The sequence below is a fragment of the Podarcis pityusensis genome (assembly GCF_964106645.2).
Source record: "Podarcis pityusensis genome assembly, chromosome: 3".
Taxonomy (NCBI): Eukaryota; Metazoa; Chordata; class Lepidosauria; order Squamata; family Lacertidae; genus Podarcis; species Podarcis pityusensis.
The window spans coordinates 91,840,823-91,895,425 of record NC_138026.1 but is presented as its reverse complement, the minus strand read 5'-3'; the positions used below and the strand labels follow the sequence as shown (position 1 = coordinate 91,895,425).

At 43.3% G+C, this 54,603-nt stretch overlaps 1 protein-coding gene across 1 annotated transcript; it reads right to left on the bottom strand.

Annotated features, from left to right (window-relative positions):
* Positions 1-15,471: 15,471 nt before the first annotated feature.
* Positions 15,472-35,109, bottom strand: ACBD3 (acyl-CoA binding domain containing 3). The gene is made up of 8 exons (XM_081000209.1): positions 34,516-35,109; positions 25,584-25,725; positions 25,144-25,284; positions 23,683-23,841; positions 22,519-22,693; positions 20,953-21,142; positions 20,199-20,483; positions 15,472-17,785 (listed from the first exon to the last, which is right to left on the bottom strand). Exons 1-8 carry the CDS (start codon positions 34,859-34,861, stop codon positions 17,574-17,576), a joined length of 1,650 nt encoding a protein of 549 aa, XP_080856335.1. The 5' UTR covers positions 34,862-35,109; the 3' UTR covers positions 15,472-17,573.
* Positions 35,110-54,603: the final 19,494 nt, after the last annotated feature.

Sequence of the window (54,603 nt, the reverse complement as noted above, 5' to 3'; positions counted from 1 at the left end):
AATGCTGAAAGGAGAACAGTGCTGGCACTAGCCAAGTCTCCTTGGGGAGGGAATTCCAAAGGTGGAGGCCACCACTGGGAAACTTGCTCTTTTAGGCACCACCTGCATTGCCTAAATCCAGAAAACCTTAATAGATAATTTCATTCCAGGGGCAGGTTAGTGTGGCAGCTGGCTTTTATTATTTCACGTGCTCAAATCCATATACGTCTTTAAATGTGAGCACCAGCATTTTGACTTCTATTCTGAATCAGAGTAATGAAGGTCTCCAGGTAAGGATGGTGCCAGTGCCCCGCCACTTTTAGTAAAAATATATAACAAATAGGTCAGATTCATGTGCTTTTTCATACAGCAGCAAGGTGAGGGGGAGTGACCTAGCTAAGCCTGGCAGAACATCTTACTCTATGATCTTAACCCCTTCATGTATTAATTAGAGTTGAGCACACTGGTTATAAGAGACTCAATATCCCATAATGTGCATCTGATTTAGGCCGATGTTTGCCAGCCTACCAGATATGTGCACATGTGATTGCTTCCACATAGTCTAGGAATCTTCTTAGTTTAACAGAGGGTCATGGGGAGGGGGGTCAAAAAAAACAAAAAAACAAGGGACACTCTAGAGTATGACTAACAGCCTTACCCTGTTTGTTGATTGATAGCTACATGGTCATTTAAAGCCAGGATGATCACAGATATTTAAAAAAAACCCAAAACCCTGTTTTTACACCAACAATCACTACCTAAGTGTCCCCACCACATCCACTATTCTCATTCCCTTTATTTTGATATTCAGAGTCCCATTGCTTATTTATCCAAAATGGCACCATCCACTCACTGGATGGCAGTATCATAAGACTTGTGGGGAGCCCCAGGGTTTTCAGAAGCACAAAAATATTTAGAAGAAAAACTCAAGTGTGTGGGTAGGCAGGAGGAAAGAGATGGGGAGAGAATCAAAGCAGCCCAGTGAGGACTGAGCATGCTCAGCGGCCGTAGACTCACAGGGGGGTGGGGGTGGAATCAAAAATTTGGCACATGGAAAATGGAACAAAGTGACTGGAATATTGGAGATACCAGCATTCCACATTGCAACCATTTGTTGCCAGTCCCACTTACATCTTGTCGAAGACTCTTTTCTACCTGCAATATAACATATTAATTTACCCAATACTCATCCTTCCTGCACTGGATTCTGCAGCAGGTGTTCCTGACTGGCACAGTTGTTTTTATTTCACCTACACAGGCACGGTTTAATAGAATGTCTTGATATAACCACAAGCCTGAAACTCAAACACATTCTGCATCTGGGTAGGTAGTTATAGGAGAAATGATGGAAAGGAAGTGACTGCCTATTTTCACACAACAACAGATATTGCAAAAATGGGATCTCCAAAATATCCCATGAGACAAAATGGGAATAATGATTTATGAGGGAAAGAGACCAGAAAAAAGGGGGAAGGGCTATTCCTTGTACATCAGTATTTATTTAAAACATTTCCCCTCTTCTAAAAGTATTCTAGGTACATAGGAACAATTGGGGTGATGTATAGATTATTAAGTACTGGGGGGGGGGGGGAGCAGATAGCATATTCATATTGTTAAGCCATGCAGAGTTCAGCACCTTGTGAAACAGTCAAGACTGACTCTTCCAGAGCACAATTCAACCCAGATTTAATGTGCTGCAAACTGAGCATGCTGTGAAGGAATCCTACAGCCACGAGCTACCTGCTTAAATTCTGCCGTTTGAAGTCTGGAAGGAATGTCAGGCAGCACTAATGTGGACACTCACTGGCACATATACACCCTCCATTATTGTTTCTACAAACATGGGAGTGCCTTTATCTCCAGCACTGCCTTTGATCAGAATGTGGGACCAAACCGAGAGCCAGTGTAGATGCAATTAGTAAAGAGAACATGGATGGTTCTCTACTGCCAAGTGAAGCGAGCCAGCAAAGCTGATTCTGCCCACAGTTCTTAGTCACAACCCCTCTCTAAATGCATGAGTGCCTGGCAGCTGTGACCTTGTCAAACAGCTTGTGAAAGGGGTCTTCCCAGACGAGCGCATGAGCTGGATGTGGGGGACTGAGCGGCTGTCACGTGAGTGCTGTGAGCAGTCTTGCCACCGAGCGAGGCAAGAGGTCCCATCTGGAAGCAGAACTCAGGACAGATTAGGGAGAAAAGCTGCGTGACAATCCACGTCCCCGGCTGGAGCAACTTCAAACAATTTCCGTGTGCCAATTCATTTGAGACTTTTCAATCTGGTGGCTGTGTGCTGTATGTTGTAGAGGACAGTCCTCTGTTTCGAGCATCTCCTCTTTCAGGGGTGAGTGACCAAATACAGCCGTCTAGGCCTCTGGTCCCTTTGGACATGAGACTTAGCAAGCACACAGGCCACATGCTTACAGTCTATCCCACTGTGGTGACTTATTTTTACATTAGAATAATTAATTCTAAGTTTGCATCTAGGTGTGTGCATTATCCTGTGCAATCTTTATGCAAATCTGTGCCCTCTTTTGTGGTTATGTGTAAGAGGCTGCCCTGTTATACTTATGGGGACAGGCTGAGCACACTGGAATCCCAAAGATGTTGCCCCCCCCCCAAGTCTCTACAGTATTTGGTTGACTGTTTTTGCTTGAGTGTTGTCACCCTGTGATTTGCATGGCTGCCACCAGATGGCACCATAAGAGAAAAGGAGGGAGGGGGGAAGTGTAGGAAAAAGGAGTAAGGTGAAAATGCAGGGTGCATTGTGGTACAAATTTTAGCAATTGGGAGGTGGGAAGGAGGTAGTAAATGCATGAGGTGGGGAGATCTCAGGGATTACATAGGCATCTGTGCCCAAAGGAGGATATGCAAAAATGGAGCAAGGTGGAGACAAGACTATGGGGTGAAGGGGAAAATAGGGTGTACAAAGAGGGTTCCAGAATAGGAAGGGTGGTGGCTTCAGAATGGAGGGGGGGGGGATAAAAAAAGGGCTTAGTAGTTGCAATGTGTGGGATGAGGAACATCCAGAAGGTTGGTCCGTGTGCAAGTGGTTGGCTTTATTGTATATGCAACAATTGTCGATTTTTTGGACGATGCCATGGCCTCTGGCTAGTGCAGTTAAAGTTTATGATGATGATGGTGGTGGTGGTGTACAAGTGGGGTGGCAGAAAAGAAGGGGAAGGAACGGGCATGGTAATGAGGGTGAAAGTGGAAACAGGGGTGCAAGCAGGGTTGAACAATATAATAATAATAATAATAATAATAATAATAATAATAATAATAATAATAAAGAGAGACATTGCTTCAGAAATGCGGCTGGGAAGGTTGAAGAGGGGCTTAGTAGTTGCATGGTGTGGGAAAGAGTTGGTCAGCAGAGCGAATGGGGGAGCAGAGCCCCCCAAGTTTGTTATATCTCTTGGGAATGCTCTTGCTTTGGATTTCCTGCTTTGAGCAGGAAGTTGGGCTGAGTGTTCTACAAGCCCCAACTCTATGGTTTGATGAGTCTGATGGCCTGCTTGTCCAGGTGCCATCTTCAAACACCTGAAGGGCTGTCCCATGGAAGATGGAGGAAGCTTGTTTCTGCTGTTCCAGAGGCTAGGACCTGAACCAATGGAATCCAATTACCAGAAAGGAGATTCTGACTAAACATCAGAAATAACTAGCTGTTCATCTATGGAATGGACTCCCTAGGAAGGAGGTGGACTCTCCTTTGCTAGAGGTTTTTAAGCAGAGGCTGAACGACCATCTGTCAGGGCTCATTTAGCTGTGATTTCTGCAGGGGGGTGGGACCAGTTGACCCATCACAAAGAGCAAATCGGTCGAAAAAGCATCATTAATTTAATTCCAAGGAGAGAAGAAATGTTTGAGGGGAAGAGAGGACTATCGCCCTTCTCTCACCTCCAAGGAAACAGCAACCCATTGAGTGATATATCCAAAGTCAAGGAGAAAATTGGTGGGAAAGCTAGGTACTTGCTATATATCTCTACGAAGTTGCAGCCAGCTGCTATTTATCTGCAAGATCTGTTTAGGAGAATAATTTAAGGCTCAGCTCTTCTGTGAAAACAGATGTTGAGGTGGCGTGAGGAAGTGCAACTCTCTGAAAATGGTCAAAATTGGATGAGGAACGGCTAACTTTCCTGATACAAAAACGATGTTTGCTGAAAAACCGATTGAACGGCAAGATGTCAACATAGATGGCTGTAATGCTGGTGAGTTTCAGGCAGCAATATTGTTACATCCGGAACGTGACTGGGAAGTGGGGGATGGGATGGAAAGCTGGAGACGCATGTTTTCGAGTCTCATGTGGAATAAATCTGCCACTCAGTAGAAAAGCTTTAATCCAGAGATCTGACATTAAGGTCGTTCCCTCGCCCTGACTCTGCCCTTCCATCAATAGCACAATACTGAACATGATACACGTCCTTAGCAAAAAATGGTTTTGCAGCTGCACCAAGCTAAAGGCCTGCAGTTCACAGCCGTGTGGCATTGACAGGGGTGATTAAAAAAAAAGTTCAAAGAGGGTAGTGACACCCACTAAGTTCACAGTAGAAGGAATCAGGCACTGCTTGCCTTAGTGTCATAATGCTGAACTTCCACATCTTCCCTTCATTCCAGAGCAGCTCACAGGCAGATCGGGGTCATGTTTGGTATTGTTCCTTTCAAATATGGGCTTTCCTTGACATGGAAGCAATGCAGAGGAGGACACGAAAGGCCTGGCCAACTTTAGCCAGCCTTTGCTAGCCTGATGCCCTCCAGATTGTTTCGGACTACAACTCCCACCAGCCCCTTCCTGCACAGATATCGGAAAAAGTTTTCAGAGAAGGGAAACCAAAATGATCCAAGGGGATGCGGCAACTGCCCTAGGAGGAAAGGGTAGGACATAATGGAGCTTTTTAGTTTGGAGAAGAGGTGAGTAAGCAGAGACTTGATAGAGTTGTGTGAGGTTATGAATGGTGTGGTAAAGCGGATAGAGAAAAAGTTTCTCTCTCCCTCTCCCTCATAATACTAAAAATACTAGAATGCTAGATATTCAAGAAAGCTGAATTTTGGAAGATTCGGGACGAAAGAAAGAAAGAAAGAAAGAAAGAATTGTGGATGGGGAGAATGCTTCTGCGCTCATGCCCTGCTTGTAGGCTTCCTCTAGCCTAGACCATTTTAAAAACAGAGTGGTAGTTTATATGGGCCTTTGGCCTGATCCAGTACAGTGGTACATCAGGTTACAGATGCTTCAGGTTACAGACTCCGCTAACCCAGAAATAGTACCTCAGGTTAAGAACAGAATCGCACAACGGCAGCGGGAGGCCCCATTAGCTATAGTGGTACCTCAGGTTAAGAACAGTTTCAGGTTAAGAATGGACCTCCAGAACGAATTAAGTTCTTAACCTGAGGTACCACTGTACACTCTTCTTATGTTCTTCAATAAGACTTAAACCTAGTTTTAACAACATACATGTAATTGATATATTTGTAAAATATATTACTGGATAAATGTATTTTGTTCTTTGTGAAGAACTCATTATGATGAGTTATAAACGCACTTGCATTTCTTATTTCAGATGCTTCTCAGTTAAGGTATTTGCAAATGAACTCAAGCATTCAGATTTTGCCCACTCTATATATTCCTGTAGAATAATGTTGCTATAGTGATTAATCTTCCCAGCATAAATGAATAAGACATCTTCTCAACTGCACTAACACTGTATAGTTGCTTGCCTCTCACTACCTTGAATGCCCATTGTAGAAATTCTTCTGCTTTCCCTTAAAAAGCCTTTTACTTCATGACTTCAAGGATTTTCATACTGAAAGTCATCTGAACTCAGTAACACCAGGCACTGAAAGCAAAGACTTTACATTATGCGTTGTAGATCGCCACCTGCTGGCATGATGTCTACATTGCTACTAATATTGAGTTTTGCTTGGCAATAATCTTTTTTTATTTTTTTATTTTTTTGGCAGGGGGATATACAGTCAGCTTCTCATCTATGCTCAGTTTTGTGAAGTGGAATTGTATTTGAAAGTTTCTGATACATCTGCAGTGGCTTTTAGTTGGGGAGACAAGGGGATTTAGTGATTAAAACAATAGTGTTACTTTGGGTGAAAATAAATGTCTTGGAGTAGACAGCAAATATTTCATCACTAATCTAGCACAGTGTTTCCGAACCAGGGGCCATGTAGGCCCCCAGGATATTCCAAGGGGGCCACAGGTGAAAAATGCATAAATAGGGGGCACAGCATGAGGCTAGGGGGCCACAGAGAGAAGTGAAGGGGAAAAATTGCTGTAAGGTGACTGAGGGTCAGGCAGCAGGCCGAAGTCAGCCCCACTCTAGCCTTATGGACTGACTCTGTAGGTTTCCCCCTCTGTGTCAAATTTGTTGTTTAGCCGTTTAGTCGTGTCCGACTCTTCGTGACCCCATGGACCAGAGCACGCCAGGCACTTCTGTCTTCCACTGCCTCCCGCAGTTTGGACAAACTCATGTTAGTAGCTTCGAGAACACTGTCCAACCATCTTGTCCTCTGTTGTCCCCTTCTCCTTGTGCCTTCAATCTTTCCCAACATCAGGGTCTTTCCCAGGGAGTCTTCTCTTCTCATGAGGTGGCTAAAGTATTGGAGTCTCGGCTTCAGGATCTGTCCTTCCAGTGAGCACTCAGGGTTGATTTCCTTAAGAATGGATACGTTTGTTCTTCTTGCAGTCCATGGGACTCTCAAGAGTCTCCTCCAGCACCATAATTCAAAAGCATCAATTCTTCGATGATCAGCCTTCTTTATGGTCCAGCTCTCGCTTCCATACATCACTACTGGGAAAACCATAGCTTTAACTATATGGACCTTTGTCGGCAAGGTGATGTCTCTGCTTTTTAAGATGCTCTGTGTCAAATAACTGGGGTCAAATAAGTGTTGTTTACTTTTTATAATACATGGAAGATGGATCTCCCTCAGGAGGTTCTGGACTCTCCTTCCTTGGAGGTTTCTAAGCAGAGGTTGGTGGACATCTGTCCACGATTCTACGTTTTTCTGCTTCAACAATATTTCATTATGTTCCTATCATTTGATGTAATTGTATTTTGTATATTTACAAACACAACATTTAAATAGCTACCTTTCTATCAATAGGATGGGGGGCATGGGCGTAGCCAGGGTTTTTGTTAGGGGGTGCAGACTTTTGTTAGGGGGGCAGAACCTCAGATTTGTATTGATTCATGTTGATTTTGTACTTTGGGGGGGCAGCTGCCCCCTCAGCTACACCCAGGGGAGCACAGGAAGAAAACAAGGTCGGAAGGGGGCCGTGGTCGGGAAAAGGTTGGGAAACAGTGATCTAGCAGAGCATTCAATCATCATCATACATTTAAAGTACATTCATTAGGAATATTCTCCTTTTTATCATGATAGATAGATGTCATTCTTAAAGGCACAGGCAGAGCAGTCCTATGCACCAATTATGTTGCGGGGTGGAAATAAGCTGGTGAAACAGTCGCCGTACCCTATACATTCTCAGCTGTGGGGAGGAATACACGGTAAGTAAATACAAAATAGCAAGAAAATACACCCTGCAGCATCCCTCAAAACACATTCTGCTTGTGGTACAACAGTCATTCATATATATATATATATATATATATATATATATATATATATATATTTATATATTTATTTATACCCCACCCTCCCCGGCCAGAGCCAGGCTCAGGGTGGCTAACACCAATAAAATTACAATAAAAACATAATAGGGAAAAATGAATTTAAAATATAGGTTAAAATACAATTTAAAATGCAGCCTCATTTTAAAAGTAGTCCATAGATCAAAACTATAAGGAGAGGGAAATATAAGGGTCAGATTGAGTCCAAACCAAAGGCCAGGCGGAACAGCTCTGTCTTGCAGGCCCTGTGGAAAGATGTCAAGTCCCGCAGGGCCCTGATCTTTTGTGGCAGAGCGTTCCACCAAGTCGGGGCCAGTACTGAAAAGGCCCTGGTCCTAGTTGAGACCAACCTAACCACCTTGCGACTTGGGACCTCCAAAGTGTTGTCATTTGTGGACCTTAAGGTCCTCTGCAGGGCATACCAGGAGAGGCAGTCCCGTAGGTACGTGGGTCCTAGGCTGCATAGGGCTTTAAAGGTCAAACCTAGCACCTTAAACTTTAAATGTCCTTGAGGAGGCAATGTGTCTTTGGTTCCCCTGCCTTTCCTTCTTATGTTCTCCATCCCAGCTGTCCATCATCAATTTGTAACATATGCAGTGAGTGGTGATGGTGGAGGCAGAGGGATGTGCAATCTGCATAGCAGGAACTGTTTTAATAAATGGGGAGCAAAGGGAAGGTACCTGTCTTTGCAGTGTCCCAAACTTGTTTAATTTGCTCATTTCTGTCTTAGTGTACAGGTTGATGGCCCCCTGGTGAAAGATGTGCATTCTGGCATGATATAAACTATTGGGGCTCAGAGGTCAGAAATTGTGCCTCCGCACATACTGGAGTCGCAATGTAGTTTTGTTACTATTAATTTTTATTATTCGCCAAGTGTTCACAGCCTCATTTCATCATCTCAAGGAATTACGATAATTCCCTCCCACCTCCCCACCCTTGGTTCTATAACAGTGACACAATTTCAGGAAGTGGTGGCTTTTAATATTACATTCCTGGCAATATGGTTAAGATCTATGCGTGGGAAATGTCTGCTTTCAATAATGCCAAGAGATTCAACAGCTGAGTTTAATTAATGTATGGAACCTAAGAAAGCTATTGGATAAGTCCCAATCTGCACTATACATCTAAAGCAGTATCATACCACTTTAAATGGTCATGGCTTCCCCACTCCCAAGTAATTATGGGGAATGTAGTTTGCTAAGGGTACTGAGAGTTGGTAAGGTAAAGGTAAAGGGACCCCCTGACCATTTGGTCCAGTCGCGGCCGACTCTGGGGTTGCGGCGCTCATCTCGCTTTATTGGCCGAGGGAGCCGGCGTACAGCTTCCGGGTCATGTGGCCAGCATGACTAAGCCGCTTCTGGTGAACCAGAGCAGCGCACAGAAACGCCGTTTCCCTTCCCGCCAAAGCGGTACCTATTTATCTACTTGCACTTTAGCGTGCTTTCGAACTGCTAGGTTGGCAGGAGCAGGGACCGAGCAACGGGAGCTCACCCCGTCGCGGGGATTCGAACCACCAACCTTCTGATCAGCAAGTCCTAGGCTCTGTGGTTTAACCCACAGCGCCACCTGCATCCCACTGAGAGTTGGTAGGAGACCCCTATTCTCATAGTGGTTTGACAATCAATCTCTCTTCTCAGAGAGCTCTAAGAATTGTAGCTCTGTGTGGGGAATGGGGTTTCCTTTTTCAGGGAAGGCTATGACTGTTTGAAGTGTTATAATCATAGCATTGTAAATGTACAGTGCAGATAGATCAAAGTCTACCAAAGGAAGAACAGAAGAGGAGCTCCATGGAAAAGCATCCCAGCCTTCGCCAACCTGGCGCCCTCCAGATGTTGTCAGGCTGCAACTCTGACAATATCTGTAGGGTGCCAATTTGGTGAAGCTGTTTTTAAAATTGTGCTTTAATGTTGTGAAGGGCAGTGAATGAATGAATGAATGAATGAATGAAAGCAGTGGCTCTCCAGCATCTCAGAAACAGGATCCCTTTTGCATCATCAGCTAGTTCATACTCTCCAACATTTCTCCGATGACAATAGGGACTTCCCATTCCATAATGATAATTTTACTATTTATACCCCACACATCTTACTGGGTTGCCCCAGTCACTCTGGGCAGCTTCCAACATATATAAAACATAATTAAACATGAAACATTTTTTAAAAAAACCTTCCCTATACAAGATTGCCTTCAGATGGCTCGGGTGTTGGATAACTCCATACCCTCCAACATTTTTCCAATGAAAATAGGGACATCCTAAGGAAAAGCGGGACATTCCGGGATCAAATCAGAAACCTGTGATGGTAAAGAATGTGTGTTGTTTCTGTGGTGATTTTTTTTAATGTGAAGAAAATGTGTCTAGCAAAACCAAATGAAAAACAGATTAAAAAATGATTAATAAGGGCCAAGATATAGCCTAACAGTTATATATATTATGATGGCTAAATCAGGGGTAGCAGAAGGTAGATAAGAATGTCCTGGTAAATCTTGCGTTGGTTTGAAGTAGATCAGCAAGGATTTCTGACTCCCCAATTAATTATCAGCGACAACGGTGTGTACTCAGCAACAACAATTCTTCTATATTAGTAAATGTCCCATAGGCAGGAACAGACTACACTACCATTTCAGAGCCTGCTTAAACTTTCCTGTTCAGCCAGACATTCCTGGCTTGATAACATCTTGATAACAAATGCTTCTGATAACTCTGTAAATTGTATTACATCAGCAACTGGTGTGTTCTGTGTTTTATAGTTTTCTACGTGGTTCTTTTATTTCATTATTGTTGACCACCTAGAGATATTTTAACATACAAAGCATTCTTACAAAATTCCCTAGAGAAAAATATAAATAACAGACTCTAAATGCCAAAGCAATTAAGTTAGCTGAAACCAGGGTTTCTTCATAATTATGACAGGTAAGAAATCAGCTGCAATAAGAACAACACAAAGATCAATTTCTTGATGGACTCTGAAAACTGTAATTTGTTTCAGGTCTAGCAATAATTAGCAGTGGGCAAGGAGGGGGTAGCCAAGGCCTCTGTAAGCTCTAATAATAAGTTTAGTGCCTGTGAGCCCCGTTTTAAAAGCCTTTAGCTGCAGGCCAGTTAATAAAACGGAAATGCAGATTCTGTTGGGGAAGATGAGGAGAAGAAAGGGTCCTTTTTCATTCAGGACGTGGAGGGAGCACAAAGGCAAGCTGAAGTGAAAGGGAAATTATGCTCCCGGATTAACTGCAGGAGAGCTGTGTGAGTGTGTGCGTTCCTGCACAATGCTTGAACTTCAAGTGCCAAGAAAAACAGGGCACAACCTCTCTGGGGCCTGTAGAAGCAAAGCCGCTCTCTGCCCAGCAGGCCTTCAGCCTTTCCACATTGTATGTGTTAAGGGGAGTGGGGAGAGAAAGATAATCCCCCTAACCAGGTTATAATGTCAGGTCACCTGCTGAAGCAGAAGATAACCACACCTCCAGCCAAAGTGTTCATCCCACTTGCCTTGCTTCTGCCACGTATCTAAAATACAGAGTCCTTAACATCAGCAGTCAGGAGCGCTTCAGCCGTGTTTTTGAGTTTGTTTGAAACCTCAAACCTCAATTGCTTATCACTACTGCTGGATTCTCTTAAATAGGGCTATGTTTAAAACTTGTCATTGAGGTTTTCATACCTTTTTTGTAAACTCGAGGAAGCATTTTCAGTCCTGCTCTTGAACTTGTTTGATAGCACTTAAAATCTTATAATTTCTTTATTTCCTTCTGAGGAAACTGATTAGTTCAGTGAAACGAGTTTTGTAGCCAGCATCTCGTAAAGTCTTTGTTTAAGTCTAGTTTATTTTTTGATTATTGTTATTCTATAGTTGATTACTTCTCGTTTCAGGGATTTTCACAGTAATTTTTTGTTTTGTTTTGTGTAACGTCTCTAAAATACAGCTGTTAGAGCATCTCACAATATTAGGAATGTTTTATTAATACAAACACGAATCAGGAGCTGCTGTTGCAATACACCTAGCTTTAAGATCCCATCACCTTATTATACAAGTCATCCAAGAGGCTCAGTGGTTTAGACCACAGTGCCACCCACGTGCCCCTCTTGGGCTTGCCAATCAGAAGGTCGGCGGTTCGAATCCCCGCGACCGAGCTCCCGTTGCTCTGTTTCAGCTCCTGCCAACCTAGCAGTTTGAAAGCATTCTGGTGCAAGTACCGTATTTTTCGCCCTGTAAGACGCACCAGACCACAAGACGCACCTAGTTTTTGGAGGAGGAAAACAAGAAAAAAAATATTCTGAATCTCAGAAGCCAGAACAGCAAGAGGGGTCGCTGTGTAGTGAAAGCAGCAATCCCTTTTGCTGTTCTGGCTTCTGGGATAGCTGCGCAGCCTGCATTCGCTCCATAAGACGCACACACATTTCCCCTTACTTTTTAGGAGGGAAAAAGTGAGTCTTATAGAGCAAAAAATACGGTAAATAAATAGGTACTGAAAACGGCATTTCTGTGCACTCTGGTTTCCGTCATGGTGTTTCGTTGCGCCAGAAGCAGTTTAGTCCTGCTGGCCACATAACCCAGAAAGCTGTCTGTGGACAAACGCCGGCTCCCTCAGCCTGAAAGTGAGATGAGCGCCGCAACCCCATAGTCACGTTTGACAGGACTTAACCATCTGGGGGTCCTTTACTTTTTTTATTCTTTTTATACAAGTGCTTAAGAGCAGTCATCTTCAGCCTTTTCAGATCTGGAATCCAAACATTTCTTTGAAGACCTACATAAACAGCAATCCAAACTATGGGAACCTGGTGCACAACATGTCCATTGGTCTAATTTTTGCTGAATCCGAAGTTCATCTAGTATCTGGGGTTTGGGTTATAGGTTTCTTTAAAAAAACCAACAAACCCTAAATAGATGTGTGGTTATCACGCTACTGTTGCACCCTGTATGAGGGCTGACTTCAAGCTGTTGTGGGTCCTGATTCACCGGTTGAAAGTCGTTCTTTCAGCGCATGCAAAGTGCTTCACAATGCTACATATTCCTTCCTATTACCATATTGATTTTATTCATTCATTCATTTAATATTAACATTTTAGCTCCCTTTCTAATTTCCTTCAACACCCCACAGCGAATCCAGCATATGGGGAGGGACTGTAGCTCAGTTATAGAGCATCTGCTTTGCATGCAGAAGGTGCCAAGTTCAATCTCTGGCACCCTGGGCAGGCCCAAGACATTTTGGCACCTGAGGCAAACCACAGAATGGCTCCCCATTCCCTACCAGGGAAGAAGGGCTGAGTGAAGGTCTACATCAGGAACAAAGGGGAAGGAATAAAGATCTACATTGGGATCTTCTGCCCGAGGCAGTTGCCTCACCTTGTCTCATGGGAGGACCAGCACAGCTGGCGTCTCCAGGTAGGACTGGAAAAGTCCTTGTCTGAAATCCTGGAAAGCTGCAGTCACTTCACGTAAGCAATACTGAGTTTGATGGCTCCATTTTATAAGCCAGAGTTTCCCAAACTTTGGTCTCCAGCTGTTTTTGGACTACAGTTTCCATCATCCCTGACCACTGGTCCTGCTAGCTAGGGGTGATAGAAGTTGTAGTCCAAAAAGAGTTGGGGACCAAAGTTTGGGAAACCCTGTTCTAAGCGGTTCCCACTCCTTATTACACCATTGCATTCAAAATTGTTTTTTCTTTGCCACCAAATGCTAAGCGTGTTGAACAGCAGTCAGCTTCTGTAAATTAAGGCCACTATACATATGGGGTAAATTGGGAAAGGGTCACATGCTGGGAAGAATCAGCTGGAGAGAGAGAAAGAGAGAGACTTTCAAGCACACTTGGCCATTTTTAGCCCAACGGTTCCCTTAGCCACCAACTGTTCTTGCGTGGCTTGATTCAGATGAGAGAGAAGATGGAGTCGTTTGCCGGCTTTACATTATTATGTAACTTTAATCTCTGCAAAGCTGAATGGAATGAATACATTTTAGCCCTCGGCGTGTTTCGTTAAGTAGTGGAGGGGGGGTATATGGAAGGGGGGAGAACAAGACACAAGAAAGCAACAAAATGAGAAGCAACCTGGATGGAGGGAGACATGTTTCAGAACTTCAATACCGGCAAGAACTTTAGGACAAGCTCAAATGTGTTTGCAAGAGAATTAAACCTGATACTGTACCATACGATGTGTAAGAATTTCTCTTCAGTTTTTTAAAATTGTAAATCTGAAACATAGTTCTGCATGGGAAAACTACTCTTCCCCCACCAAGGTTGAGACAGAGAGGGTTCTTGCCAGCACAGTTTGCAGTAACCTCTTGTGCTTGTGTGTTCTGCTTGGGTTTGCCTCGGAAAGCAACCCAGAAGCTGTGGCTAGTGAAGATTCCCTGCAGCTCTATTTCCCAGGCAAGGCTGAACCACAAGGAGCATTTTACACCTATTCCATTTCAGCTGCCTATTAGCTTTCATTTTGAAGTGGAGATGCTATAAATCCCTCAAAGGCCTGAGCCTTTCTGGATCTGGGGCACATTTGGTACGATAGCCATCTCACAGAAGAAAATGATGCTCAGGATCTCCCCTGACCCAATAGGCAACACACCTGCACTCCCATAAAACATATAAATGGTCACAAACAAAAAGTTTAATGTCTTTCTTTTTTAACTGGCAGAGGCAGGTGGTCTTGTTGAGGACCCATCGTAAGGGGGTCTACTTCTGTGTGAACCTCCTTGTTCTCAGAGATGTTTTCTTCCACAACATTGCTCAGAGGTGGGGAACACTGTACAGACCAAGGGCCACATTGCCTTCTGGGCATCCCTGTGTGGACCACGTGCTGCTGGCTGCTGGCATCAGAGGCAAAAAGCAGGCAGAGCAATGAATATACTTTTCACCTTGGTGCAGTAGGCTGCTTTTGGCACATACACAGACTTCTCTATCCTCCATCAAGACAATCCTGGGGAGAGTCCCAAGGGCCAGATGGAAAGGCCTGGAGGGCCACATTCAGCCTCCAGCTCTGAGGTCCCCCGCCCAGTCCTTGCAAAGACCCTCGAGGGGTCAGTATTTTTTCTGCAGTGGCACCCACCCCCTAGAATGCTTTATCCTTCTGATGCCTTGAAGCTTCTCCTGCTTAATCTCTGGTCACGTTTTGTCACCGAGCAAAATGAAGCCATTCCTTGGCAAACTCTTTGATTTGGTTGCTGCTGTTTTCGTGGTTGCTGGGAGTTCTGAGCTCTGTCTTAATGCCTAGCTTTGGATTATTTTACCATTTCTGCCTTTTTCGTGAATTTTCCATTAGTATGTGGATTGCAATTCACTCGTGAGACCACCTGGTGGCTGAAGGCACAGGCCACAACTTGCAATAGCATGTAAATCACCATCCCTTCCCCCTCCAGATGCGCCTGGGAGCTACGTGCCTACTTATAATCCTTGCAGAAAGCATAATGTACACACAGCTGTTCCTTTCTACAGGCTTGGCCACAGTGCCTCTTGTCGCTCCCACTATTATTCTGCACCTCTTTTTCAGGATGTGGCCACTGTGGCTCAGCTATTAAAAAAGAGAGTAAGTGGTGGCCCTCCGGATATTGCTATACTACAACTCCCATCATCCCTGATCACCAGTCATGCTGGCATGAGCTGCTAAGTGTAACTGCTGCACTGCCTCCCCCTCCCAGAAAAGGTTCCATATTCCATGAAGTAATCTGAATTCTGGAAGCAGGAAAATATTCACAACTGTAATACGCCATGCAAAGTTGCTACTAGACGCATGTCTGCAAACTCATTTGCATGCTGATGAAACCACTAGTCCCCATCATCTCAGTAGAGGTCAAAATTTTGCTTCTGTAAACTCTCCGTGTTCCAAATCTTATTCTTCAAACTGTAGTGATGCTGGTAGTGCTAAGAAGAAGCCAAGCGATTCCATATAAGCAATTTTAATTCAGATTAAATATATTATTCCAAGGTATTTCGAAAGCGCACTTTTTCTGTACTAATCAACAGTCAGAGGCATTTTTCTGGAGTTTGGATACCCAAAGCTTGACAGTAAAAATTACTGCTTTTTACAAGAAAACATATACCGCTTCCCAACAGTTGTTAAATCATAATTTTGTATGGACAAAAAAGAAATCTAATGTGTTAAATGGAATTAGTGCCTTCCTCTATTATTATTTTTTAGAACCTTTAAATACAGCTTTAAAAAAGAAGCTACATCCTAACTCCACGTGTTTATGTACATGTGAGAATGAAACATGTTAGAGCAGAACTGATCCGAGTTGACTGGAGCAGCACTAACTAGACAAAAGCTTGTAAGGCAATGCTAAAATCAAATGAGCTGGAGCAACTTAGTGCTTTTTGGAGAACCACCTCCATAAGGTGAAATAAGGGGGGAGGGAACCTCAAATATAAATGTATGTACAAATATTCAAACATAAACCCCACTGAATCCCAACAGACCCACTTCTAGTAGAATATATATGCTTGCAGCTAATCCATAGATATTTTGCTGCAAAACAAACTTTTTTGGGGGGGGGGTTGCATTCCTCATGCATCACACACTTACACAAGTCATTTCCGAAATACCTGAACTCCACCTTGTTTCTCAGAAACATGGTTCTATACAAAAGTTACGTTGCTGCAAAGGCCCAAACCCCCACCGACCTTAGTCACGGCTGAGCAAACACACAATTTTGCAGTTTCGCTCTAAACTCACTATGCAAATTAGAACAAAGCTACTTGTTTATCTGAAAGAACATCTTACATTTCTTCTCAACACGTAATTACCAACTAGGATTAAAGGGTGCTAGAATGAGTGCACAAATGCAACCTGAATAAAACTAAAATGAGTGTGTTCCTGGCAGTGATTTCCATAACATTAGTGCAACATTAATTCCTACAACAGTTCAGACATTCTTTAATTATGTAGATGCACAAAGTGCCAACTCGGGTTTACAAAGAAGGGCCCCAGACAAACTGAAAAGCTGTGCAGACAACTGGTTCTAATTTGAAGCCTACCCATATGATTGCAAGAGATAAGTACGGCAACAGAATGTCTTGTACACATACCTGACTTTTCACCAACTCAACAATAAATTGCACACAAAGGGAAAACCCCTTTATTTGAATGTGATATGTACAGGAACGCTTCTGGGGGATTATCCAAATGTCAAGGTACTTATGATCCAGCTCAGAAGTCAAAATCCTGCACATAACTTGGTCTCAGGATCTGCAGCAGATATTGGGGAAACAAAGTCTCGTGTAGCTGGCGCCCTAAATTGTTACTTTTCTCCAAATTTTGCAATTAAAAAATAGTAATTCCCTGATGTGTACATACAGACTTGTTCTTTGCTTGCACGCGCATACATACCTTCTATGTCTCATCCAGCAGCATGATGTTTGGCCAGAGAGGTGCCAGATAACTTCTTGAATGAGAACACAAGACAAATCAGTTTCTAAACTGCATCCACTAAAGGTTTCAAGTTTAATGGTGTAAAAATCTGGACATTCAAATACAGCTTTAAGAAACTTGCTTGCTACAGTGCAGATTGCATCTGGCTCCCCCTCCACATACACCCTCCACAAATAAGGCGGATACCCTCAAATGAACAACTAACAGGTTTTTTTGTTTCAAACGGTCGATGCTTACTAGGGCAGGTAACATCATACCGACTGCCCTCAATGAAACATTTCCTCCTTTGTGTGTGTGTTTAAGAGTTTGAGGGTTTTTAAAAAGTCCATCTATGCCATTTTGCATGACCTTCTGTCTGAAAGCTCTGGCAAATAACCAGGTCACCAGAGAGGACCAGGGTGGGGTGGGGGGGGGGGAGATCCTAACCTCACTAGCTGCATTAACACTGAGCTGCAGAAGAAAGCTCAACTCCCAGTTTCCAAGTTCACACACACACGCACGCCATACAGATATACATCAGACAGAGTAACAGAGTCAAAAAGTCCAGTATGCTTGACCGAAGTTCCAAACAACATGACGTCCTCTGCCCAGCCTCCAACATGACATGATGATCTTTATCTAGTATAATAGACTCTGTAGTAAACTGTTTTTGACCTCCATAATGAATAGGAGTTGTCAAATTTAAGGAGATAGACCCCTCTTCCTGGGTACTGATGGCTGCCAGCATATACTTCTTCATGACAGTCCCGTCTGTACACAGGCACGATTTCATCTAGTTGAGGCTTGTTGGCATTCTTTTTGGCTTTTTCTTCACTACTAGCGTTTTCTGAGAAAAAGAATCAGAAACAAAGCATTAGTCACTAAATGCAGCAGGCCAAACAAACTCCGCAACCAATTCTTCATGGTCAGTGCGGATTAATCCACAGGAAGCACAGCAAAGACACGAGCAACTTGTTTAATTTAACAAAAGCAAAACAGCACATTTTCATCGGGGCTACAACTATCAAGAAAACAGTGATGACCAACTGTTCACAAGGAGGATTTTGAGCAAGATTACCAAGGCACAATGCTTAACACATCAACATTTTGATAGAAGCAACTGAGGTTAATCCCTTCTTTCCCCTCTTGGGAAACCTTATCCTGAACAAGCTGGGCTGCTGTACTGCAGGCTTCACCAACATGCCCTGAGAATGGAGGTGTTAGTTTTGTTCCATCACTTCATAGCTTATTTTTCCCTTCCAAATCACGCATTTCTACCACTATCAGGGAGCAATAAAATTATGCTCTAAAGGTCATGGCTTTGCGTCTTCCTTTACTACTAAGAGGTACCATACCTTTGCATACATGGTGGACTTTTTGTAATAGTTGATGCTAAAGGGGAATTTAAAAAAATGCTTAGGTGACTTATCAGCAAACTCCCAGTTACTGATTCTAAGACCAACTTGATGTCAATAGGAACAGAGGTCCTCAATCACTTGGACAGAACTGGTCCATGCTACAGCTTGTAGATATAAATCATAGCCTGTTATTCCCACTAGGAAATAGCTGAAAATGGGCTACTATTAATTTCAACACTTTATTTGTAACTAAACTGGGACATGAAGTACACAAGAGCTATTGTCAAAGCTGGCAAGTCAGTCAGCCCAAGTGTCATGTTATATGGAAGCTGGTAAGATCCTAGCATGAAGTTGGAGTGAGCAAAAAACAGGTGTACAGCTCCAACATCCACAGATGTTCTTTCCTCCCACACTACAAGGACCAATACTTCCTAGTCAAAGGTTTAGAATCTAAGCAAGGTGCAGAGACAACAAAGCACAGCATCGCTCAGTTGGATAATGGTCCCGCAATGCAATCTTCCCCAGTTACAAGGAAGAGATGCCAAACAGGCCCTTTGAGTGAGTAAAAGCTGAGGAAACAGAATATCTGCAAAGTCACACATAACCACAAAGGGTAAGTAAGAAAAGTTACTAGGCAATTACAAGACAGTAAAATCTGAAAGTGGGACTTGGAAGCAGATTAAGGGCCTACACACAAACCTGTATTATTGAGTTTAGAGCCAGGAGCGTCATGGCAACTTGAACAACTGAGCTCTAAGCACTGAGACTTCATGTTTGTCAGGGACATACATGAAAGTGTATTGCAATAACAACTTTCCAATTAAAATAAAAAAAATTCTTCCAGTAGCACCTTTAAGACCAACTAAGTTAGTTCTTGGTATGAGCTTTCGTGTGCAAGCACACTTCTTCAGATACACTGAAACAGAAGTTGCCAGATCCTTCTATATAGTGAGAAGGTGGGGAGGGGTATTACTCAGAAGGGTGGTGGGAATGGGAGATTGGCAGATAGCTGGGATGAGCCTGCTGACGACTCTTAACGACTGTAATGTGTTCTCCTACACTTTAATCTCCCAGGACATTCTATACAAGATCTCAAAGTAGCTGTTTTACTACAAAGGAATTTCAGAAATAGACTGGAAAGAGAAGCTGCTGAATTGCAACTCATTACCAAACTTAAAACCATGGAGAAACCTGGTTTGAACAAAGACATTGGATTCTTATCCCATTATACATGACTAAGCCATTTCTCACCTTCTCACCCCTTGCCTTTTCCTGTAAGACCCATTACAGTCGTTAAGAGTCGTCAGCAGGCTCATCCCAGCTATCTGCCAATCTCCCATTCCCACCACCCTTCTGAGTAATACCCCTCCCCACCTTCTCACTATATAGAAGGATCTGGCAACTTCTGCTTCAGTGTATCTGAAGAAGTGTGCTTGCACACGAAAGCTCATACCAAGAACTAACTTAGTTGGTCTTAAAGGTGCTACTGGAAGAATTTTTTTTATTTTGATTATGGCAGACCAACACGGCTACCTATCTGTAACTTTCCAATTAATTTTAATTCTGCAGTGGTTTGGAAATTCCCTCCAAGTTGAGAGGTCTCCTGTTAAGGCTATATAGCAGGAGAACCACCATCATCCTGGAACCTTGCTGTCAATCAAGGCTGCATAAAAACACAGCGAAGGCCATTTAACTTACCTTAAACGGCTCCTACGAAATATTTCTTTTCCCACACTAGCTAAACCCGCAGCATCCCAGGGTTTTCCATCACTATGTCTCACTTGCTTGCACACACTGGACACCACCTTTCTAAATTCCAAGATGACAGAAAGTGTAATGCAAAGCCTGCTACAGCTTCTTTCACGACTCAAAACCCCTACGAGGTATAGAAAATAAAGATACCTTCCTCCTCTTCCTCATCCTCACTGGATTCACTAACATGTACGCTGACTGCTGTGTTGGGGGAGTCTGTCCATTCAAAATATACCCCAAAACCAATGTCATAATTGTCTGTAGCAAACTCCCAGAAGAGATAAGAGCCCTCTTCATGAGTTGGTACACGAACGGTCACGACTTCTCCTCTGCCAACCGTAATCACAGAGTCTGCATCCTGGCGGATCTTCTCTTTGAAGTCTGCAATCTGGGGTCGTGTCCACATGGATGGTGCTGCTATGACTGGAACAGATTCTAAAAAAAAAGGAGGGAGACCAAAAAATGCTCAGTTTTATAGTTCGGACAGATAATTGTGTTGCAGCATCCTAGAAAACGCCTCCTGCAAATAAGGGGCAACATGGCAAGGCCTCCCTCCCAAAGAGGCTCCTTGCAGATTACTCTGAAGCCGAGGAAAATCAGCCTCATCTGGCCACCATCTCATAGCCGCTCTCACTTGAAGGCTGGTTTAACCAAGTTTGTTTTTAAATATTTCACCATATACCCTATATGCTACCTTACAGCCCTGCAATAACGTGGACACAACAGGAAAGTGAAATACCCAAATTTTTCTTCCAATGCTCCTTATTTAAGCAGTGGGAAACTGCTGATTGTGTGTTTTGAATGCCCATACTAAGTTGGGGTCATTAGTTGCCAAAGGCTACAAAAGATTCAGCCAGAAACATGGAAGTAGTTTCTTTCAGAATAGAAGAATCTTTACTCTTACCTTTTGGTCCATTCTCCAGTGCTTCTTCTAAAGCATCAGTTTCCGGGTCTTTTTCAGGGCTGTCTGTATGTGCACTAGCCTGTCCATTAACTGATGGGATTTCCCCTATGTTAGGTGGGCTTGCTTTTGATACAGAAGTAACTGAAGTCCCCGCTGTGGCTGCTGCTTCCTGCTGCTTTTGTAAAGCTGCCTGCAAATTAAAAGCCAAAGCAAAACATAAGGGCAATGAAAGATGCAGAGCACATTTTGGAGAAGTTTGCAGAGTGCTACTGGTGGGAAATATGCAGGTGGAAGTTGCACAAAATCTACTACCATGTTTGGACAGAACAAAATGAGGCAGCCAGATTCCAGTAAGCCAGTTTGAAGGGGATGGGACACTGGCAGAGTTAAAACACTAGGCAGGAGCATGACTTGTCAGATTGTTTGAGGCATATGGGACTGAGAGATGAAGCATTAAACCCCCTGCTGATGAGAGTAGCAGTGCTTAATGCTATGCAGAGTAGCAGAAGCTGGATTTCCACTTGAGAACTGAGCCTGAGTGCTAAGTTTAACACAGCATAACAGTGATCCACTCCAATCTCTGAATGCTTTTTTAAAAAAATCAATCTCTCCAGTAGTTGTTATGTCCAATGTGTTATGTGTTTATTTGCCTGAATTGTTTCTGAAGAATATATAGTTCAAACTAGTCTTTGGAAAGTGCCTATTTTACACTGAAGTCAACCAAACCCCATCTGGGATGTGGCTAACTTGTGGCGCATGGGCTGGATCCGGCCCCTCAAGTCACATGAAGTAGCCCTCAAAGTCCCATAGCATTTATCTCCTGATCAGATCAGGAGATAAATGCTATCTCTCTCTGTTCTTTAGAGAGCAATCACTAAAGAGCAGACAGGGTGTTCTATTTCCTGATGGGCACATAAAATCTCTCTAAACAGCAGTCAGAAGGGTATTTTATTTCTGATCTCACTACGTTTTTCTAAGAGAGCGGTGGGCAGACTTCAGTCTTGCCAGATCTATTTTGCTTTTTACTAGAACCCCAAGATTTACTAATCAGAACCAGGTGTGAAATTTGAATTAAAGAAGAGGGTGCATCTGAGAATATTCTGAGTTCTGAACATTGTTTTCTGTGAAAGAACCTGGTTCAACAGTACTTTCACACAAAACTTTATTTTGTGAAGGAAGTTACTTTGCTGTTTGCTACTGTTTAGCAATTGCGAGTCAGTAACCCTTGCCAATCTACTACAAATCACCCTAGAGATCCCTCAGAAAAGACCCCCACTCTAGTACAAGATACCTGCTTTCAAGATTTCTAGAAAGGTCTGAGTAATAAGGTCAGCACAGACAAATCAGTGTGTGTATGTTAACAGATTCTTAACCTTCTTCAGAAAGAAAGCAGAAACACTGGATACATTTTTCAGAAAGAATTTTATAGACCCGATACACCATTAGAATTTGTATTCCCACCTTCACCATTAACTGCAATATAGACGAACGGTCTCACTGACGTCTCCAAAGTCAGCTATACATCTATCATTCTATAAGCTGCACTGCCAAGATGGTGCAATATACCTGTTGCTGTGCAAGCTGGACCTGATATAGTTGCTGCATGTACTGTTGATAGTGCTGTTCCTGAAGTTGCCGAATCAGGACCTGCTGCTGCTCGTAGTTGCCTGGGTACTGCTGGGCTGCATACTGTTGGAACTGAACAGCCGTCTGAGAGTTCAGTGCTGCCATGATCTGCTGTCTAGATAAGGGACAAAGTTACCCTGAAATGCAACTCTGAAGGCAGTCAAATTTAGGAGTCAAATTTTCAAACATAACACATTTGTTAGTGCAATTAAACTATGAAACACTTGGCATTTATTTCGGGAAACACAATAGCTGAGTAAACATGACAAGGATGAGGGGAGTGCTAGAGGACACCAAATCATAAGGCAGAGCTTCGTTAGCTATGAAAGACTCCTTCCTACGCAATGCAAATCCACAGATCAAATGTTCTAAACACGGCTGATTTCTAAACAAGACGGATTCTAAGGGGACTTACTGCCAGAATGCGCCTTCTGTCTAACACTCACTTGGTGGTTCCAGCTTCTGTCAAAATGAAACTCCCTTGAGGTTCTGCATTACAGTCATTTCAGGGCCCACTTCTGGAATAGACAACTCAACCATGAGAAAGTGTATCACTCCATAAGTGGTCCTATCCATCATTTGGAAAGTTCTCTTGTAACCAGCCAGATAAGGAATTTCTACTTCATAAGTAACCCAACCTACAATTTTCATTACTTTTTCAGCGTGATTTTTCGTATAATTATAGCCCTAATTAAATACTCATTTTTATAAGCAAATTGCCATGTAGGCAAGTAATATGCCCCTTTTAGGATTTAAGGGGAGGGAACAACTGGACTCATCACTGAGGAAATGCTTTGGCTATACTAGATGGGAATGTTAAGCTTCTGATAAACAGTGTTCATTTTAAACTACAAAGATATGGAGGCAAGGCAGATGTTAAACCACTGGCGTAGGATATATTGCACAGACAGCGGAATTTGATACTGGTTCAAATCCACGCTCAGCTGTAAAGCTTACTGTGTGGCCTTGGGCAAGTCACCACTTCCCCAGCCGTAGATTACTGTGAGAATAAAAGGGGATAACCCCATGCACAGAGGTTATTTTCAGCAAGATGAGATGGAAGGGTGATAAATGAACAAGGGATGAGTCCTGCTGACTCCTTACTTCTGCTGCTCCATTCGGAGCCTCTCTTCTTCTATCCGCCGCCTCTCTTCCTCTTCTCTTCTCAGCCTCTCCTCTTCTTCTCGTCTGCGTTTCTCTTCCTCCTTTTGCAAACGCTCTCGTTCTTCTTCTTCACGTTGCCTACGTTCTTCCTCTTCCCTCCTGTAACAGCCATGTTTACCAGACATTTGGACACCAGGCAATAGGAATCCCGAAGAGCTGCTGTTTTACCCTCCCATTTAACGCAGTTTTCTGCTTCTGTTTTATCTTCTAGGCAGAAATTCGAAAAAGTTAAGCCTTTTCTCATGCCACACCCCCATGGCAGCTGTTTTGTGACTGGCACCCCGAAAAAACCTCAAAATTCATTAAGTGTTGGTGACCCCTGTTCTAAACTCTTATAGAAAGGAACTGTTTCCATGCAATATGAAATATTGTGAAGGATGGCACCAGCATTTAAGCAAAGGAACATGACTGACAGGAGGTACAGTGTAAGGCACAAAGTTCAACTTTTCAACAAGTATCCAAATCATATACTGATATCTTCCTAGAATTTCAAAAGTTAAACAGATGAGGCTCCTAATCTAAACCACATGTAAACGTTAGATAAGATTCACCTATAATGGTAGAAAAAGTAAAATATCCGGGTATCACGTAAAAACTTTAACCCTGCATTTTCCTGTAAACCTATTATTTTCAAGACAAGAAACTATCTGCCTGCAAAGCTAGGAAAAACTGCACCACAATTCACAGCTCCATAAAAAGATTGTTAAAAAGCAATTAAAAACAGTTGAAGAACTGTATCAGAGATGGGGAACCTCCAGTCCACAGGCCAAATTATTTTTAACAAACTTATTTAATGCAGGTCCCAATTGGGTCCACAAGGCTGTCTTCCCCAAAACATGCCCACCACCCCACACCTAAAGTCATACATGACATCAGATGTGGAGCAAGTAGAGATGTGGTTGTAGTGAAACAAATGGGAGCCTTAAAGTGCACTGATTGTTCTTTGGCAAGGGAGGCTTGCCATCAGCGCCAATCAGCTGATGGCCAGTTATAGCAGGCACCATGGGATCAGCTGCATGACAGAGTTCACAACTGCACCAGAGAGTTCCATAGCAGAGTCGATCCCTGTCCAAGCTGGGCTTGCTGTCAGCACTGACAGCAGGCCCAACTGGGCTTGGTACTAACAGGAAGTCCAGAGCAAGGGTTGCTGTAAGCACAAATATCCCTTTGTTTTACCAGTATGAATTCAAGCTGGTGATATAAAGGATGTTGCTCTGCAGACATGGCTGGAGCTGTACCCACAAAGGATAAATGTAACTCTGGGTCACCTCACATCACTGTGATGTTCAGTGATTGACAAGAATGGCCTACAGGGATCCAACTGACTGTAAGATATGAGAGCTGGAACACAAACACACTTTAAGAACTCCCACCCAATTTCAGAGAGGCACAAGAGCTTACCTTTTCTTTTCCTGTTCTTCTTTCTCTATTTTATGGGAGGTAACATATGTTGAGAAGAGATGGCAGCACCTATTTAGGAGCTTTACAAACTCTATCATGGAGTCTTGCTTTGCCATGTTTCCAAGGGCAGCCCATTCTTTCCTGCAGGTAGGAAGGCAAGTAACATTGCATTTTGTCTAGCAAGCAGCATGCATAAACACAGAATGAAAGCACTGATTTATCAAGTTGGGAGATAATACGGGAACTATGCTTGGCTTCTGAAATCCTGCACTCTGTGAACTGAATAGCAATCTCTCCTTAGTTTAGCCAAAGGGAAGAGAACCCAACAGAAAGTTGACACACAAGCTATATCTGCAGAGGGGATTGGAAAAAAGATTCCAGTCAAGTAAGCCAAAATGTCTATTCTACAGACAGATCCATAAAATTCAATAGCTTTTTACCTTCTGTCATTCCCCAGGACATCAAAGAATCCAACTTCAGGACATGTGTCTGGATTGTAAGGTCCCAGCAGAACCTGCTTATGCAGCGCCACAAGTCTGAGTTTTTCTTCGTATGTTGGATGAAATGCTTTGCCATCTTTTTCTGAAGATAAATGATAATATTACTTTAAAAACAAATATGGCCAAAGTCTGTGTACCAGACCCTTGATCATCTTGGTCACCCTCCTCTGCACAAGTTCCAGCTTGTCAATATTCTTCTTAAATTGTGGTGCCCAGAACTGGACACAGTATTCCAGGTGTGGTCTGACCAGGGCAGAATAGAGCAGGACTATTTCTTCCCTGGATTGGGACACTAGACTTCTGTTAATGCAGCCTAGAATGACATTATTATTATTATTATTATTATTATTATTATTATTTGCTGCTGCATCACACCGTTGACTCATGTTAAGCTTATGGCTTACTAAGACCCATAGATTCTTTTCACATATAATACTGGGCCAGTGCTATTTTTTCTAGAAAAAGAGGTGCAAGAACTCATCATGAACACCTCCCTTGTTCTCTTAAAATGGCAATGTGCCAACCTGAGAGGTGCCAGAACTGAGTTCCGGTGAGTTCTAGATGAAAAAAGCCCTGCTACTGACAATCCAGGTGTCCCCCATCTCATATTTGTGCAGCTGGTTCTTTCTGCCTAAGTACAGAATCCTACATTTGTCCCTACTGAAATTCATTCTGTTAGGTTTGGCCCAGGTCTACAATCTGTTAAGGCCATCTTGAATCCCAATTCTGGCACTGGCTACCCCTCCCAGTTTAGTGTTATCTGCAAATTTGATGAGCATCCCCTTGATACCTTCATCCATGTAGTTTATAAAGACATTTAACAACAATGGGCCTAGGACAGAAACCTGTGAGGGAATAAGTCAACTCATTGGGATTTCAGAAAATGTTGCTGAAATTCCTACCCTGACACACTTGCTAGTTAGCCTCACTGAGCTCCGTGGGAAGCCTTCAAAAGGACTTGCCAAAAGCCTCAGTACACATAATAGTAGCCTGTATCTTATGCTGTCTGTGCTGAACTGAAGTACTGTTTCACAACGACAAACACCATTATGGTGTAGTAAAGCACAACAGGGGGATCCTGGGTTCAAATGCCCAATCAGTCATGAAGCTCACAGGATGACTTTGAGCCAGTCACAATCTCTCAGCCCATCCTACCTCACAGGATTGTTGCAAGGATAAAAAATGGGGTGGTGGTGGTTATGTATGCCATCTTGAGCTTCTTGGAAGGATGGGATAAAAACATGATAAAAATAGAAAGAGAAGATTGACATTGTATAGACAGGGCCATAAAGAATGAGCTCTCGTTTTCTATAAAGGTTCTCTATATCACATTTTTGTTCTCTATAAAGGTACCTGTCTGCTGCTTTATGGTTTCCATTACTTAAACCCTGATTTTGACTATTGGCTAGACTTGAAGCTTGCCCAGAAGTTAATTCTTCATGTTATTTTATATTACACATTCCAGAATTTGATTTAGATAGTAAAATTACCAAAATGTTAGTGGAGCAAACAAGTGGTTTTTACTTTCAATTATTAAAAAGCAGCTTAATGAATTATTCACAAAAATGGCTGCTAATTCAGTTGCAGAGAGTCAGAGACGGGCAGACCTGAAAGGGCTTTATTAAAAGCTGTACAGCAAATAAATAATAAATAACAACCCATTCTGCAACTTTAACCTCACTCTTCTGTACCAGGACCAAGAGAAATGCCACCCGTTAAGTTCTGAAGTGTCCCACAATTATAAATTCAGCCTCAAAAGGTTGACCCCCCCTGCAAGTGTAAACCAAATGAAACTGTTTACACTCCACCAGAAAAGAAAGAGCATGCTATAATTCTGTTTCAGTTCTATTTTAAACTCTAATCTGGGCTCAACTTTGAAACAGCAGTCAATCTCGCCCAGCTGTAAGAAAAACAAACTTTGGTTTTGATGAACGTTAAAACCAATGCTAGCACGTTTAATGAGCCCCCAAAGTACATGCAGAAGCAAACGCTGGTAAAAATGGACCAAGACCACAAAACATGGATCAATAACACAAACAACTGGCTTCCTATAGCTACCAGTTGGTCTCCTATAGCTACCATCTGAAATAATCCCAAATGTATCAATGATAACCTAAATGAAACAGATATAATTCAAGGCCGGTGACAGATGCATGTCCTTCCTCAAGTGAGCCTCAAACTCACCACCACCAAAGGACAACTTTACAGACAGCCCTAGAGAGGAGGTCCTCCCAGCTAACCCAGATGCCAACTCTGTACCTTACCCACTCAAGCAGCATTCTTACAAGACCTAATAACATTGCCGATTCATTCACCAGGGCAGCGTTCACCACGCTGCAACTGCATCCTCCTGCACTGAGCAGGTCCCTTCCAGCAACAGGAGTATGCATCACAATATTATTAGTAGTGATAACCCTAGCATAATACAAGCAATAATGCTGTTCTTATCTTTTATAAATTATGCTCTACATGGAAGTGTCACTGATAAACAGTGGAACCCAATGCATTGTATGATCTATTGCCCCTCAGCACAGCGGAACCTCGACTTACATCCGCCTCTTCTCGCGGACGTTCCAAGTTGCGACCGCGGCAAACCCGGTCAAACATCTGCACGTGCGCACAAGCGGCTGCCACCATCTACGCATGTGCACGAGTGCACAATGGCCCCTCTACTAGCATCCAGTTTCGCCAAGCAGACGGGCGTCCGGAACGGATTATGATCGTAAGCAGAGGTTGTACTGTATTTACAGACTCCCTCTCTGTTCCCAAGAGAGACTACATTTTTTTATTTTTATCAAAAGATCACACAAACACATATAGGCATTTGGCAATACTTTCATGTATTTTTTTTTTTTTTTTTTAAGAACTGTTCCTCAAGCTCCTCTAAGAATTGTTTTGCTGTATAAGGAGAGGAAAAGCAAGTGCCTTGCTCATCATGGGCAGAGGTGCATATAACTGTCAGAAACAGGCACAAATCTACTCGGGTAGTGCTGGTCATACTTTTAGTGACTTGTTTCTAGAAAACAGCTTGAAGAATTACAAGAACTTGAAAAGAATGAAAGCACACATTGAAGGCAAGGCAGCTCTACAACACAGCCACCCATCCCTGGAAAACAGCAACTGTTTTTACCATCTTAGATGGGGACCTGCTAAAATGCATTAATAGCTGCAGACGATGTGGCTTAATTAAGGCAGACTTTTCTGGGACATATGCCTGAACAGTGTTTGCTGTCACCCAGATGGTAATTTCCTTGTGGCAAGACGCACAAGCCCATTAACGATACCAAAAAAATAAATAACTAAATGCAAATGCCACATTACAGATTCAGCGTAAGAATCAAGATTAAAAGTGTGCCTGTACAGAAGTTCGTTTTCTGTCATATGGTGTCAAGCTTTCAACCGGGGAGTTCTCTGTAATGACCAAGTTAGGCATAGATCAGATTCCAGTGCTCAATGGAAAAAAGAGCCTGACGATCTATCTGCTCAAGGATGCTGTGGAAAATGCAAGAAAGAACTAAGCAAGTGATTCTGGGGTGAGGGCTTGGTAAAATTACAAAATCCACAGTAAGGCAATACGTTAATTCGGCCAATCAAAATGTCAATAAATCGTGAGCAAGCTTCTAAGTACTCCAGAACCCTTGATAAGGCTAGATGTAAAAGAAAAGCAAGAGATGAGAGAAAGAAAAGCCATTTCCTCCTGCATTGGTCTCAGGTTGGAAACAAGCTGTCAAGGTTCACAATGCAACTGCAAGCAGAGTTTCAGAAATTTCTCAAGCCATGATGGCTTTAAAGGGCTTAGGAAGGATCTATAAAATATGGTAGCTACTTACAAGTTTGCAGCCGTTTATTTCAAACAGGCAAATTAAAGCACAGGACTGTAGGAATGTTCACTACTCTGAAGAAACTCCCCAAACTATCCTTTTGTCTTAGGTCATATTTGAAAATAACTGTTAACTGCAGGATGACTACCAACATGAGATCCTGAATAACCTTGTCATACTAAGCTTGTACTGAACAGTAAATTAGGATATGGATGGCAATAAAGAGGCTTCACTCTCTTTGGCCTGCATCATGTCCTCTATTGGATTCTTTGCTTAAACAAAATTTGGATTAACTCACTAAAGTTTTATTTTTTGAAGAATAAATATCATCAGAACCAACACAACTGAAAGTTGCAGTGTAAACAAGCTCTACAAAGAATGTGAGGTTCAGGTTCTTTTTCACCAGAAACATGCTTGAGAGGAGGAAACGAGAGACAGAATCAATTAAGAAAGGAAGACCTTCACTGAGAACAGATAAAGGTAATCTGATGAGAGAGAATGAAAAGTTCAAGGGCTTGTATCAAACAAAGTGTACTTTCTAAATGGCATCCTTCTGTGCCCCTTAGGAGAAGAGGCTTCTAGATTACAACCTACTGTATATTATTTGAATTCATTAACACACATGAATCTCCTAAATGCTCCTGTCTCCAAAAGTTCAGCACTTTAATGCAAAGATACCTCATGTGTTTCTGGAGACATTACACTGCATTGGGTTTTTGCAGGGGACGGACGGGGGAATCAAATTTGAAAATATCCTCATGTCCTACAACTGACTCTGATCTCATCTAGAATATGTATTTTATTTAGAAAGAAAATACAGTATGCTTATTTTATATAAATTTTGAGTAATTTTTCAAACAGTCAAAACTACGTAGTAGAAATGAAATATCTGATAGCATGTCTTTAAAAAAAATCTGAATTACCGTACATGTAAAGCTTTCTTTGGAAATTTGGTTTCATTAGAACGCTTGTAAATATTTTAAGGCACAATTCCTCAAATAATGCTGTTACATTTAAAAATAATAAACTAAGGCACTGAGATATGTTAACATACTGGTTTTAGGATGCCCAAGGCATCGTAGATGGCCCATGTTTCATTGGCATAATCCGCTTTAAAAGCTTACAAGTTTGAAACTGCCCAATTTCGGAATGAGTCCATTCGGAATGAGTCCATTCACTGTTATTAACATTATGAAGCAATCCATATTTATAAAGCAGCCAGTGGAAAAATTTCTTCCCTACATTTCATTTCAGTCCCATTCAGGTCTTCCCCAAAAACTGAGGATGCCAAAACTAAACTGAAATATCAGAGTCAGGCCTCTCACTCACACGTTTACAGAAACACCAGCTTTACCTTGGCTGTTAAAAATCAGCCCCATCTAAGAATGGCCCATCAGTGCCATTTCACTTACAGAGGTACCTCGGGTTAAGTACTTAATTCGTTCTGGAGGTCCGTTCGTAACCTGAAACTGTTCTTAACCTGAAGCACCACTTTAGCTAATGGGGTCTCCTGCCGCCACTGCGCCGCTGGAGCACAATTTCTGTTCTCATCCTGAAGCAAAGTTCTTAACCCGAGGTACTATTTCTGGGTTAGTGGAGTCTGAAACCTGAAGCGTATGTAACCCGAGCTACCACTATATTCTATTGTGTTCACTGAACAGTGACCATGCCTCATCTATTCAAGCTTGCTTACGCTGTAGCTGGTTTGTGTATTAAGGCCTTGTGCTGATTTATCCAACTTGTCCAAATCTAGGTTTACTTTGCTGTCTCCACAAAGTATAGAGAGTGTTCTCAAAATGTTGGGAGCTCTTTATACCTAGTTCAATATTTTTAGGAACTAGGTCAGATGAAATTAGAAAACGCCCCAAGACAATTCTGGGAGAATGATGGCAGCAGCCTCCCCCCATCTACCTCCTTTCCTTGCCCTAGTACCAGAGATTTTCTAAGTCGGACGCTCCAGCCAGCATGGCCAAAGATCACAAAGAATGGGAACTGTAATCCTTAAGAACTGGAGGACACCACATTTGGCTACCCCCAGCTCAAAGTGGAAATGGCACAGTGCCTAAACTTGGGACTTTACTGCTGAGTCATGGAAAACTACCCTGGCTACAAACTGTAAATCCAATTTTGACTCTGTATGAAAATAGAATGACAAGTGTCTATTTAGTACACAAAACTATCTAAGAGAAGATAAGGAATGTTTTATACATACACTGCATTGTGTTGATAATATGTTATCAAGGAAGTTAAACTAATGCATTTCCAAACTCCCAATGACCACACATACACTGTTGGTTAAAGCATTGATAAGGAACAAACAAGGTATCAGAGGACTGTGTCCTTTTCAAATACAGTGGTACCTCTAGTTACAAACTTAATTTATTCGGGAGGTCTGTTCTTAACCTGAAACTGTGCTTTCACCGCTGGCACACCATTTTCATTCTCATCCTGGGGCAAAGTTCTCAACTCGAGGTAACTCTTCCAGGTTAGCAGAGTTTGTAACCTGAAGGCGTTTGTAACTCAAGGTACCACTGTAACTTTATTCACACCAGAAAAGTATTCATATTAATTTCTGTAAAAGCAACACAGGATACTAAATTAATTTAGTAAAGTATGAAGTTTCAAATGCAATAGCCTATTTGATTAAATGCAATAGCATTTCTTATAAGATCCCACCGTGCTATATTGATAGTAGGGTAGGATCTTATATTGTTTGAATTATAGTATTAATTAATTCATGGCAGATGATCTGAAATGACAGCTCAGGCCATGCTGCTTCTGAACAATACATACTAATGCATCCAAAACCCTCATCATGGAGAGTGAGGCAGCTGACTATTGCTGTGCAAATGGTTAGGGCAAGCAAAACTATTTTTTTGAGTTCAGCAAGTCACAGTTGTGGCAAGATCATGAACATTTATACAAAAGACAATATCCCAAATGTGACCATCTGTGGAATGTTGACATATTAAATAAATGCATTTTAAAACCACATTTTTAAAGAAACAGCATATTTTCTGTCCAGGGCTAGATCACGGTGGCAATCCTGTATCCGTTCTCTGGTAATTTGCTTTTCAAGTGAAAAGGCACAGGATTGTGCTGCCTCACAGAAGAACACTATCTAGAAAGAAGATGAAAAGGGCAATTCATATTTCTTGGGTGTACTCATGACTGTCTTAACCTGGGATGCCTAACATTTTTTGGCCCAGGACCTTGGCCAACCTTCTAGAAGCCACATGCCAGTGGGTGTGGCCACTCCACATTCTTGCACACATATATTCATATGCATGCATACACAAACACGCACCCCTTTCCACTCACCCCAACACCAATAGTACTTTTTTCTTTTTGAAGTTCTCTCTGAAAGATATTGCAAACTGGCATCTTCTAAAAAAAAGATTTTGCAGATCACTTGGTAACAAGATGTTGACTTTCCATTCCTTTAGAAAGAGTCTTTCTTGGGTTTCATTTAGATATTACAAGTGCATTCTATTAATCATTTCTCCTGGGAAGACAACTATTAATGTGAAAGCCACAATATCTATTTCCAAGAGACCATCCAGGAACAGCAATATAGCAGAAAAGGCTGCTGTGCTTGCAAATGTAATATGAGTTGCAGAAATGAGTCCACAACAGTAATTTGTTGTTAGGTATGCTGTACTTGTGGTTTTGATGCTTCATTTTTGATTCTGTGAGCTGCTTTGGGTCCATTTTTATGTAAAAGGAGAAGGGAAGAGAAGTTATTAAAATTAAAATAAAACAAAGCAGGGCCTAGAGAAGGGGTTTTTTATTTTAGGTTCTTTTATCCACCCATCAGATGGGCAAACTCAGTCTGAAAAAGGCAACCCACCTTGCCTTTATTTTCCTCATGATCAGCTCATCCACACTGTGGGAGAAGTGGAGAGCAGTAACACTTCAGCAGAGTAACACTCTTTTGCTTTTCATGCAAAATAGGAGGCTCATGAGTACAAGAAATTTGTTTTTTAAAAACTTAAGCTGCCACTGACAAAATGATATTTCTCCCCATGGCAAGTTAGTTTAATTGAGGGCAGAATCCGAACAAGAATGATGTAAGTAAGCAGTGCTTTTATTATGAGCATCATAGCACCTTATATTGTCTTGATTAGCACAAAGATGCTTCCATTTCACAAAATAATCTTAAGTGCTTTAACACTAAGTAGTCCAAATCACTGCCATTAGTGCCTTGAATAAAAGCTAAATTGAGCAAACAAAATCAGTAAGTAAGCGATCCCTTCTGTCATTGAAACATGTGCTTATCTGACTCATCCTCATATTTATATGACCCACTGCACTTCTCATGGTTTCCTTCAACTTTACTTAAGGGCATACTTTGTCATAAAACATCCTGGGGAGACCGAGTTGTTGACCAGAACCACACAGAACCAGTTTCACCTGTGATGACGTTTTCAGGCAAACAGCCATCAAGCTCTATGAATGAATGAATGTTATGAGGCCCTAAGCTACCATCTTTCATTAAGAATAGACCACGTCTCCTAAAACAGAGTTCATATTCCACATACCACTCAACATACCAGAGCCTAATTTCCAAAGGCTACTCCTTCACAGAAGAAACACGGTTTGCAACCACAGCTCATGTCCTATTAACAGCCCCATAGATAGATAGATAGATAGATAGATAGATAGATGTGTGTGTGTTTTAAAAATCCCACCAACTCATTCTGCAGAAAGCAACTCCCCTTTTACTGCAAAGTAAGACGCTGTCGTTTCTTCACAGCAACCCTTTGAAGCAGGCCTTCTCCTCACCTCAAATTTGCACAAGGCACAGAGAAACGAGGCGAGCCTGCAAACCAGGGCTCGAGGTTGCAAAGAAAGATTTTAAAAAAAAGACTTTGGAAATTGACTCTGTCAAGCTTCGGGGACCGGGGTGGTGAGGGAGGAGGGAGGAGAGAGAAATCTCCCAAGCCTCCTTCCCCCCACCCACCCGCTCCTTGAAGGATGGCCGGGAACGGGGGTCGGGATCGGGGGGGATCGCAGACTTCCAGCTCCCTTCCCGCCTCCTGCGCGGTCACCTTTGAAGAAGCGCAGCGCCAGGCCGTACAGCTCTTCCAGGCCGAAGCCCCAGCGCCGCTCCAGGCTCAGCACCCCGCCCTCGTCGTCGCCATCGCCGCCGCCGCCAACCTCCCCGTCGCTGTCCCCGCCGCCGGCCTCGTCCTCCCGCTGCTGCTGCTGCTGCTGCCCCGGCTGGGCTCCGGCTGCCCCCGCCCGGCCTCCTGCTCCTCCTCCGCGGCCCCCCGGGGCGAGCAGCGGCCTCGCCTCCGCCTGGCCCGGCCGGGCGTCCTCCGAATCCGGGCTCAGGGTCAGGCCGTCAATGGAGACCTCCAGCCGCTCGGAGCTCAGCGCCGCCGCGGCCGCCATCGCCTGCCTCGCCCCCCGCTGCTCCGCAGGGCGGCCACGTCTCGACTTCCTGCTGCCGCCCGGCGACCCGGATCTTCCGGCACCCGAAAGGGCCTGGCGGGGCGGAGGCAGGGGAGGAGCAGGAGGAGCCGAGGCTTCCGGCGGGCCTCGCGAAAAGGGGGAGAAGGCCTCGGCCTCCCCAAGGGAGCGACGCCAAAGGCTGCTGCGCCAGAGGCCTTAGCGAGGCGCGGGCTCCGCTGAGCGCGGCGAGGCTTCCTTGCGAGTAAGCACGCGCAGGGCTGCCCTCTTCATTTCCGGGAGGCGGCGGCGTCTCTGTGACGTCCGGCAGCCGCGTGAGAAGCAGGCATTCAACAGGTGCTGCTGCTGCTGCTGCTGCCCTCGCCGGCTCTGCAGAAAGGGGAAGCAGCACCTGTTGGTTTGCTCCACAAAAGCACCGGGAAAGGGAGATCGGCGGCAGGGCGCCTGTTTTGCATGCAAAATGTCTCTGGTGCATAGCTGTCAACTTTTCCCTTTTCTTGCTTGGAACCCTATTCGGAATAAGGGAATTTCCCTTAAAAAAAGGAAAAACGTTGACAGCTATGCTCTGGTGCAACACGCACACGCACGCATATTCAGGTAGGGCTGGAACTGGGAGAGATTCCCGCCCGAAGCCCTGGGGAACCGCTGGAGGCAAAGCTGAGGTAGAGGGGCGAGTGAAATTGACTCCAGTGTAAGGCAGCTTCCTTTGAGGAGGGGGCAACATCTTAACACTGGATTTGCTTCAGAAAAAATCTTGCAAGAGCTGGATGCTGCCAGGGATGGGGAGATCCGGTGGCCCTCCAGATGTTGCATTCCTTCTATATGTCAGCTCCTATCAATCCCAGTAAACAGGGCCAATAGTAATGCATTATGGAAGTTGTACTGCCGCAGCATCTGGGAAGGAGCACTCTCATTCCTCATCCCTGACTTCCAGATGCAGTGAAATAAATAACCTTTGTCTCCCTGCTCCGTCACCCAGTACTGATAAAAGCTTACAGCCCAGGCTACACATCTCTTAGTCTGGGACTTAAAATATTTATCTTTTTTACCGCTCCATGCTTGGGCACTGGCCATATATCATCCATGTGACAGGGGTGTTGTTAACAAACTGCACTGCAGATCCTGCACTGAGTGAGGGGGTTGGCCTGGATGACCACGAAGGTGCCTTCAAGTTCTCTGATTCTAAAGCCATGCTAAAACATGCTGTGGAGCAGTGAGAAGCAGATTGGCAATTACTGTGAATACATTCAAATATCATCCAAGTGGATAGCTCAGTTGGGTGGAGCGTGGTGCTGATGAAGCCAAGGTTGCAGGTTCAGTCCCCATATGGGACAGCTGCATATTCCTGCATTGCAGAGGGCTGGACTAGATGATCCTCAGGGGCACTTCCAACTCTACAATTCTATGATTCTAAGCTCTTGGAAATTGAGATGTCCCACTCAGGCCAGCTCCAGGTTTGAAGATGCCCTGGGTAAAGAGGGGGTCCCCTCTTCTGTTGGTGGACCGCCCTTGGTCTTAACTGGCTGTCGTGGCAGCTCTCTTGATAGCACCAAATAGATGCATCTAGTAATCTCTTAATTCCCCACAATGCTTTAGAGCAGGGAAACTTCCAGTCTGCGGCCTTAGTTAGGTCTGCCAGGCCTCTCTGTTTGGCCTGTGAGGCCTTTGGCCAAGCCAAGCCAAGCCATGCCCACCCACTCTACACATGACGGTCTTGCGGGCCTAATTTGGCCTGGAAGAAATTAAATGGATGGCTAGGTGCATCTGACCTTCAGACATAGCTCACAGAGGCTAGAGGAGATAAGGATCCAGTTCCCCATTCCTGTTTTAAAACTGATGCATGCTAGATGGAGGGCATGCTGGTAAACTTTAAAATGTGGCTAGGGCCAGCTACCTGGTACTGACTGCTTAGAGGTCTGGGTTGGGGTGGGGGGAAATGAAGGGAAACCCGGGCCAGGCAACAGCAGTGGGCTCTGGGCTCTAGCAGTTGCCCAAGAATATCAGATGTTGACGCCCGTCCTGCATTCCAGCAACAGAAGTGCTATACAAATGTAAGAAAAGCCTACTGGATCAGGCCAACCAGATGCCTATGAGAAGCTGCAAAGAGGACCTGAGCATCTGCACTCCTCCTTCTTGTGGTTTCCAGCAAATGGTGATCTGTTGGGATAGGGAATCTGTACCTCATGCAAAAACAGAGTAAAAACTATAGTACTTACTGTGTGGAAAGACCAGCGGTCTTTAAACCACACAGCCAGTTTCAATTTTGACAGGATTTTTTTTGTTTTGTTCCAAGTTCTTTCCAGATTGAGAGCAGTGGCATGCATCCCATGGGAACAGATCTTGATGGTAGTTAAATGCAAACCCTCCCCAATTAAAGCATAGCTATAAAACCAGTGGCTTGATGTTTCCAGTTTCATTCTTGCCGGTTTGTCATTGATATGAAGGCAATCCTCTAGAAAGCTACAGCTTCTGTTATTGTTTCTGGGTGATACTGCAGTGCCTGGGGAAAGAGTCTCTCCCACCCCTTTTCTCTTTTGTACAAAAACAAGCTTCAGGCTTTATGGAGGTGATGTAATGCCATCTTCAGCTCCTCTGGGACAGTTTATTAAGTCTTCTGTGTAGTATCAGTTTTATGATTCAGGAAATATGTCCTTCATATCTCATGCAATTAATCCTGGACCATCTGCATGAAAGCAAATAAGGGAGGAAATGAGTGAGACAAAAATGGCAGTGCAGATGTTTCAGACAAAAATATGTTTACACTATTTCACTCTCTTGTGACTGAAAATCTACAGCCACCGCCTTCCAGTTTATGAATTGTTTCTCTGGATATATTGCTGTGGGCTATCCTGAAATGTGTCAGCCAGACTGAAGTCCTAAACTTCACAGTGGGAGAAATGTTACCCAAATTACTCATTTGAAAGTCTGGCGCTTCCACCAACACACAATGCCAAATATTTACTGCTTCACCCTTTAAGCTCCTGCCTACCCTGTGGCTTCCCTTACATTTTCCTTGTTTGTCTTCAGTTGCTGCTCTTTGGGCTCTTCCCCTTTTAATTAGAATTGGATTATACCTTCTTCATGGTTGATTTTCAGAGACAAGAGGAGCAGTTTGGGGTCAGTGTTGCCAAGATTAATAACCATTGTGGTGCTGTGCTATATCCAGTACACTAACTGCCTGCAAATATCCTATCAAGCTGCACTTTTAAGTCTTTAGCTAGGCATGCAATTTATTTTAGAAATAAGTAGCAGCATTTCTAATATGCTTCTAATGCTTTACCCTTTCCTTTACCCTTTCATCAGCAAAATGTTCTCAGGTTTTGGGTTGTTGTTGTTGTTGTTGTTGTTGTTGTTGTTGTTGTTGTTTTGTAGTACCAAGAGTCTGGTGCTTCTTGTGGTGCTAGAAGTTCAGAAGAGGAACAGAAATGGCTGCTGGAGAGAACTAAGGAGAACTACGGACTGGGCTGTACACAATATTTTGCAAAAAGAGTTAAAATTGCCCAACATTTTCAGAAAGCCACATGTACTCTTCTTAGATACTGCCTGCTTTCCTTTGTTGGTGTCAGGGCCGTCTTAAGCATATCCGGCGCCGTGGTGCAAAGATCCCTCTGGCGCCCCCCCCTTCCCATAGACCTTTTTTAAGGGCTGGAGGAGGCGGGCAGCGGCTGGAGGATGGCTCCTCTGGCGGGGAAGAGGTGGAGGCTGGACGCGGCACCTCCCAGCTCAGCTGGCCACTTCATGCCACAGTGGCCACAGCAGGCAGCACGCCAAACGAACAGGCCTGTGCCAAGCACGTTAGGGCGCATGCGTTGCTCCTGCTGAGTGTCGGCTCAGTTTTTTCCCTTTTAGCCTTCTGGCGCCCCACAAAATTCGGCATCTGCAGGCTAAAAGGGAAAAAACCGAGCCGACGCTTGGTGGGAGTGGCGCACGCACCCTCACTCACTCAGCACACTCGTTCGGTGTTCCCTGGACTCTCGCCTGGCACCCTCCAGAACGTGGTGCCCTGGTGCCCTGCGCCACTAGCCTCTATGGGTAAGACGGGCCTGGTTGGTGTTGTTCAAACTCTAAATTTGAAAGGGGGAATGTTTAATAAAAGATGAGTATATTTTTTTTAATTTTGAAGTAAGTTGATTTGTGCACAACAGGGGGTGGGGGTGGGGAGAATTCAAAATAGATAAGAGATCTGTTTGGTAAAGACTATTCAATTAACTGATCTGATTACCACTGAATTAAAAATGGTCCCACGGTACAGTCTGTGATGCTGTTGCTTTGCTAAAGTTAGAATGGATGGTAACTGCCTGGGAACCACATGCCATCTTTGAAGGAAGAAACATAGGTAGCTAGATTATTATTTTTTAAAAATAGAGATTAAGGATGCAATTGTATTCTACAGAAATGCATTAGTGCACAGGATATGATTTGATGGAAGAGCAACTATGCTGGATATACTGAGGCCACGTCAGGTTTGTTGGCAGGACAGTTCAGAAGTGCCGGTGGAACATTCCACCCATGGAACTGTTCTGCCAGTGAAGATATACTAGCAGGACAGCTGAAATGGGTGGCACCAGGGAGGCACACACTTACTCCAAATCTTATATTCTTTCAGGCTACAGCTGTGCCCCCACTGACAATGCTGCTATATAAGGAATTACCCACCCATTGACTCCACTTGCTTAAACAGATGAAACATTTGACCATAAATTGTGAGAGTTAAAGGTGTCCTGTGTACGTTACAGAATAATAGTGCTTCAGGCTCTCCTCCTACTCTTAAGTGGTGAAAACTTTACAGGGCGAGTGTCTTTTGAAGGAAATAGTACTGATTATCCACTGTTTTTTCCAGGCCATGGTTGGATACTGAACTAGATGAGCCTTTGATCTAATAAGCAAGTCTTTTGTTCTTACTTGTGACTTGCAGTGTCTTTGTAGTGATTACGTACAAAGGTACATGTCGATCAGGCATTTATAAGGACATAGAAGCAAGCACACAGGCAGGAAGTGCCAGTCCTAAAGTTATACAGTGGTACCTCGCAAGACGAAAAACTCGCAAAACGAAAGGGTTTTTTGTTTTTTGAGTTGCTTCGCAAGACGATTTTCCCTATGGGCTTGCTTCGCAAGACGGAAACGTCTTGCAAGTTTGTTTCCTTTTTCTTAAAACCGTTAATACAGTTGTGACTTGACTTCGAGGAGCAACTCATAGAACGCGGTGTGGTAGCCTTTTTTGAGGTTTTTGAAGACTTTGGTGATTTTTGAAGCTTTTCAAAAACTTTTCCAACACCGTGCTTCGCAAGACGAAAAAAACCGCAAGACGAAAAAACTCACGGAACGAATTAATTTCGTCTTGTGAGGCACCACTGTATCTGCAAACCAAAAGTTTCAATCACTATGTCCTTCAAAACCGAAGCCTTTGGACAGGCCTCTTTGTTTGCACACCCTAGGCTCAGAACATTTACACTTGTTCCAGTTCCATCACCTTGCAGATGGGTGTGGCTCACACTCCATTCCAAGGCGACTTGACAGAAACTGCTGTCAAATAGCACTGATGATTCATCACCTGCTGTCAAGCTATGTTAAAGGTGGCTGTTGCTGTACCTAACAATATGGTTGTGACAAAACGTGGGAAGGAACTCGTGGATCATCAAACCCAGGCCTCTGAAGTCACATGAGGTATTTTTGTTGGAAGAGCTAAATGCGATTCTAAAAGAGAGACAGTGTGGTGTGTGATGTAGGACTAGGACTCGGGTTCAAATCCGCATGCAGCCTCAAACGCTTTCTGGGTGATTGGATTTCTATCTAAAACCACAATCTACTGCTTTCTAAAGAAGAGGAAAAAAAGTTAACATGAAGGAGCAGAGGCCCTGATTTATCTACCCACATTTCTTGCAACAGATAGCCTTCCTTAGATGTAACTTTGGGAATGACTTTAATAGCTATTTCCCTTTATTCATGGAGTCCTCCTAATGTAGGGGTGGGGGAACCTGTGTCCAGTTTGTGACTGGTGCCCACTGGGGACAGCTGGTGCAGAAGGCAGGGATACCAACTGTAATGGAGCCAGAACCAATGGCAAAGCAACTAATTCTCATTTTATCCCCAATTAGTTCCACAAGAGGGGGAGACTGAAGTTGTGCACACGCTATACCATTAAAGCACATTCCAAGCACATTCTTTCCCTCAAAGAATTCTGGGCAGTGTACTTCATTAAAGGTTGCTGGGAACTGTAGCTCTATGAGAGTTATACTACAGTGCCCAGAATTCTTTGAGGGAAAGAATGTGCTTTGAATGTGTCTTAAAGGCATAGTGGCCATGCAGCCTTCGGGCAACAGACGCACTTGAATCCACTTCAGTTGTTCAAGCGTAAAGATCTGTTATGCCAGGGAACCTTTGGCCCTCCAAATGTTACTGAACTACAACTCCCATCAGCTCCAGCAAGCATGACCAGTGGTCAGAGAGGAGGCCCACTAGCCACACTGACTATGTTTTATCTCTACTGCTGGATGCAATAAGCCCCTGGATGCCATTTGCTGGTAATCACAGGTGAGCAGAGTACTGGCACACTCAGGCCCTACTGATTGGCCCCCATGGGAACAGGATGCTGGACCAGATGGGCTGTTGGCCTCATCCTGCCGGGCTGCTCTTATGTTCTTATGAGTTGTAGCTCATCAACATCTGGAGGGCCAAAGGTCCCCCACACCACTGATAGGCACTTGAATCAATCTCACAAACTAATGATAGTAAAGAATCACCCGCAAGAATATTATTGGCACAAAAAGGGAAGCAAGAAGAATTACCAATGAAAGAAGAATGGCAAATGAAATTAATGGACTATGCAGAATTAGATAAATTAACAGGAAGGATTTGAAACCTGCGGGATCAGAGATTCTTAGAGGACTGGAGTAAATATCTGAGCTATTTGAAAAGCAATTGTGATAAACAGATTACGCTAGTAGGACTGCAAGAAGTTCTGTAAGGAGGACTTTGTGAAATATTGCAAGGAAGACTTTGAAAAGAATTATTAGTTAAGGACAATTAAAAGTAAAAGAGAAATTAAGAAATGCAGAACAAGTGATAAAGAATGGAAAATCTTCAGAGGTTGTTGACAGAAGTCTAAAATATTGTATAAGATAAGAAATTATGTAAAATGATTGTTGGTACTTATATGTGAGATATATATATATACACACACACACACACACACACACACACACACACACACATCGGTAAAAAGGTAAAGGGACCCCTGACCATTAGGTCCAGTTGTGGCTGACTCTGGGGTTGCGGCGCTGGCGTACAGCTTCCAGATCATGTGGCCAGCATGACTAAGCCACTTCTGGCGAACCAGAGCAGCGCACAGAAACGCCGTTTACCTTCCTGCCGTACTGATACCTATTTATCTACTTCCACTTTGACGTGCTTTCGAACTGCTAGGTTGGCAGGAGCAGGGACCGAGCAACGGGAGCTCACCCCATCACAGGGATCCAAACCGCCGACCTTCTGATCGGCAAGTCCTAGGCTCTGTGGTTTAACCCACAGCGCCACCCTGAGGTTGGTGGGGCAGCATCTAGTTCACCCTAATGGCCCAGCCATCAACTGCCAGCCTCATCCAGCATGGCCAATGAGCAGAGATGATGGCAATCATAGTCCAAGAACGTGGGGGGAGACAGCACAATTTCCCCACCCGATTTGAATGCTTGTTAGCGTGTTCTCTGAAAACTCAGTGAAATTAATAGTACCTAAGTTCTAATTTCAGCACAGTCTAAGACATAACTGGGAAAGGAGATGGCATTGTGTGCAGACTGGACAAACTGCTAGTTATACTTCCTGCCTGGAAGAAAAGGAGGGGGGGCGGGTAGAAAGAGAAATCTCCAGGCATTGCATGAATTTCTGAAGCTGCAGGAATCTCCCAGGTGGTGCTCAGTCCTGTGCAAAGTTGGCTTGAAAGCCCAGAAATTAGAATCAAATAATACAGTCTTTTATTTGCCTCCATAGAATACTGGCTTTTTCCTGACTTGCCCTCAAAGTAAACTCTAAACTGCCATGACTTGCCCAACAATCCTGCAGGTATTTACACAGGCAGATTGCCACACATCGCCTTCCCTCTCTTTCTCCTTCCCCTTCCTTTTTTGATATTTTTATTATGACACATAATAATGCATTTTCCTTCTTCCTGCTCTCGACACAAGAAAACGTATCACCCATCATTTCTGGGGATGCTTGTAGCCACTTTATGTGTTTATTTATTTATCACATTTGTACCACACCATTTATCCCCAAATGATCTCAAGAGTGGTTTACAAAGATTGGTCCTAAAACAGTCTGAGGCTGTATGCACTCTATACTTTTAAAGCATCTATAGTCTGTTGCAGGGGCGATTATAATTCTGTGCACCGAATTCTTTGAGCAAAATAATGTACTTTGAATGTGCTTTAAAGACGTAGTGTGTACACAGCATCAAAGAAGAATTCCTCCTCCCTTTAAAAAATAGACTCTTGTGGGTTTGGAAAGTGATCTAGATTGTCTGTGGATCACATAGGAAAAAACAAGTGCAGTGGAATCTTAGTTCTTGAACGGTTTAGTTGACGATCAAATCGGCTCCCGAACGCCGAAAACCCGGAAGTGTTCCGGTTTTTGAACGTTTTTGGACAGCCGAACATCCAATGCGGTTGTCGGCTATTGTTTCCAGGCGCCTGCATCAATCAGAAACAGTGCCTTGGTTTTCAAACATTTCAGGAGTCGAATGGGCTTCTAAACCGGATTTATTTCGAGAACCAAGGTTCCACTGTACCTGCTCTACACTGATTCTAGAATAAAATGTCATGCGTATGCACTTGTTGATAGCTGGGTCAGTAGAGCATGATACTCTTAATCTCAGGGTATTGGGTTCAAGCTCCACATAGGGCAAGAGATTCCTGCATTGCAGGGGGTTGGACTACATGATCCTCATGGTCCCTTCCAACACTATGATTCTATGATTTACAACACACAACAACTTCAAAGCACATTCAAAACACATTATTTCCCTAAAATCATTCTGGGCACTGTAATTTACTGGTCACAGAGTTACAGTTCCCAGCAACCCTTAACAAACTACAGTGGCCAGAATGTTTTGAAGGGGGGAAATGTGCTTCAAAGGTATAGTATTTACACAGCCTAAAAATACATGACGTATGAGGAAAATGGAATGGGAGGGAGGAGGGGAAAAAACAAGTTCCTTAACCTACAGGTCACATACTGCAGTTATACTGGTGAAATAAAATTTACATAATAAATAAATACTAATAATATTTTACTTTCTTGTAATTTTATTCTTCCTGCTTTTACGACTGTTTTTATTATTACTTTGAACTTGTTTGTTTGAATAAAAAATTACATACAATTTATACAATTGGATATAACTTTATACACATTCATATGAATAGACAAGGCTTCCAATAAAAACAGGCAGAGCACATGGCACTTTTTTGATAGCAAAAGTTATGCTTTCTATTATTCTTAAAAGTACAGTTCTTCGCAAAGGAATTGATTGGATTTTGGAAAGGGGCTGCCCTCTTGTGGCAAACTTAATCTCTAGCAAGTGAATTCTTTGAACAATTTTTCTCTTTAGACTTTTTTACAAAGTCATTCTGATAGGCAGAATGCCCTCAAATGCCTGGCTTGGCTGGGTTATGGACTGTGCAACCCACTCACCCCATTCTGCAGTATCTCAAAACCTGAAAATAAATATTGTGTAAGAATAATGGAAGCATTTGAATTGAACTTGTATGGATGCTGGTAGAAAATGTTGAGCCCACTGAACAGGAATTGGGAACCCGTGGTCCTCCAAGAGAGTGTTGGACTCCAACTTCCATCATCCCTCACCACTGGCCATGTTAACTGGGGCTGAGGGGTGTTGGTGTGCAACAACATTTGGTGGGCCACAGGATGTTATAGAAACAACACATTTTGTTCTACATAAGGCATATTTGATCATACTCCTGATCATATCTGGGCCCTTGGCTTTTAGAAGCTAAAGAGGCAGGCCTTCTTTATTCCAAGAGTGGCCATTTAGACTAGGGTATATGGCAAACAAAAGACAAATATGGTTGGTATGATGTCCAGAAGATACTATTGAAGTAGCTTGGCTTTGGCAGCTGGTGCAATTTTCAGTAAGACTGAATCACAGAGCTTTTCTGCTTATGTGCCAACTAAAATAGCCCTTATTTCTCAATCCTGCACCTTGATGTCAGGAACCATCATCAAACAAAATGTGGTTATAATATCTTAAGAGGGGTCCAAATGCACAGCAAACAAACAACTTTCAACTATATATGTAGAGTAGATTTCATTTATATCTCACCATTCCTCCAAGAAGCTCAAGATGGCATATTATGTCCCCACTCTTCCCTATTTCATCTCCTCAACAACCCTGTGAGATAGGTTGGGAGGAGAGCTTCATGGCTGTTTGGGGATTTGAACCCTGGTCTCCCAGGTTCTATCATTTGCGAGAGGCAGCAAAATGCATTGGGATAGCCTTGATTCCCTACACCTGCTGAAATTCCCTCTTCTACACCACCCTTAAGGCTACAGGAACCCTGTTCCCTTTTTCAAAGGCCAGCACCAGCTAAGACAGTCAAGAATATTCCTGTTTTCTGCTACAAAATACTGGCGAAGCGTATTTACAGGCATTTTATTCAGCATTAGGACAAAGGAAAAACATGTCTGCTCCCCTTCATGTCCAAGCAAAAGGCATAAGGCAAAAGCCATAAACACAATGGAAGTTCCCAGCAAGCTGTGCTGGAATGTAAACAGACATGTGACATACAACAGCTCCACACATCTGTTTAGGTGGAACAGAACATCACTATCCTAACAGGCAACCCACACACCCCAAATGTGACAATTCTTATCCACTGTCTGCCCAGTGTTCTCGCTTGTTGCCGCTGACACTAAGCGAGAAAGGACAGGTCCAAAAAATAAGGCAAGGGGCATAGGGGAGGTTAGGGAACAAGGCTTTGGAGAATAATTCCAACCAGTCCAGGGGTTACAACTACAGGACAGGAGCAAGTCCCAGCTTTCTCTCCTCCCACCCCATCTCTTAAGGGTGACCTTTAATGTTCAGTCCTTCCTGCAGCATGCTCAGCCCACATCATGCTCCTCTGGTTTTTTCTTTCCTTAATTTACAAATGAATTGTTTTCCTGCCTACCTGTAAAGGTAAAGGGTAAAGGGACCCCTGACCATTAGGTCCAGTCGTGGCTGACTCTGGGGTTGCGGTGCTCATCTCGCTTTATTGGCCGAGGGAGCTGGCGTACAACTTCCGGGTCATGTGGCCAGCATGACTAAGCCGCTTCTGGCAAACCAGAGCAGCGCACGGAAACACCATTTTCCTTCCCGCCAGAGCGGTACCTATTTATCTACTTGCATTTTGAGGTGCTTTCAAACTGCTAGGTTGGCAGGATCAGGGACCGAGCAACAGGAGCTCATCCCGTCACGGGGATTCGAACCGCCAACCTTCTGATCAGCAAGTCCTAGGCTCTGTGGTTTAACCCACAGCGCCACCCGCGTCCCCAAATTGTGCAGAAACCACCTGTGTTATCTGTAGGCAGCGTCGTTTGTCTGCTTAGCTGATAGGTGCTGACTACAGAGTTCAGCATTGAAAGCAAGAAGTGTGTTGGGCAGGGGCAGGGGGCAAAATATTTTGGGACATCTCCAGCCTCTAGCAAGAGTTCTCTTGCTTAGTACTCCAAACAGGTGTAACAGGAATCTTGAAGGGCAACAGTTCCCCTGGCACACTGTTTATTTAAAACAGAAGTATGCTTTAGACCAGGTGTGGGGAACATTGGGGATTCCTGGTGTTACTGCAGCCCCTATCAGCCCCTGCAAGCCTGGACAATGGTCAACGATTATGGGAGTTGCCTGGGTTTGTTTTGTTTTTTAAAGAGAAAACAAAATGCAAAAGAAAGAGGAATTAAGGAACATAAGAACATCCCAAGCATGGAATCAGGCACATGTCACAAAAGCTTCATACAAGTATATACTACACATATCTAACTTATTTCATAAAGAAATGTTATATTGCCCAAATGGCTTTGGCAGCTGCTGATTGTAGATTGTACATCAAGAGGTAGAAGTGTAGAAAATAAAACTCCGCCAGATGGCGCTGAATGACTGTGGTTTCTCTTTGCAAGATTGCTGTAGTCCAAATGTTCCTACATAGGTTTGCCATACATTCGGGATTTCCCAGATGCGTCCGGAATCGGACTGTCAAAATGGCGTCTCGGTGGATTTTTACCAAGTTGGCGAAATGTCCAGGATAACCTGGACGTATGGCAACTAGGGTGATTTTTTTAAAAAGAAAAATGCTGTAAAAATGTTTTCTCAGCAAATGAGACAGGCAAAGAGCGAGCATGCTGTTAAAAAATGATTTTTTTTGGGGGGGGAGGATGTTTGCCTTTGTAAATGCAAATCATCCAAAGTTTTCAGCTGTTGAACCACAGTTTGATGAGCAGCAATTAAAAGAAACACAAGCCCTTTGACTTTGACATAGTTGTGAAATGGTGATAATAAAAACAATTGAGGTACACTTCTCTGCCATTCTGGTCCCAATGTGGATAATGGGAGGCACTGCAGATGCTTCTCCAGCTGTTGCCACTGAATACAGACTCCAAGTGACAGACCAGAAACAAGATCTTGGAGTGATAGTTATAGCTCAGCGAAGATGTCAATCCAGTGTGCTGGGGCTGTCGAAAAACAGATTCCATACTAGGGATCATTGGGAATGGAATGGAAAATAAAACTGCCAGTGTCATGATGCCGTTATACAAATCTGTGGTGCCCCTGCATTTGGAATACTATGTACAGCTGAATGGCAACATTCAGATTTCAAGAGCAAATTGAAATTCCAAAATCTAAATATTTAAATGCTTTGTAATGTCTTTTAAAAATGCTTCTAATGCCCAGCATGTGCAATAAAATGTATATGTGCCTATTCAGAAGTCAGTCCCATTGAAGTCAATTGGCTTACAGCCAGGAAAGTGAGTACAGGATTGCAGCCGGAGTGATATAAAGTGGACATGAGTAAATATGTATACTGCCCTTCACCTGTAGATCTCAGGGAGGTTCACAACATAAAAATACAATATAAAAATGTAAACTACATAATAAAAACAAGAACAAAAAAACCCTCTATAACCCCCCTCCCACAAACACAGGTAAAAAGGGCAGAATATGTTAATCAACCAAAGGCCAGGTTGAAGAGAAATGTTTTTGCCTGGTACTTAAAGGTGTATAATGAAGGCACCAGGTGAACCTCCCTGGGGAGAGTATTCCACAAATGGGGAGGGGGCACTGCAGAAAAGGCCTATTTTCCTTTTGCTGCAGCCTTCCAGATCTCCTGCGTAGGAGGCACATGAAGAAGGGCCTCAGGGGGTGATTGCAGGGTCCAGGTTGAAGAGAGGGGTGGTCCTTGAGGTATTGTGATCCTGAGCCATTTAAAGCTTTATGGGTCAAAACCAGCACTTTGAATGGGAGCTGTAAACTAATTGGCAGCCAGTGCAGTTGGGCCAGAATGGTGTAATATGCTCAAACTGTCTTGCCTCTGTGAGCAACCTGACTGCTGACTTCTGCACTAGCTGAAGTTTCCAAACCATCTTCAGAGGCAGCCCTATGTGGAACACATTGAAATAAACTAACCTAGAGGTTATCATAGCACAGAAGACAGAAGGTAAGGTATCTCTGTCCAAATATGAATGCAGCTGGGCCACCAGCCAAAGCTGATAGAAGACACTTGGTGCCACTGAGGCCACAACAGGCAACAACAAAGGATCCAGAAATACCCTTAAGCTACATACTTGCTCCTTGAGAGAGAGTATAATCCCATCAAGAGCAGGGCCACCTCCCATCCAACCATTTTGCTCCCTCAAATTCCTGTGGTGGCATTTGAAGTTTAAATTCATCATCAGACATTGAACTTCACAGTAAATACCTCCTTGGAGGATCACACTTTATCCTTAGATGCAATCACGTGGAGACTCGGAGTTCAGGAAAAGAAGAAAGCCAAGTTGATTAAAGGAAATAGATACATGTTTGATCTAACAAAAATGGAGATGGAAAGAGCCATGCTTGTTCTTTGCATGTCTCACTTGCTGAGAAACAAAGATGCCTTATCTCTCAAGAATGACAAAGAAGTGAGAAAGAGGAATTGAGATCAGCACCAGAAGTGTCAGGAACTGTGCTGAGGAGGGCTTTGGTCAGGCACCTCTTTTTAAACTAGATCACTAGGTGGGTGCACACCAATTATAGAACTCACTTTGTGTGAAATATTTTTTAATGGAATGCTAAAAATGTGTGGACTGTCCCATTTGCACCCCTGCCCTTGAGCCAATTTTCCCCCTGGAGGTTGTTTTTCCTAATCAGTTGAAAGCTTCTTGCATTGAGAAAGCTTCTTGCATTGAGAAAGATGCTTCCCCAGAAAGCTTCCTCCATCATCATCCAAAGTGACCCATTCTTTCTCCGACCAAGTGAGAAGGACCAACCACATGGCAGAACCAACTCATTGGCAGACAGGCTTACAAAGTTACTACAGTGCAAATCAGGGCAGGCTTACGTGGGAGGAAGTTTCAATGAACTCAGTGGGGCTTACTTTCAAGTAGACATGTCCTGGATTGTGATATAATACAGTCTCCCTATATTCCTATCAAGTGCTCTTTCCAAAAGCAGTTTGCTAAATAATCTTCCCATAGGGACCATCATATTATCCAGTAGTAGTCATACTAAGTAATTCCATTTATGTTAATGTGCATCACTAGCTTATGTCCATTAATTTCAGTGGGTCTGTTCAGAATAAAACTTAAGTTTCCCCAAGCAGCAATTATGTTTTGGGAAAACGTGAATCTCCAAGGTAGGAGCGGAACACAAAAGTTGACTCTGCACCTGATATTTTGTCCCAAATTATGCAATCTTGGCTTCTTTCCGCAAAAGATAATGTAAAGATCGATTCAACTCAATTAAAGGTGTATTTATTAAAAGTAGGACCGCAATGAACAGAACAATAATGCTCTTCGATGTTCCCCTGAAGCAGGAATTCTCAGGCTGAAATCCAAAGCACAGTTACCGGTAAGTGCAAGTAAATCACATTGACTGCAGTTGATGTGTTCTGCAGCCCTGTCCAAGGCTTGTTTACTCTGAAGCTGGAGTCTCGTATCAGCCTCTCAGCAGCCTGTGCCTTAGGCTTGGAGCAGTGGCATAGCATGGGGGCAATGGGGACAGTGGCCAAGGGCACAGAATTCTGAGGGGTGGGACTTCCGGGCTGGCACCACCGGCAATGGCGGAATTCCTCTGATCGGAATTCCTCTGATCAGGAGGAATTTGCCTCGTGGAAATTCAGGTCTGTCCGCCACGGTGAAGGCGGAGACCCACTAAAAATCACAGGCGGTTGAAGCCTGTGAACGTGGGATTCGACGGGCATCTTTTGCGCCTCCCCTACCCGCGGGGAAATCCGGTTTCGGGGATCCGGAGCGATGTGGGGTGAGCGGCGCGGTGCTTCGGATCTACTGCTTCTTCCACAAAGCGAAGCTGCATAGCTGTTGCTGGAGAGCGCTGACTTTTTCCTGTGGACAATTTGATCTTAAAGCAACTACCCGTGAGTAGAGTGAAGAATTTGATTTTTAAACGTTTTAATTTGGCACCGAAACGGGGAGGTTCAAAACAGGAAGGCCACCTCCCCTTTTTGTAAATAAGACTGAGGCAAAGAGGCTGCAAGCTAAAGTCTTGGAAAGCCCATTGTAAAGGACTAAATTCTCATCAGTAAAAAATATTAAACCCCCCTTGGAAGCAGGAGAAGAGGGGGGAGGCTTTGGATTGTATATCCCTGCAGGAATGAGTGAGGAAGTTAAAATACCACCGTTCCGAACCTGGAAACGGGCTGCCAGTAAAATCGACGTGCCTTGGAAGGTTCATTGACAGCGAATAGAACATTTGATGACAGCTAGCATAAGAGAGATACATTTTTTCCATTGTCTTCGTCTGCACTTAAAAAGGAGTAAAGTAACGGAAAATTGAAACAATCTTACTGAACTTTATTAAAAAAGGAGGAAAGTAACTGAAAATTGAAACTAATTTTGGATTATTGAAACTGTGTTTAAAAGAGGACATACTGACCGATACAAATACAACTCGCTTTCCCCTAGTGGAAGCTTTTGAAATTGGTTACTTGATAGGAGCTGGGCTAGGGGATTTTCCAGCTGCAAGATAAGAAAGTGTGAGACTTTGGAATTGACCTTGAATCTTTTAAGTGTTATGGCAAACGGAAAGGAAAAAACAGACGGGATGTCGACAGAGGAGGCCTTAGTGGCTGCATTATTGAAAATAAACGATTCGGTGGAACAACTCCACAACAAAATAGATGCGAGAAATGTGAAATTGGATGTTGCAAATATTGAAATTGATTCATCTGTAGAAAGCTTAAATAACTTGGAACAAAAGGTGAATACTAATTCAGAAACCACTCAGAAACTGACACAGGAATCTACTTCGATATGGCAAACTGCAGATGAAGTCAGGGGAAAAACCCTTGCTGCTGAATCTAAAATAATACAACTGGAGAGGAGAGTCCCATCCATACAAAGACAACCTGACGAACATAAGTTGACATTCGTTATGATTGAACTTAAAGAAGAACAGATGAATTTGAGGACCAGAGCCCTATTTGAATTGGAAAAGGAAAGCTTGACAGAGTTTCAGGAGGCAATACTAACATTGGTTGAGAAAGAGAGGTATTTGGGGGTTGACATGACTGCCAAAAATGTGAATCTGCTTAAGGATAACTGTGAAGGATGTTGGATCGAAGAGAAGGGGGATTTGGAAATATGGACAAATCAGAAGTTGTCACTGTTGGGCCGAGTTATTGTGGTGGGGATGAGGGCTGCTGTGTTGTTGGGGATGTTGCTTTTGTTTCAAACACTGCAAGCTTTGGATGGGATGGAGGGTTTCAGGAGGTGGCAGAGGGATGCTCCTAGAGTTGTTTGGCAGGGCAGGAAGCCTCGAGTAAAACTTAAGATATTGATGGATGCCAAAGAAGGAGGAGGACCTACCCTGCCAGACCTTTAAATTTTGCTGTGAACCATCTGCTTTTTGCTGGTTGAGAGAATGGTTGATTTTTGAAAATATTGAAGCGTTGGACAATGGCAGATGAAATTGATGGACTATATGGAATTGGCGGAAATGACTGGCAAGATCCGAGACCAGGGTGAAGAGTCGGTGGAAGAAGATTGGAAAAAGTTTAAAGACAATTTATAGAGACATTGTAAAATTAAGGAATGTTAGAAAAATGTTGGAATGAAATTATATGGCTTTAGCAGAAATGTCATAAGGAATTAGGTATAAATAGATTAATAGAAAATTAAAGGAAAAGTATGGCAAGAATGTGTTAAGATAATTATAGAACAGAAAACAGAGTAAGATGGAAAGGAATTGCTGAAACAAATAATAGAAGTGGAATACAAAAAGGGAGGTGGGAGGAAGTCGCTGGAAATAAGTGAATGAAATATAAGATATTGAAAATGTTTGAGGTGATTTTAAACTGTTTTTGCTTGTTTTTATTTGGTTTTTTTTAGTCCATGTAGTGTTTTTGTATTGTATTTGCATTGTTTTTTCTTTTTTTCTTTTTTTCTTTTTTTCTTTTTTTGTTTGTGTTGGAAATGTTAAAAAAGTAATAAATATCATTTAAAAAAAAACAAACAGAATTCTGAGGGGCAGAACCCAGCACCCCTGTGACAGGCTGCCTCACCTAGGCTGCATGGCTGCCTCAGAAAGGCAGGCCGCACCTGGGCTGGGCCTTCAGAGCCACAACAGTGCCTCCTTCTCCTCACAGCCAGCTTCTTCTTCTTCCCCACAAGTCCTTCCACAATTGGGACATTCCGGACGGGAGTTTATCACGGTGTGGATTTGCCAAGCTTGCCTTCCTCTTAGCACGTTTCTCCCTTGCATCCTGAGTTTGAGTGTCTTCAAAGCTCATGACACCTTTGGTAAAGGCTGTTCTCCAAGTGGAGCGCTCGCAGGCCAGTGTTTCCCAGTTGTCAGTGTTTATACAGTGGTACCTCGGGTTAAGAACTTAATTCGTTCTGGAGGTCCGTTCTTAACCTGAAACTGTTCTTAACCTGAGGTACCACTTTAGCTAATGGGCCTCCTGCTGCTGCCATGCCGCTGGAGCACGATTTCTGTTCTCATCCTGAAGCAAAGTTCTTAACCTGAGGTACTATTTCTGGGTTAGCAGAGTCTGTAACCTGAAGTGTCTGTAACCCGAGGTACCACTGTACTACATTTTTAAAGATTTGCCTTGAGATAGTCTTTAAACCTCTTTTGTTGACCACCAGCATTACACTTTCCATTTTTAAGTTTGGAATAGAGTATTTGCTTTGGAAGAAGATCATCAGGCATCCATACACCATGACCAGTCCAACGAAGTTGATGTTGAAGAATCATTGCTTCAACACTGGTGACCTTTGCTTCTTCCAGTACACTGATTTTAGTTCACCTGTCTTCCCAAGTGATGTGTAAAAAATTTTGGAGACACAGTCAGAAAAGAGACATCCACCACTAGGTGGAACTCCCACCAGCTAGCACCCAGACTTTTCCCTGGTCCTTCTCCAGGGTCTCCCTTCCAGCATGTGTCCTTGGGCATAGCATGTACCCTGTGATGAGAGCATGGAAAGGAGAGCTGTCCACTTGCCCAGGACCCACCGGTGCCCACCCTCGCACTGTGCAGCCAAGGAGAGGCAGCTGGGGAAGGGCTGCGCTTGGCACCTCAAGCTGCTGTCCACCACCCTCCTCCTAGGCCTGCTGCAGCTCTGGCGCTGTTGGAACATCACTAAGTCCAACAAGGAGCGCCAGCCACAGCTCACACTGTGAGCTCTCTGAGCTGAGAGGGAGAACACAATGATTGGCAGGTGACCTCAGTGAGGAACAACCTCGCAGGGGCTCAAAGAAGTATCCTGTTGTCTTCTGCATGATCCCCGCATATAGGTTAGGGAGCACCATCCTTGCCTTGACCCAGGTATTGTCTTTTTTTTTTTAAATGATATTTATTAAGAATTTTAGAATTACAGGAAAAAAAAGAAAAGAAAAAAGAAAAAACAGAAAAAAAACAAACCACAGTCAAACAATACAAATTGATAAAAATCAAAATAAAAAAATAAGAACAAAGCACGTAACACAACACAATCAAAAAGCAAAAATAAGCCACAAACATTTAAAAACAAATCCAATATTCTCAAATCCTTAACTGTCATTACCTTCTTTCTTTGACCTCCTCACTCCTCCCTTTTTTTGTATCCTAGTTGTTAATTGTCACAGCAAATCCTTTCCATTTTTCATAATATTCTGTCATTACATTACCTTAATCTATTTTAACCTTATCTTACTATAAAAGACCCTAAAACTTGAAACTTAGATCTTATTTATACCAATTTCTCATAACCATAACATATTCTTACATAATTCTTTTAACATTTTTGCTAAAGCCAGATGATTTCGTTCCAACATTTTTCTAACATTCATCAATTTTATAAAGCAATCCTAATAAAAAAAAATTTCTTCCAATCTTCATCCAGCGTCTCTTCCTCCTGGTCCCGGGTTTTGTCAGTCCTTTCTATCCCATCAATCTAGCGCATTAACCTGGTAATCTTATGTCCGAGGCCCTTAAGTCTCTTCCATGTCCCTTCCGCGGCTCTTCTTCATATTTATACCTGTACTTTAC

Coding starts and splice junctions, on each gene's coding strand:
- ACBD3 (XM_081000209.1), bottom strand. CDS start 34,861: ATGGCGGCCGCGGCGGCGCTGAGCTCCGAGCGGCTGGAGGTCTCCATT. Junction 25,726..34,515: donor GGCGCTGCGCTTCTTCAAAG/GTGACCGCGCAG, acceptor ATTTATCTTCAG/AAAAAGATGGCAAAGCATTT. Junction 20,484..20,952: donor ACTGGAGAATGGACCAAAAG/GTAAGAGTAAAG, acceptor CTTTTTTTTTAG/AATCTGTTCCAGTCATAGCA.